Consider the following 72,089-nt stretch of genomic DNA (forward strand, 5'->3'; position numbering starts at 1 on the left):
GAGGAGGTGACGTCACAATGGTGCCGAAACCACAGTTCTGTACGATGTCACGATGTCGATGGATTCTTGACCACCCATGTCGACGATCGGCTCCATGATGATGTCTGCTTCAGAGTCGATGCGGCACAGCAGCAGGCGTCGGGCCGGCGTTGCAAGTCGGAGCAGCGCTCACAGCTATGGCAGGCTTATGATGTCGTTCGCTGGCGTCGATGTGGCGCGCAGCGCCTGGCGGGTCGGGTCTACGTTGCAAGTAGGAGCAGCGCTCACGGCTTAAATGCAGATGACAGCATCGCTCGCCGCGTCGGTGTTGTGGAATTCCTTCTGTAGCAGCTACAACAGCAATTTCTAGACGCAGGTAAACAGAAGGGGTACAATTTGGTATCCCTGAGACTTCGGTCAGGAGGCAAGCTCAACTCAAGCCCTTGGAGTAATATTCTACAAGATGATTAAAGTCCTTTAGAAGTTCCTTCTCCTCACCTTGGCACTGAAGACATCACTGTAGGCCAACCCAGCAACACAGTACACTGAAAGGGGGGAAGAACAACTCCTACAGCTTCCTTGGTTCTTATCCTTGGCAGAGGTCTGTCTTGTTGTTCCAGAAGTGATCTAAAATCTTGGGGTCTGGGCCTCAAAATGTATACTAGCAACTCGTTTGTCCTCTGAAGGCAGAGGGTCCTGTGCCCAGCCCAAACCAGTTCTGTGCAGTCCTGGAGCACTTTGTTCACAAGACTCCTTTCCTTTGACAGTGTGGGCCAGGGACATCAGACGCATCAGGGGAGGTGGAGCCAGTATTGTGGAAGACAGGCACATCCCTATTCAGGTCCCAGGTTCAACTCCTTCCACCCATCTACATGCAGATAGTTCTATTCAGCCCATTGCTGACTCACCCGGTCATCTGGAATCCCCCAGCCCCTGTCACTCAAACTCCAGACAAGGAATACACAACCTAGCAGAGGCAGACTTGGATAGTTAGGCAAGAAAATACCTATTTTCTAAAAGTGGTATTTTAAAACACTGAATGTTAAAACAAACTTCACGAAAAGATGTGTTTTATAATTCTGAGTTCAGGCATACTAAACTCAAATTTCTACCTAGTTCCCTGAGTCAGTTTGGCCTATAAGATGTTATAATCAATCTGCCCATTCTGCCTTATGGGGAACAGGGAGCCTTGCAATAGTGAAAAACGAAAGTGGCTGTAATTCACTATTGGGACATACCACACATATCAGGGCATGTCCCACCTTATACATACAATGCACCCTGCCCTTGGGCCTACCTTAAGGGTGTCTGATAAGAAGAAAATGGAATGTTTAGGGACTGGCAAGTGGGTGCACTTATCCAGTCGACATGACAGTACTTGACTGCACACAGGCTCTGCAATTGCAGGCCTGAGACACATTTTACGCACTGCTTCTGTCGATGGCACAAACAGTACTGCAATCCCACCAGCAGCATTTGATTTACAAGCCCTGGGCACACATGGTGCACTGTACTAGGGTCTGACAAGTAAATCAAATAATCCAATCATGGAGTCTCTAATCAATACATCAATTTAACATAGGGAGCACTTGCACTGTAACACTGAATAGCAGAGGCACAATGCCCAAAGCATCAAAGCAGCAAAACAGATAAAAAAACAGAGGAGGCAATCAGTGAAAAATGGAAGGGAGACTCACGCCAATGATACCAGATCTAACAGGGACTAGATCTAATATCAAGAGCCACCAGGTTGTCACTCAGTTCTGCCTCGTTGAAAGTGAGCTCCGTCATGTCATATATTGGATTGTTCGAAGAAATCTTTCAGGCATGAATGATGCCATCATGAATAACCGAACGACAACCCCTTACATGCCTAATCTAGAGGGTCAGTTTATTTATTAGTGAGTCCTCTTCTTTGTATCTCACAGTGATGGAATGTTTCCGGACCTTAGCTATTATAATTTTTTATTGGCCAAAGTTACTCTCTTGAGCGGAATTCAAAACATGCATTTGGTTCCACCCCTTGGTGCCATGAGCTATTATTAGTAATATATCTAGTAGTGTCAGGAAGCTGTGTAGGACAATAGCCATAATTGTTAAGGTGTTTCTGCCCAAAATGTTGTTTGGCTCATCTATTAAGTCCAGTAGAACATGCCTGCTAAAGTTATAATTCACAATGATGTACTCCTGAGTTAGCTTAAAAAGGTTTACACGCTGTCTAAACAATCTCTCCTTTCTCCGAAATCTCCTTTGTTGAACTCCAAAAATGTGCAACGTCTTTAGCATGAAACAAGGGCAGCCATTGAGAAAGCATGTACTACATTGTGGGTCTCTATTTGAAGTTTGTTCTGGGTCATCACCTGTTTCCACTACTTGGAGGTACATTTTACATGCAAAAAGGCCTTTCAGAGTTGATTTGGTATTTGCAAATCATTTATACATTGAAATAATGATTCCTTATTTGCAATTCAGAAATAAGGAATTGCACTTTGGGAATTTGACTACGGGAATTTCACTACATTGCGAATGAGCTTCAGTACATATAAAAAGCCCTTCTTACCATTTTGTGAGGCTGGCTAATAAAATGATATGTATGGCCCAACATTCTTTTTGAAGTATTTCTAAAATTGGTAGAGTGGCTTCTTACAAGTCTTTTTTTGGAAGGAACTGTGCCACCTTTCCACTCCATCATTTCTCTTTGCTTCTTGGGATATGATGCTGTCATAGACATTCCACCATGGACTATGATTTCTGGGTTGGCATCTGTGTCCTGAACGGTACAGGCAACTAATGTCTTCAAAATAATCAATTTGTGGAACTTGTATTACGTCATGCTTTTGATAATAGGGGGATTCAATGTGCACGTCATAATTTTAGTGACATCTGTTACGGGGATATTTGGTAAAGCAATTAGTTTCTTAATTTATTTCAAGTGAAAAGTCTAAGGTAGTATTCTGGATGCAGGATGGATTTTTGTAGGTTCCTCCTTACGCTTAAGTTGAAATGATAGTTGCACCCCTGAATTGCAGTGTGTGGTTAGATTTCTAGTATAGTGCAAGTCAATTTATGTTCAAAATCTGTGATATTTTTAGAGTTATAGTTGATATTTTTTGTGTTATACGTGTTAGGATTTCATTGTTAGTTGCACTTTGTTTTTTAAGTAACAATGCATACACTAATGGGATGTTGGTATTTTCGTATTAAATATGTTTTGCATATATATGTGAGAAAATGCCCCTTTATGATTGGTCACCTCAATTTTTTTGTGGATTGTATTGCTAGTTTTTAGACTATGTGTACAGGGACAATGTGCTTAGCTTATGTGCTCTAATACCTATAACATGGAGAAATTAGTTAATCCTTGATTGGCATATTTAACTTTCCTATAAGGCAATAGCATATGGTGTAGAATCTGTACCAGTGGCATGGAAAGTTAAATGTCACTTGTGAACTGCCGCACGTGTTGTGCTAGCCTTTAGTGTGACAACAAAATCATGACTTAAGACTTATCTTTGTAGCCTGACCCCTGCATTTTTAACCCACAGTGCAACCTGTTAAAATACTCATTTTGACAGGTAAAAATGTGCCTTTAAAATATTAATAAGTTATTCCTATGTAGGCCTTGTGGCCCAGATGGTCGAGTGAATGATATTTAAAAAATGTGACATCTAGAAAATTAAATTTAGCATGCCCCTAACATAAGAAAGACTAAAAGCAGGAATAGTGTCCTATGATAAAAATCAGACTACAGATTAAAATACTAATATTGTATCTCTGGATTTTGGCCAGGTAGAAAAATGATGAAATCTCTATTATTGTAAGTTATTAAAAATCCAATATAATGATGAAGATAGACTTTCATTAGATATTAAGGGAAAGTAACTTTTATAAAATTACTTTTTGCCTGTCTGAAGTTCCTGGAGACTACGCCTAACCTGTGCCCAGCCCGGGATGAGGTGTGAAAGACATGTGAAATTCCTGACCTCAATAGGGAGAGATGACCCCTCTGACAACAGCAGAATATGCATGAGGATGTGCCACTTCTAATGATATCCCATTGTCGAATTCTGTATGATACATATGTCTAAACCACATGTAAAGGTTCTGCGCCCTCCAAAGGGAGCAAACAGGATGTCAAGACACCTTGTGCATCCCCTGCCTGGTTGCTGAAGGACCCTGCTTTTATCCTACCAAACTTCTATCTCAGGGCTTGTTGTGGGTACAGTGCCTGAATTAAACTCAATTTTAGTGGTTGATGTAACAAGACACGTAATTTTCCTAGGACACTCCCACAGATACCCCAGACCCCAGAGCCCAAGTTGAGTGTGGCCAAACACTTTCGACATGTTGAAAACTCCTTGGTATATAGCATTTTTTGGCCCAGTTGCAGCACAGCAAACAGGAACTAGTGAAAAAGTGGGTAAGGTTTCCTCAGAAATGTTTACCTCATTGCTTATGGAGGGCCCTGGAATAACTACTACCCACTAGTTGCAGCCAAGCATCAATGTGGCACCCTGAGGCAGCTTCTTCAGAACAGTGCTGGACTTGTAACCAGGGACAAAGGAAAACATTGCACTTGGCATTTGCAACCTGTGCGAAAGATGTGAAGATGTTGAGCCCCACATCCTGTCAGAATCCAGGGACAGAAAGAGCTCTATGGGCCAGATGAGGGTAATTCGTATTTACCGATTCTTAAATACCGAATTTTACCGATTCGGTATTTATGAATCGGTAAATATGAAGGGGTGAGATGTAGGTAATTTTAGAATTTTAAATACCGAATCGGAAACATTCAGTATTTACCGATTCGGTAAATACCGAATCAGTATTCCCTATTGATTCCTATGGGCTGTGAAGCCCATAGGAATCAATGGGAAATACCGAATCGGTATTTACCGAAACGGTAAATATCGAATGTTGCAAGGGTGCAGGGGGTGTCACTTTGACACCCTCTAGCACCCCGAATTCAGGCACGTGGGACATGTGGCACACAGACATGCCCTAACGGCATGTCTGTGTGTCACATGGCATAGGTGTGCATGCACACATGTGCATGCACACCTGGATTCGGTATTTTACCACCCAATTGGATTGGGTGGTAAAATACCGAATCTGTAAGGCCTTTGGGACTCAGAAGAGTCCCACCTACATTTGGATTTACCGAATCGGTAAAATTACCGATTCGGTATTTTACAGAATCGGTAAATTTACCGAATCGGTAACTTTACCGATTCTGCAAAATAAAGGCCCCCTACATACCGAAAACTCATTTACCGGTCGGTAACGGCCGAAATCGGCCGTTACCGGTCGGTAAATGGCCACCTACATCTGGCCCTAGGTATCATAGGGCTGATCTCCTGGATGGCTCCAGAAACAGAAAAAAGCTAAAGAAGGCATTCCTGTGCGGAATCTTAGCTGTCCAGTGGCCCTTGAACCTTGAATGGACTTTGCTGTTGCCATCTGCCTGACACCCTGAAATTCTCTAAGTGCTCACCCTGAGGGCCTTTGAAGTTTACTCCCATGGTTTCTTGTGCACCAAAAGATGTTTGGGAAGTCTTTCCAAACTTTTGCGTCACAATAGGATTTACGGTTTTCCCAGGTGGAGAAGAGTTTTTCCTAAGGAAAATAACAAAGTTCCTTTTCAGATTGGGACTTAGAAATGCTTTTTGAACTTCTCTAATTCGATGCCCTAGCAGACCCACCCTGCTTGGTGTATCTGTCCCATGTTCCTTCACAGATGGCCTTAAATTGAGCCATGGTTCTGGCCTATGGTGACCACTGACTACCATTAGATCTATTTGCACTTCTTATTGCTTTTTCCAATTACATTTAAAAAAATTAATCTCTCCAGTTTCATTCATTTGATTTTTGTTGTTTTGCTCTCAGTTTGCTTTTTACATGTTCTCTCTTATTATAAATTGGAGTGAGGTTTTTGTTTTTTTGTATTTTCAATTTTTAACTGTTTTGGTACTTGTAAGGGCTTTACACATTTTCTTCAATTTAAGCCTGTCTACCCTGTGTCACAGCTACTAAGGGTTGAGTCCAGGTTTGAATTAATGAAACCTTTTACTGGACCAAAGAACGTTTTGACTTTATTACTTATGATGGACACTAATTCACACCAGCTAATGTACCACTTTCTAAAATATATTTGACGAATGGCTGAGGGTACAACTTTAATGTGCCATCCTCCCTTTCTTACAGTGTGTAAATGTTAGTTTATTAATGTTAGTAAATTACATTATAATTTAACAATGTGTCTTTCTTATGTGTGATTCGAAGTGTTCTGTATCTTTTTTAGATGTTACAGGTTTTTCCCTTGATGTTTTATAATTCTTCTTTTTAGGTTTAATATTCCAGGTTTAGCTTGCTTTCTTTTCAGGAACATTACTCCTGTTGGCTCTTGTGAGCTCATACTGACCACTTTCAGGTTCTGTAGAACCTTCCTAATCTTGCTTTCTGGAATCTTACTAGGATGATTGTTGTTAGACATGACCTACTTGGGAACTGGCATCCTTGGTGTGGTTTCCCCTGGCTGTTTTGCCTTCTGACCTCCTGTTTTGCTGACTTCATTTTTGCTGGCTGTAGGACTCTGGGCACTTTACCACTGCTAACCAGTGCTAAAGTATGTGAGCTCTGTACTTTAAAAATTTTCATTTTTGGCTTATACACAACTTGCATATTTAATTTACTTATAGGTCCCTAGTAAAGTGCACCACAGGTGCCCCTGAGCCTGTACATTAAATGTGACATTAGTGGGCATGCAGCATAGAGTATGCGACACACTTAAGTAGCCCTCTAACATGTCTCTGGACCGGCCATTGCAGAGCCTCTGTGTGCAGTTTTTAACTGCCTTGTTGGCCTGGGTGGTTAACCATCTTGCCAGGCCCAAACCTTCCTTTTTAATGTATATGTCACCCCTAAAGTAGGCCCTGGATAGTCCAAGGGCACGGTGCAGTGTATTTAAAATGTATGACATATACTTTTAAGTTTAACATGTCCTGGTAGTGAAAAACTCTCTTGCATAGGTTAACATTGGGATTATCTTATACATTTTAAAATTGTGTTATCCAATTGGGAAGAGATGGCCCCCCCAAAATGTTGTCTCTGGAATCACAATTTAAAATCCAAATTTATGGTGAAGTTAGATTTTAAATTGTAATTGTGAAATGCATCTTTTAGAAAGTTGTCATTTTCTTCCTTTACCCATTTGGTGCTTTCTGTCTGTCTCTGAATACACATATGTGGTGGGTAATAGCTAGGCTTTAGCATTTCCTCCAGACAGCAGCCACACACAAGGGAAGCCTTGGTGTGATTAATGGGACATCCACACACACCCTAGGCAGGGTGGAGGGAGGATCTGACACTCACAACTAAAATTGCTGTGTCCTGTCATTCCACAAAAGACTGCATATCCCCAAGTCCCGAGTCTGGAGCCATGGTAGGAAAGACGGGACTCTGTGCACTTCAAAGGCCTCTCTTTGCAGTCTCCTCCCACTTCAAAGGCAGAATTTAGTATAAGTACTGGAACTCAGACACCACCACTTCAGTGCACTTTTTGTACCCGCGGACATTCTGCCAGGAGGAAGGACTGGTGTGTTGCTGAAAGGACTGCCACTCTGCTGGTCTCCTGTTATGCTGTGCTGATCTGCTGCCTTATACCCTTTTGCCTGGGAGCAAGAAGTACTACAGCTGCTTCTCTCCAACCCAGAACCAGAGTGACTCAAAGGATATTTTTTTTTCAAAATACAGCAAACTAGACCCAAAGGTATCAAGGCACTTTTCATGAGTGGCAGTTGCGTTACAGGTGGACACATTCGTTTTTGTTAGGCACTGGGAGATTATGTGATTTGCCCAGAATCATAGGATGTTCAGCGTCCCTGCCGAGATTCAAACCTGGTTCCCCAGCTGCGAGGTGGACTGGCCTAGCTGTTAGGCCACATCTTCCACCCAGGATTGTCTGCTACTCTCCTGTTGGAGGATTCAGGTGTATCAAATATTTCATTACCACTCATCACCAGCACCAGGGCACTGCCATCTGAGCGTCTTGCCCTGCCAAGTGGTGCCAATCCAGTCCTGGGCCCTTGGAAATGGGTTTTACGTGCTGTAACTGCAAAAACCGGTGCATCTCTGTCTACGCCGACGCATCATTGCTGCTTCCAGGCTTGAAGACATCGCATCACCAGCTGATGACTCGATGACTATGCATCACCTACATCAGAGGGATTCAACGACAACACATCTCTACTTTGCACATTTCGGAACTGACGCATTACCTACATCCTCAGGATCTACGCTGATGCATCATCTCCTTTGTTTCTCACATCTCGTCCTCGACGTCAAATCAAACCCAAACCAAGGTACTGTTTCAGCAGGCCAAGGCTGGTCCCTGTATCAGGCACATGGTCCAATGCCGTTGGCCTTAAAATGTGCATTTGAACCAGTCTAGCGTGACCAGATAGGCCTGGATGGCACTTTATGCTTTAAAGCACTATATTTTGAGATATTCTTTAAAAATTCATAACTCCAGTACTACTTATTGAATTTTTGTCATTTTGGTTTTGTTTTGTTTAGTAGATCAGCTCTATTTCTTCAAACCAGGTGTGGTATATTTTGTGTGGTGTTTACACTGCTTTACTTTTTGAAGTGTTGCACAAATCGTTACACATTGGCTCTTGAGTTAAGCCTGACTGCTCTGTGACAAGCTATAAGAGGGAGATCACAGGTTAATTTAGGGTGAGAATCTAATCCGGACTACTATTGTGGTTCCTGCTTGGATAGGGTGCCTACTTCTGTCAAGCAGTAACTCGACTTTTTATTAATAAACCAAAAAAGATACTCCAACAGACCATCAAGTAGTCAGAGAAAAGAGTACTTAAACTTGAAAAGGGAAGTATCCAGAGTTAGGATAGGTGTCTAACTTCACCAAAAGGTGATGAAGAAAGCAATTCCATTTTGTTTAGTTAGCCTCACAAACACTAGTGGTGTCATGTTTCTTCATTGGGTCACTCCGACGCTTACAAGTCGGGGTGGGTTCAACTACAGTGTTGGGAGCTCTTTGTGATAAGTGAAGACCAGGGGGGATTGTATATAAAAAACCTCAGACAGATCCCCGGTTTCCCTTTATTCTTGGGTCTGTCCGGGTTGTTAAAAATCTTTAAAACGGGTCAATGGGAGTGTTCTGGTCCTATGACCCTAGTGCTAACATTTTTCAGTCAACAGTCGGCCTTAAAGGTCCTTGACTTTCTTCAGGGCAATGGTCACCCACCCTTGGGGGACAGAAGAGGGGAGCCCCTATCCTGTCAGTTTATAATGGGCAGGGTAGCTGCTCCTGTTGTGTGTGTGACAGACAATTAATCTGTCATGTGTGGTTCTCCATCTGTGAAAAAACAAAGACAGACAGCACACAACAATGTATGAGCATATGACTGTACTTTCTTAATGCTGCTTCCCAATTCAGTGCATTGGTTGAGACCGACCACAAAATGCCCGGTGAATGTGCAATTACGTGTATTGAATCTCGTCCACTCAATTTCTAACAAAAATTTTCCCTAGCACTTTCTACAATGTTAGTTTTAGAGGCAACCCTGCCATAGCATGCATTAGAATAACATTTGTTGTATTTCCAGCGTGCTTTTCGACTGGTAGTCCCATCCTTATTATAAATTAATAAATTCTAACTTAATAATAGCTTTTGTTTGCACGATTTGTGTATTACGTACCTCTATTTTATCTTTTTGCTTAAATCTATTTATTAACATTTTTGCAAATTTTTAATAAAACATACAGTCAGAGCAGTGCTCATGCATCAAGTGGAGAAAGTAAGAAATGTGATTGCCAGCAGCACGATGCGCAATGCCCAATAGTAACAGGAAAAGCAGATGTGTATATTATGGTGAGCACATCAAATCATGAGTCAATATCCCTAGACAAGGGCGGAGCAGTGCTGGTGAGTCACACCACCGGGTAGCATGTAAACGATTCAGGTATAGTACAGTTCTAACCCAACCGGGTACATAGGACACAAAAAAATGAGGATAACATAAGTCAAGGAATGTAAAGTGGAGACGCTTGAGACCTGCTGCTGCATCTAGTGTAGCCAGGGGGCCAATGCAGCCACGGTCTATTGACAATGGAACAGATGGGCTAAGTCAGCTTGGGTGTCAGTGCTACTCAACACTCCCCCCAAAAGTGTGTTTGTGACCATTTCTTGGAGCTTGGAAACCATTGTGTCCCACTGAGGCGCTAGGGGGGATTTACAAAAGCCAAGTAGGTCCTCTCTGTGTAGCGTCACACTCTCCGCCTTAGCCCAGTTAAGCAGAGATCGGCGCCAGGCTAGCGGGTCAGTATGTCAATAGGGGATTTCTGTCAGACGAAGCCTTCCTCGGAGTCTGGATGCGATGATAAAATGGCCCACCTCTCGATACCTTCAACTCTGACTGTATTACTTACACAGAGTATTGAAGTGATCAAGCGGAGGGGAAAGAGAGTTAGGAAGGGAACAGCTGGGAAGGAGAACTGCAAAGGAAAAGTTAGCTACAAATAACAAACAATAACGCAATTTGCCTTTTTCGTGATAACGCCACCCAGAATGTGTCTATACATTCTTGCTCAATATTTACCACATTAATGAGGCTTTGTTTCACTTTGAGTGAATAGAATTATACACTTTTCTGAATAATACTGCCCACACTTAACTCTAGTATCAGCAGATTCTTCTTACTAAATGGCTAACGTAGCATTAGACTAAAACTAACCAAGATTTCTATTGTCGAATAACATGCACAAAATCCACTCAGGTTAGCCTCATATAAACATTAGCACTATAAAACATCTGTGAAAACTTAAATAAACACTCTGGTCCACAAGCCAAAATACGCTTTAACAAATACAGCCCTCTCTGGACTGATAGGTGCTCAGGTAAAAAAAAAGTATAAGCTGGTCAGGTCCTACCTGTAGAGTACGACCTACTCTACGCACGAAGCGATGTCTGCGCTGAAAGACTATAACGGAAGCCCAGCGGAATGTCAGCCATCGAAGGAAGAGTCGACCTGGGGAATCTGACTGCTCCAGAATTTGCCTCTGTCTCTGATCGTGCAAAAGACTCCTGCGAACAAGCTGGCACTAGAGGACTCACCACCACTGCTTTCTAAGAGCCCAAAAATCAAGTGAAGGTCAGAGCTCCTGGACTAACCTCCTTCTTCTCCAAGAACACCGAATAGTGAGCACGGGGAACTGGGCGCGGCCAGTGACGTCATCATAGGCACGCCCGTGCCAAATCTCACGCATCTCGCTTGAGATGCTAAATCTCACTCATCTCGCGTGAGATGCCCAATCTCACTCATCCTGAGTGAGAAAAAGTTAGTAAAGAGAACAAACATACTAGGACACATGAACATGCACAAAAAAGGATATGTACATAATGGAGACCACAGATTAAAATTCAACAAGGTGTGGTTTGCCTCTTTAAACATTTACGCCACCACAATCCTCCAGAGGCTACTCTATGGCTTTTACCACATAAGGGTTGATCGCACAGGAACAGGCGTATGTGCCTACAGGATGGGGCGGGCCCTAGACCGCAAGCCACCCTAGTCCTGACAATTTCCATTGTTTAGTGATCAATCGTTACTAGACCCAGGTCTAGAAATCGTATGGCAGCTCTATAGTTTTTGTTTCTGCTAAAGAGGTGCTATACATGGTCTTCTCAATTAGGGGGAATGGCTCGATAGGTGCAAGTTGCTAGGGTCATTGTCACACTGTTCCAGTAGTCAATTAAGACCGGATAACCCCAGAGCATATGGAGAATGTTGGCATCTAACTGTCGGCAGCAGGGACAAGTCGCATCTGTGCGGAGGATGTACCTGTTGATTTGAGCTGGAGTAAGGTATACTTACTTTTATTTTTATGTGGAGTTTACAACTTTTAGTTTATTTTTAATTTCTGTCTAAATATTTTTACGATAAATATTCATTTGTCTGCTTTAGTTGTAATACTTACTTTAAGAATTGTTTTTTTTTGTACTTGAGATTTTTGAATGTCTTTGCTTTTATTTGGGTTTTCTTTTTTGGCTTTTTCTAGTGGACATACCTGTATTTTTGAGGAAAAAATATCTAATTTTTGTGATTTTATATATTTATTTATTTATATATATTTTTAAAGTCATTCTCAGGTGTCATTTGTTTTAAAACTTTATGTGTTGGTTGCTTTAGTGGTCATTTGTAGTAAAGATTTATTTATATGTTGAATTTCACACCAGTAGAGTGATACTGTCCCGTGATAATTACTTTTCAGGATGAAATTTGTAGTGTTTTTCTGTGTCCTTTGTCTTTACATTTAATTTGATAGGCTGTTTGGAGAGTAGTGTGTGTTTTTTAACCTGGTATTGTAATCACTAGTATTCTCTCTATAAATGTACTGTACATTAACGCTATCTATATTTTGTATATGTAGGTATTGTAGTTGTGATTTTATTTATTTTAATAAGTTCTGTTTTCCCAAGTTTGATTATTTTGTTTTGTGGTTTTTGTTACGTTTTATTCGTTTTAATGTAGTGTTAATTCTTTATTTTAGTTTTTGATATTGCTGTATTTTAGATATTTTTTATTTTCAATATGTTTTTATTGTTCAAGTATATAACATCACAGTATTTAAATTGTAAATATTGTTGGTGTCTTTGGTCTTCTGTGTCAAGGTATTAACTTGCACGGAGCTTGTGAAGGGTCTTCAAATAACCTTTCATGTCACCTGCACGGCACTCCTGCAACACAGATAGAGCCATTCTTTAGACAGCTTTCCAATGGCAGCTACGTTCTAATAAGTGACCACAGCTATTATGGCATGGTGCCATGAAAAGCCTATCTCATGAGCGTTAGTTCCATGGTCACTTGCTGTATGCAAGTATTGTATCCAAAAAGCAATCCAGACATGGAGGCGGCAATATGGCCTTATTTGAATATCTCTTCTATTCGAATTGATACTTTAAGCAGAATGAAGTCTAATATTCTACAGACAACTGTGCCTTTGACCTCGTCCAAAGAAACGTATGATCTGCAAGTTGCAAGGACAGCGGCAGAGATACATTCCCTATTATCAACAAATTGCCCCGGCATTTCGTAGAAATGTTAGGTCAAATTTTAAACATGTCTGATACCAGTGGCATCGCACATGTATTTAAGACAATTTTTCCCGGACTGTTAGCACCCTTTGAAACAGTTCTGGGCATTATCCCGAATTTTGTGCATTCCATTTTTGGCGGTCTGCCTCTTCTATTGGGACTCGTAGCAGGAATTTTATTTTTGATTCTTCTGCTCCGATATGGCAAGCCAAGCCACAGACAAGACTCCAGCAATGATGGGAGAAACGATCCTAGCTATACGCTACCGGGACCGCATCACTAAAGTCCTCGGATTTGCCCGGCTAGGAGATCTAAGTACAACTTGGTTTCTTTCATTCAGACCAATCTGGCAGAATTGCATCTTACCTGTGCTTCGATGTCTGCTATGTGGAGAAGAATGTGTGTTGGACATCTGTCTTACACTACCATCAGCAGTACCAATGGATATCGATACTTTGCTAGGTCCTGTAATGACTCATGCATTGTGTTGTCCCCAGCGGCTACCTATTCTGATGACGGCATTCGTTGAGACTTCACCACTACAAGTAGGTGGCGGTGAAGTACGAGAGGAAAGCAGCACCAAATAGGTACAACCTTCTGTGAGCATTGCTGATCCAGACATCGATGATAGCAACCATTCTCACATGTGCACAATTTCAACCTTTTCAAACTTGGTCGAACTTTCACCTGATGTTGTAGACCAGTTTTTTGCAAGTGTGTCTGAAATGATGTTCTCCCCTGATCAACGAGAATAACTTTTAAAACAACGAGCACACAGCGTTCCCTGAACTCTGAATTCGGCCTTCAGTTTTTGATAAACACAGCTACTGAAAACATTTGGAACTATTTTTTTCCCCTGAAAGCGAAATTATTCTTTTTTCACTTCCAAAATATTTACCCTTTTTTTGGCACATGGTAATCTGCTTAAAGTAGAACTATTCTTAGAGAACAGAGCTTCTAATTTAGGAACTCTAGAGACAATATTTTACCTCAGCCTCTAGCACATGTACAGCATTTGTATAAATATGTGATGAAATGGTCTCGACGTTCTTTTGTGTATTCAGAGCCATTTCATGTGTAATTTTCGCAATTCATTCAGCTGATATAAATATGCATTTAACTGAATGATACCACTGCTTGAAAAGCGTACAGTACCAATACTCATTTTCGTGTATTTACCATATACCATTTCAAATGCGAATTATGTATTTTGGGGTGGGTTGGAAAATACACATGCATCGTTATATGTTTAATATTGCTTAGTTTTAGTAATGATGGACATTCATTCATGGAGTGTGTGTTGTGTTTCTATCTAGGACCCTAATTCGATATTCACGATTTATGCCCTTATGTGGTTATAATAAATAATATCCTTATAAAGGCATAAGAATCATATCCATATTTAGTCATAGCCATTGCAGTCCAAATTAGGCAAGGCTACATCCTAGACTCCTAGAAAGTACAATGCGTTCTTTAAACAAACCAAACCTCCAGAAACATGGGAATTCCGCATGCCTTTGTTTTGATTTGTCCTAGAACTCCTGCGAGCACTGAAAGAACGGCCAGTTCTTAGTGACATCTTTTATTGACGTCTTGTGTCCAACCTTACGTCAAACCCGGCACCTTTCAGGTATAAATATACCAACGTTGCCTTAAGCAAACACACGGTGGTTTGGAGCAGAGCGGCTATCTACTTGCCCAAGAGCCCAGCTGATGCGAGAGCCCACGGAAGCCGCCCCTCCCTTTTGACGCACTGAGAGAGATGCTGTCTTTTCTCCTGCCGAGAAAATCCAGCTCCGGTGTTTCCAGATACCCTTGCGGGTTGCTGGAATATCGAGTCCTAAAAGAGAGATACAAGACCTCCTACATTCTATTACCCAGGAACGGAGCTGACTAAACCCTTGAGAGAATTCTTGATTCAGATTCCTTGGCAGAAACCAACTTAACTTAAAACTGCTACTTACTTACTCCTTCCCACGTATTAGGCTTAGGTCAGGTACGCCGGGGTAGGCAGAGATTAGAAGCACCAGTTGAGTACGTTAGTTAATGGTTTTATGTAAGTATATATTTTATCCATTTTAAAGTATCATATGGCTAAGAAACCATATCAATGCTTTTACAGTATTATTTCATAATACTCCTTTTACTGTACGCACTTTACTTTATGATAAGTATTGCAATTGTGGAAAATCATTTCTCTTGCATTAGAAAGAAGACTGCTCAATAAATAACACCTTTTATTGAAAACGCCCGTCTCTCTATTTCTCTGCACTCTGGTGAAACTAAGTATGCACGATTGATCGAGTGAAATAACCCTCTAATGTTTTCACACGACTCTAGAGATACACTCTTTATTCTGAGGGAGCAAAGTTGTCATGTTTATGCGGTTGTCAGAAGCTAATCCCTTCTTGTCTAAATCAGGAGAGTTAACTCTTTCCTGAACATTCGAGAAAGTTTCTAGTGACCTCTGAGCTAGCTGGCAAACTAATTAAGTCTAATATAGTCAGTAGAGACCTAGTCGACCTCAGTCCTACGTCTACACTGCTGTTTATATTATTCCAATGCGCAGAGCCTATTGGGAATATAGGAACTACACTACAAGTTGATCCACAGGCACCGGAATTGGTCCCTGGCCCTGGCTGTCCTAGCTGTGGGAAAACCCCATCACTTTGCCCATGTCATAGTCATCATGATAGTACTGCCGTCCTTGGGGGTTGTCAAAATAGTTCCCACTCTGTTGAGTATACAATGTAATCTTGTATATGCTTCAATCCAGAACAGTCACAATACATAAAGAAAACAAGAAATGGTCTACGTTATCTAATCAAAATTGGACACCACCATTAAATCATTCCAAAAATGGATGTAATTTTATTTTATCACATATTGAAGTAAATTAAATCATACGGTACAATGTATTTCACATTTGGATATTTTTGAAAGACAGGTGCACACAGGGTGGAGTGATGAATGCATGGGGGGATTTGGTAAAGTGATGTGAAAAGGGACGGTAGTGCGCATATATACATCAGCAATCAATAATAACAACCAATCCAGCCAGATGCCTGGCATATACATAAAAGACAAATCATAACACAATTGAGTAGATGCTGATATACACTCTCTGTCATCTATGTTTGATAATAAAACAAAACACTGTTGACATTTCGACTCCTATATAGAACAGCAAACATTGTGCCTTGCGGGTGGGGTCTTCCTCAGGATCGAGATGAGGGAAGGTAGTGGGCCCCGGTAGAAACTGCGAGAAAATTTCAGGATGAGGATTTGAAAGCTGGGCCTTGTAGGCTCTCAGAATTTTCGCAGATTGTTGTGGTTAGTGATATGCAGGCCAAGGCTGATCAGTAACCTATGGCTGACGGCTGCTGGGAGAACAGGTGAATCAGCGAACACCAAAGGTGCTCTCATACGTCATTGCTTTGCTTCTTTCTGCCATGCTCTTAAAGAATCAAACATCGTCTTCCTGCTCTTTTTGGCACACATTTTGTCCTGCAAGAAATTAAATTTTTGTTAATCAAATGTGCCAGTAAGCGGCCACTGGAAGTCAGCATTGTCCTCTGTATATTTATTTCACAACGTGCTAAACATAATAGGGCCAATCCCATGCTTGACTTATACATCAAAATTTGGGGTACCCTCCGGAGGCGCAAGCAGGCCCTCTTCTAGCTGAGCCTCAGTAGAACAACACAAACATCCAAAACACCCCAGTTTACTTAGACAAGGCATCTTCTTATAAGACACATACGCTGTCCCCAATGGGCAAATATAACACCAACCAGCAAAAGGGTTCGAGAACCAAACCAGAACAGCCCGGGGACCGCACCCTGCAGTCCGGAGACTACACGAAGTTTAAGAACACAGGCTTCAGACCCAGACATTTTAAAAAATAATTCGAATTTCCAGTTCGGCTGGCAGATTGTTTGCAAACACTCCGTGTCTTTTAAGGGTCCGCAAACCCACCAAGTTCAAACCAAGACAGTTTGAAGACCATACAAAGACACAGTCCATGGGCTTGTGCCGTTCTAGCAAGGCAGTGCGAAAACTGCACCAAGTCAGTCCAAATACTGTACCAGGACCCAGCCCGTAGGCTTGTGCCATTCAAGAATGGCGCAATTTTTCCAAGAATCAAATCGATCACCTGGTGCACTCAGGTTAAGCAAAGTTATTCTCCACTACCGACTCTTCAGACCAAACGGTCAAATCTAAGGTTTCACCTTCTCAGGACCCCAGCCGGCAACCACTGGACAAGGAGTCACCCGATCAGAAGGGCGGGGCAGCCAAGAGGACCGGGCTCTAATTGTGTGGGGAACCCCGATCCGCCCAACCGACCAGAGGCATCCCTGACTCAATTACGGGTGAGTCGTATCACCTTGCGGGGTCCCTGTTTGGGTGCCAACAGAAGGAAGTGTCCCTTAGGGGCCACCCGGGTTACTGAGAACCACATGCTATGCCTTCCCAAGTAACAAAGTGTCGGTCAGACAATCGAGAATAAAAACAAGCATTTATTAGCCATACTCTGCAGAGGAGTCCAATCTGACCTGTGCCCTAAGATGTCTGCTGAGGGACTGGCCCCCCAACAGCCTACAATGCAAAACCATTCCTCCAACAGCCCCCAACCATACCCACATTGGAAAATTACCAGCTTAGGGCGAACATTAACAAAGGGGGCACAGAAGGATGGGATGTCACCTGCAAGATGATACACACACTCGCAGTTTCAATGTTGCTGTGCTGGGTCTCAGCATCTCCTAATGTGGGAGCAGAACTACACACATGGATAGGTATGGATAGGTATTGCAGAGGCAGAATGGCCTGTTCATCAGTAAGTCAGAAAGCAACCTTGAACGAAAGAGAAAATAACAACTAAAATCAGCTGAGGCAAGCAAATTGAATAACAGGGCCTAGTTCAGACACAGCCGAATGGGGTTTGCAAAATACAAAATGGAGTGACACTCGCTAACTGGAACTCATGCATTACAAGGATAACTCAGTGGGTTGCATAAGGTGAATACAAAGGAGATCTAATTTAGCCGCATACAACTAACCTACAATGGCACGAAACAAGTATATCATGAGAATGGTGTTTTTCAAACCTAACAGAATTGCATCGCGTAGTAAGTAGTATTACTGTACAAGAACTTTCTGTACCACAGCATGAAGTTTGTGATTCATGCCTGTAGTTAAAAGTCTGATGAAATATTTCCTGTTGGAAAATCGAGTCACATTCCTTCTCACTTGGGGAATCTGGATGCAGAAAACCCTGACGGGGAGTAATCAGGTGATGTGAAATAAATGCATGAAATCACGGACTAATTTATTTCTGCTCTCTGTAGAAAATATGACAGGGGCTGAGAAAATGGTGGGAAAATGTGGATTATTTTCTACAAAATTGAAGAGGTTGACGTATAAGAAGGGGAGCTTTAGGGAGTGTCAGGCTACAACACCCACCCACAAAAGAGTAAATCCATTGCTATTCACAAATTACACTTCTAAATTAACTACAGCCTTGCAAACTTGTATTTAAAAAAAAAGTAATTAAAATTATTTTAGCACATAACTTTTAAGAAAATGTAATACATGTGAATTAAAAATAAATGTTAGTTTTTTAAAAACTATTCTTAAGAAATTACATTTATAAATAAAAAAATATATTTAAATTGTTAATTATTTAATACATATTTAATTTAATTTGTGAATGTGCTGTATCATTTTGTAATATTTTTGTGTTAATAATAAATAATTTCAGTTATTTCACTTTCACTTTTCTATATTAAATATTTGTAATTCTTTTCTAAAGAATACCAAACTTAAATATTTTCTCCATACTTTCAGTAGTTTGAAGTTTGAAGTTTGAAGGTTATTTATTATGCGTGATTAATTAAAACAGTTGCATTAAAAAAAAAAAATTCTTATGTTAAAATTATTATATAATAAATGGTTTTACATCGTATTAAAATAACACAAAATATTAAAAACATTCTGTACATTAGCCTTGCTCATTACTAATAATATTTTGATAATTGCTATTCTTGTTACGTTCCAGTCGGGAAATCACCACCACAGCGGCAAAGAGCTACACATACATTTGTAAAGTTAACAGACAAAACTTCCTTTACACTTGTAAATTCAGTTTTAGATGCCCTCTCTCTGAACAGAGGGGGTTAAGATATGTAAGTCTACAGTTAGCTGTACATCCCCACTCAGATATTGTGAATAACACAAAAAGTGAAGATTTACATCCAGGTGCAGGTATAGAATTAGACATGAGTACATTTACAAATATAAATGTACCTTTGTGAATAGGCCTCCAAATGTTATGACATGCTCAATAAAGTCTAGGTACTTTGTCAAGGCTGAAAAGCAATGTTTAAATTAAAGATACTTAAAAAGCAAAGTTTCGTATTTAAATACATTATAGAAAAAAAGTATGTTCTGGGTTTTTAGCCATAAACATAATTATACCACCAGCCCATCAAAGCGTAGTACGGAGAGTAAAAAGCAACACATTTAGTGATTGTGTAAACAAAGATTTTTTGTAACATAGCTTCATCTGACTCTGCCATGGAAAACCCTTGACCTGTGGCGTGGCTGCCACTTGGCCTTCATATCACAGTGATGGTCACCACTATCCTATCTAAGGTGGGGAGACCATCACTAGATTTCAGTGCCTGGGTGCACCATGCAAGGCATAGCAATCCCCAGAATCAATCAGCAGCCAGACCCATACAGAGAAAACTCCCTGTAACTCAGGGTCTTTCGCTGTGTTTTCAAAAAACAAACTTTTACAGTGGGAGTTAGCTTTCAAAAACAAAAAGAAATGATGAGCACGGCAGGATAACATTTTACCCTTTCCATTTTCTCTCAACCTACAGTGGAGGCCAGACTTCCAACTTCAATAAACCCTTTAGTCTACAGGATAAATATTTCTATGACAACTTTGGAATTTCTAAGCATGTTTCTGCTGGGTTTCGTATAACTCTGGTCTATCCAAGAAGCATCTGCCAAATAGCAGTGGCAGACAGCACAGTACGGGGTGGAGAGGTATAAAAAAGAATCACTTAGCTGATCGCTGCATCTCGCCACTTTTTCTCCCCTGTCGTGTCTCTCCGCTCATCTTCAAGGAAGCACCTCTGCACCCATTAGCCAATCACACCTCTGCAATGCAGCCTTGTGAGTGGTAAGCACCCAGGCTCCCCTGAGGCAATCACAATGCTACAATGCAATGTTGTGAATGTTCTGAGCGCTGTGGTTTGGTGCTCAGACAGGCAATGGGAGCCTTGGCATGTTATTCACCCAGGCTGTAAGGCACCCTGGGTGGGGAACTTGCAAAGTGTGCATGACATTTTGCACATCAAGCAAAGGCATTGTGCACACTTTAGGTGGCAGCAACCATTCCTCCTCCATGCCGTCAGATGAGTAAAGCTCTGCCAGGCCCTAACCTGACGATACTAAAAATAAAATTATAATAACTTCACTTATTATCATTTTTCTTTTACACTGCTCTTGAGCAGTGGGGCAACGTTCATCTACCTTAGCGGAGGACCCTCCACTACAAAATAGTGGTTATTGTACTAGGAGTCCCTTATCCTGTGTTCACACACCTTATGTGCTAGATTCTGTGATTTTGCAACCAGTCCAGGCCAAGATATTGCTCTGTTTTTTTTGTCATATACTTTAGGATGCAAACAAGAATTGGGACAGTGGCTAATTTTTTGGGGTGACAATCAACATGTCTTAACCATATAGATTAAGCAGCACAATCTGGACAACAACCAACTTGGAATTAACTTTGATGATTCTAATGCTTTTGCTGAGCACCAATTGCCCTTAATTTTCATTGAAAGCTACTAACATTGTGGATTCCTGAGGTGTTGGACCTGGGGTCACCAGTCCACATAGGGTAGCCTGGCACAAAGCAGGAACGGCTAATCTCCAAAGGCAATTGTGTTGTGCTTACATTACTCACTCACAGTAACCCAGCGTAGCACCATCAAAAATTACTGACACTACACCAGTTTAGAAAAATACAAGCTGTTTTATAAAGTTCTCTTGGTTTCTTAGCAGTGTTTAGATTACATTCATAAATTAGCTCTGCTTCAGATTATCAGTACATTCACAATTACACTTGGCATCAAGGACACATTCCTTCCTCCAGTGGAAATGGGCTCAGTAGTAATTCTTGGTCCTATATGTATGCATTGAATAACTCACAGATTTAGTTGAAGCAAATTACAATTGGACAACTTCTCTACAGTACCTCACAACTGTACCTCTTTCTCCGAGAAGTTCAACGTTATTACAGGCAGTAAGTTACAGTATTCCAATAATTCCTCACATTTGCCCGCCAATACCTGGGTTCACAGCAGGCATCTAAAGAAAGTTAGACAAGATATTTCGTCAGTTCCTCCCACCATTAGGATTGTTCTGGATTCACAGGGGCTATCAGAATGTCCCCGTGAACTCTTAGGCTCCAAATAACTTTTCAAACCACAAAGGCAATTCCCTTTAATCAATGCCTTTCTAACCTCGGATCCACCCTGCTACCTCAGCCCTCATTAGCGATAATTACAGCCTCCTTCCAGCTTCTCTTTTCCACACGCGACCATAAATAACAAGGCAGGAATTCACAACAATGAGTCTTGTATTGAGGTAGTAGGGCTCGTTGCGTAGGTTACAGGTGTAGAGTGTTCCCAACCGGCATGTCACTGTACAGGCTCGGTTTATTGTCAAAGTTCCATGTCATTACGGGCAGGTCGGGTAATTCCACTTCTACCCTCCGTGCGAGGCCCCCTCAGCCCCTGGGGCACAACACTTAACTCCAGGCCTTACCGGGTGTTTGACAGATTGTCCCAGACCCCACACTCCTTCACGCGACCTGAGCGGGTCGCGCCACAGCTAAGCCGTGATGATTCCTGCCCCAGCGCTTCAGCCACACTACAGCTGACTGGGCCGAGACTTTCCCTCATCTTCCGCAGCTCTCTCAGCTCCGTCGTCAGTGAGGGCGGGCACTAGGCGGAACATCCTCTTCCAATCTCCGCCCTCTCAGTCCTCCGCGACTCTGCCTCTCAACCCTCTGCTCTGCCGATGGAAAACCGGGCCCTCCCCACACAATCTCCTCAATGGGGGCCCGTGACCGGACGGTGACACTCCAGCAATATGGGTCTCCGATAGCAGCCGCGACCAGGTAGGATTCTTCTTGCGACCTCGGGACCACAGGGATCACGTGGGGCAGCAGTGGTAATGCTACTAACGTTCTTCCCCACACTCCCGACAGGACAGTACAGATGAGGCCACAAGGAAAAGGGGGGCAACTAATCAGTCTCTTTCTCGGTCAGTGGCTCTTCCTAGGCTATTTCCTCAATTATTCACGGACAGTTCAGGGTCATCCTGCTCCGGGGCACTAACGGGTCCTGAAGGTTACTGCAGATGACCAGATTGGTGACAGGCTCAGTCACTAGGTAGGGGGCTACGTCAGCCAAGTGGAAAAGCCGGCCCGTGGGACGATCTAACCCTATGCTCAGTGCGCTGTCCTCCCCACTCTACCGCTTCACTCCTCACCAGGTTCTACTCAAGCTCTCTGGTCACTCCTAAAATGGCCGCCCTGGTTCTGACCCTTATATAGACTGGCCCTGGCTACTGGAACCAGCTGGAAGGTTCTAGAACCTTCCCATTGAAGTCCTATGGCTCAACCTCTGAGGTAATCAGTTGTGGCAGTTACCAGCCACCATTTTGTGTGACTAAATTTTCACCATTATAAGGGAACACCTAGGCCTCAAAAAGTTATAGGGACAAGGTAGCACCTAACCCCTAGGACAACACCAAAAATTTCCAGTGAACATAAAAATGAAAAGTACTAGGAGGCAAAAAGGGACAAAATAAATAAATAATAGGAGGGACCACCCAAAGGGCTGACAGGTCTAACACGCGTCCCCCCAGCTGAAAGTGGGGAGAGCTACCCAACCCCTTGGAAGTTCTCATCACTAAGGCGGAAATACCTTGAGAGACCGTCTGCATTGGCGTGGTCCACTCCAGGCCGATGTTCCGCCCGGAAGTCCATTCCCTGTAGGGAGATGGACCATCTCAACAGCTTGGGATTTTCTCCCCTTATTTGCATCAGCCAACGAAGGGGTCGATGGTCAGTCTGAACCAGGAAGTGCGAGCCAAACAGGTATGGCCGCAACTTCTTCAGAGCCCATACCACTGCAAAGGCCTCCCGCTCAATTGCACTCCACCTCTGTTCTCGGGGAAGCAGTCTCCTGGACAGGAAGACAACAGGTTGATCCAGACCCTCTTCATTGAGTTGCGATAACACTGCCCCAATGACATGTTCTGATGCTTCTGTTTGGACAATGAATTCCTTAGAAAAATCCGGAGCTCTCAGGTCTGGAGCCGCACACATTGCTTGTTTTAAGGTGTCAAAGGCTTGCTGACAAGCCTCTGTCCAGACTACCCATCGGGGTTGCCTTTTGGATGTGAGTTCAGTTAGGGGTGCCACAATTGCGCCATACCCCTTCACAAAGCGACGGTAGTAACCGGTGAGGCCCAGGAAAGCTCGGACTTCAGTTTGAGTCTTGGGGGGCTCCCAGGCCATGATAGCCTCAATCTTTGCCTGGAGGGGTGCACCGTTCCCCTGCCCACCAAGTGGCCTAGGTACACCACCGACCCCTGCCCGATCTGACATTTACTGGCCTTGATTGTCAAGCCAGCCTGTTTCAGGGCCTGGAGAACAGCTTGTAGATTACACAAATGGTCCTCCCAGCTGCTGCTGAAGACAGCAATGTCATCCAGATAAGCAGCGGAGAAGGCCTCCATCCCGGAGAGGACCTCGTTCACCAGCCGCTAAAAGGTGGCAGGAGCGTTCTTGAGCCCAAAGGGCATTACACAGAACTGGTAGTGGCCCTCAGGCGTGGAGAAGGCTGACCTTTCCTTGGCTCCATCTGTAAGGGAGATCTGCCAGTACCCTGAAGTGAGCAGCTCCCAGCCGGTCAATGAGTTCATCCGCCCTAGGGATCGGATGGGCATCAGTTTGGGTCACTGAATTCAGTCCCCGGTAATCCACACAGAACCTTAGCTCTGGAGTGGTGCCCGGTGGGGCAGCTTTTGGTACCAGAACCACCGGACTGGACCAGGGGCTACTTGAAGGTTCAATTACTCCTAGCTCCAGCATCTTAGTGACTTCACTGTGGATGCTGGCCTTCACCTTGTCTGACAGCCGGTAGATCTTAGACTTCACAGGTGGGCTGTCTCCTGTGTCCACATCATGGGTACACAGGTGGGTCCTTCCCGGGACAAGGGAGAACAGCGAGGAATATTGCTCCAGGACCTTGCAGCAGTCCCTCCGCTGTTCAGGAGTCAGGGATGGTGAGAGGATCACTCCCTCCACCGACCCATCCTTTTCCTGAAATGAAAAAAGATCAGGGAGAGGCTCGCTTTCCTCTCCCTCTGCTCCATCATTCACCATCATCAAGATGACCTCGGGCCTCTCATGGTGGGGTTTGAGGCGATTGGCATGGAGCACTCGATGGGGCTGCCGGGGGGTCTTAAGATCCACTAGATAAGTGGCCTTACCCTTTTTCTCGATCACCTCAAAGGGGCCTGTCCAGCATTCCTGGAGGGTACTCAGCTCTCCAGGTTCCATCACCCACAATCTCTGGACAGGCTCCAACTCCACAGGGTGAGCATTGTGGTCATACCACTCCTTCATCACTGCTTGGCTGGCTTCCAAGTTGTCAGAAGCTTGCTTCCACAACTTAGCCATTTGGCTCCGGAAGGCCAGCATATAGCTCACCACATCCTGGGGAAGCTTCCTGGGAGTCTTTTCCCATCCGTCTTTCACCAGGCTGAGAGGTCCACGCACAGGGTGCCCATACAGAAGTTCGAAGGGGCTGAAGCCCACTCCCTTCTGTGGCACTTCCCTGTAGGAAAACAATAGACAGGGTAGGAGAACATCCCATTTCCTCCGCAGGCTCTCAGGCAGACTGCTGATCATGCCTTTCAAGGTTTTGTTGAACCTTTCCACTAGACCATTGGTCTGTGGGTGGTAAGGAGTGGTGAACCGGTAGGTAACCCCACACTCCTTCCACATAGCCCGCATGTAAGCTGACATGAAGTTGGCCCCCCTGTCGGACACATCTTCCTTGGGGAAACCCACTCGGGTAAAGATCCCCATCAGGGCCCTAGCCACTGCAGGTGCAGTAATGGTCCTCAGAGGAATTGCCTCTGGGTACCGTGTGGCGTGATCCACCAGAACCAGGATAAACCTGTGACCAGTTGTAGTTGGTGGATCCAATGGCCCGACATTGTCGATGCCCACCCTTTCAAAGGGGGGGCTAACGACAGGAAGTAGTTCCAGGGGAGCTTTCAGCTTCACCCCTGTTTTCCCACTGGCTTGGCAAGACACACATGTCCGGCAGTAAGTGTCGGACGCCACCTTCATCTAAGGCCAATAAAAGTGGGGGACAAGCCGGGCAAAAGTCTTGTCCTGACCCAAGTGTCCTGCCAAGGGTATCTCATGAGCCAGTTCTAAAAGAAAGGCTCGGTAACATTGAGGGACAACCAAGGCCCGTGACGAACCAAGCACTGGTGCCTTGGGTTCACTGTAGAGGAGTCCATCCTCCCAGTAAATGTGGTAGTTCCCAGTAACGTTACCTGCTTACTGGGCTTCGGCCTGTCGCCTCAGTCCCTCAAGGGTAGGGCACTCCTTCTGGCCCTTACAAAACTCCTCCCTGGTAGGCCCTCCTTCCACATGCCACTCGGCAGGGATAGGTAGGTTACCCAGGGAGACAACATCCCCCTCCACGGACTCCAGGTCCACCACCACAGGTGGCCTATCCGTCTCACGGGGCGAGGAGGCCGAGGCAGGCTTCTCCTGTCCCCGGACCTTTCCCTTCCTGGCAGCTGGCTGTGCCTTTGTTCCAGGCTCCAGCACTGGCGAACTCCCCCTCCGGGTAGTCGCGGACCTTGTGCTAGCACAGGCCCAGTCAGGTGTACCCAGCATCTCAGAATGAGTCCGGTATTCCACCTCCTTCCAAGCATTGTGCTCTATATCATTCCCCAACAGACAATCAACTGGCACGGCAGGGCTTACGGCAACTCAAAGTAGACCTGCGACCCCTTCCCACTCAAATGGAACCTCGGCCACCGGGTAGTGACCCATTCTGCCGTCAGCCATCGCGGAGGGGTGGAGTACATGTGGAATCACCTGCTCTGGAGACACCAGATGACTTCTTACCATAGTCATACTGGCTCCTGTGTCTCTCAGAGATTCCCCTCTTTGGCCATTGATGGTGACCCAATGCCCATACTTGGTAGTATTTGAGGGCACCTGGATCTTAGGAACCATCTCCCGATCTCCCAGGGACACTAAGGTGACTCCCGCCCCTCCCCCCCCTTTTCTAAGGGCAACTCCTCCCCGAGCACTACACTAGCTACTCCCGGGGCTTTTTCTCCAGTGGGAGGGGGTGGTCTCTTTGGGCACTTGACATTACCTTTATAGTGCCCAACCCCACCACACTCATAGCAGCGGACAACCCTTGGCTGCTGACTATGGTCAGGATGAGGGTTTCTTGGCGGGTTAGCCTTGTGAATGAAGCCTGTTCCCTTTCCCTGGAAACTATTTTGGGGGCCTCTTGAGAACTCCCTCTTTTTATCTCCCCCCTCTTTCTTCTGGGGAGCGCCCTGTCCGGTCCTTTGGGAATCCCCTCCAGTCCCCTTTGAGGACACCCGGGTACTAGCCCAGATGTCCGCCTCCTCAGCAAGCTTCCGGGGGCTGGTCATTTTGCTGTCCACCAGGTGTTGTCACAGCTCTGGGCAACATTTCTCGAGTAGGTGCTCCTTGAGGATAAGATCATACAACCCCTCGTAGTCCCCCACCTCGCTGCCTTGCACCCAACCCTCTAGGGCCTTCCTTGCATAGTCTAGGAAATGCACCCAATTCTGTGTGGCCAGTTTGTGACTGCTCCTAAACTTCTGACGGTACTTTTCGGGAGTCAGCCCAAACTTTTTTATCAGCGCCACTTTCATGGTGGGGTAGTGGGTCTGCTCCACCTGCTCTAGGGCCAAAAGTGTATCCCTTTCTGTAGGATGCATGTATTTGTACAAGCCACCCCCCAGTGTTTTTCCAATATCCCATGGGCTCTTAAGGAGACCTCATAGGCAGCAAACCATTTCGCAATGTCATCCCCTGCGCTGTAGCTGGCGACTACGTCCTCTGCCAAATAGGGTCTGGGATCCCTGGTTGTGTCTTTGGATTCACTGCCACCAACAGGAGTATTGAGAGTCCCTATTTGCAGTGTCTTGAGGTCTAACTCTCTGAGACTCAATTCGTGAGCCAGCCTCTTTTTCTCCCTCTCCTTCTCCAATCTCGCTAACTCCCACTTTAACTGCCTTTCTTCTCTCTGGTCTGTTAGTTCAGCTTCAGTTAAGCTCCTCACAGAGACACTGCTGCCCTCCCTTGACAGTGTTCTGGGACCTGTCAGTAGGTTCTCCCCCCCAGGTTGGTACAATACATCTACCTCGATTGCAGTGTCCTGGTCTCTCTCTCCCTCTTCCTTCTCCCCTTCTGGATGAGCCTCCACCCATGCCCTCAGGCTAGTTTGAAGTTCACTCTTTTTCGCACCTCGCTTGAAAAATACCCCCTTTCTCTGACAAAATTCTCTGAGATGTGCCGCAGTATAGGTCTCCAACTCTTCCAAATCAAATTCCATTTTGCCAACAGGGTATCAAACAGCCACTTGGAAGATTTCAAGGAAGGGTATCACGCGAGGGCTTCCCCCACCCACCACCAGGAAAGCATTTGGAAAAGCAAAACTGTAATTAGGGAGTCCGCTAGGAGAAAACTCCAGGTGTAGGCCTTTGGTACACACAGTGGATGCAAGCACAAGCTCTAATCCCACCACTGATCACCAATTGCGTTGGACCTGGGGTCACCAGTCCACATAGGGTAGCCTGGCACAAAGCAGGAACGGCTAATCTCCAAAGGCAATTGTGTTGTGCTTACATTACTCACTCACAGTATCCCAGCGTAGCACCATCAAAAATAACTGACACTACACCAGTTTAGAAAAATACGAGCTGTTTTATAAAGTTCTCTTGGTTTCTTAGTAGTGTTTAGATTACATTCATAAGTTAGCTCTGCTTCAGATTATCAGTACATTCACAATTACACTTGGCATCAAGGATACATTCCTTCCTCCAGTGGAAATGGGCTCAGTAGTAATTCTTGGTCCTATATGTATGCATTGAATAACTCACATATTTAGTTGAAGCAAATTACAATTGGACAACTTCTCTACAGTACCTCACAACTGTACCTCTTTCTCTGAGAAGTTGGACGTTATTACAGGCAGTAAGTTACAGTATTCCAATAATTCCTCACATTTGCCCGCCAATACCTGGGTTCACAGCAGGCATCTAAAGAAAGTTAGACAAGATATTTCGTCAGTTCCTCCCACCATTAGGATTGTTCTGGATTCACAGGGGCTATCAGAATGTCCCCGTGAACTCTGAGGCTCCAAATAACTTTTCAAACCACAAAGGCAATTCCCTTAAAATCAATGCCTTTCTAACCTCGGACCCACCCTGCTACCTCAGCCCTCATTAGCGATAATTACAGCCTCCTTCCGGCTTCTCTTTCCAACACTTGACCATAAATAACAAGGCAGGAATTCACAACAATGAGTCTTGTGTTGAGGTAGTAGGGCTCGTTGCGTAGGTTACAGGTGTAGAGTGTTCCCAACCGGCGTCTCACTGTACAGGCTCGGTTTATTGTCAAAGTTCCATGTCATTACGGGCAGGTTGGGTAATTCCACTTCTCCCCTCCCGCCACAATTCTTATGATACGTGCGAGGCCTCCTCAGCCCCTGGGGCTTCACACTTAACTCCAGGCCTTACCGGGTGTTTGGCAGATTGTCCCAGACCACACACTCCTTCACGCGACCTGAGCGAGTCGCGCCGCAGCTAAGCCGTGATGATTCCGGCCCCAGCACGTCAGCCACACTACAGCTGACTGGACCGAGACTTCACCGCATCTTCCGCAGCTCTCTCAGCTCCGTCGTCAGCGAGGGCCAGCACTAGGCGGAACAGCCTCTTCCGATCTCCGCCCTCTCAGTCCTCCGTGACTCCGCCTCTCAACCCTCTGCTATGCCGATGGAAAACCGGGCCCTCCCCACACAATCTCCTCAATGGGGGCCCGTGACCGGACGGTGACACTCCAGCGATATGGGTCTCCGATAGCAGCCGCGACCAGGTAGGATTCTCTTTGCGACCTCGGGACCACAGGGATCACGTGGGGCAGCAGCGGTAATGCTACTAACGTTCTTCCCCACACTCCCGACAGGACAGTACAGATGAGGCCACAAGGAAAAGGGGGGCACTAATCAGGCTATTTCTTGGTCAGTGGCTCTTCCTAGGCTATTTACTCAATTATTCACGGACAGTTCAGGGTCGTCCTGCTCCGGGGCACTAACAAGTCCTGAAGGTTACTGCAGATGACCAGATTGGTGACAGGCTCAGTCACTAGGTAGGGGGCTACGTCTGCCAAGTGGAATAGCCGGCCCGTGGGACGATCCAACCCTATGCTCAGTGCGCTGTCCTCCCCACTCTACCGCTTCACTCCTCACCGGGTTCTACTCAAGCTCTCTGGTACTCCTAAAATCGCCGCCCTGGTTCTGACCCTTATATAGACTGGCCCTGGCTACTGGAACCAGCTGGAAGGTTCTAGAACCTTCCCATTGAAGTCCTATGGCTCAACCTCTGAGGTAATCAGTTGTGGCAGTTACAAGCCACCATTTTGTGTGACTAAATTTTCACCATTATAAGGGAACACCTAGGCCTCAAAAAGTTATAGGGACAAGGTAGCACCTAACCCCTAGGACTACCCCAAAAATTTCCAGTGAACATAAAAATGAAAAGTACTAGGAGGCAAAAAGGGACAAAATAAATAAATAATAGGAGGGACCACCCAAAGGGCTGACAGGTCTAACATGAGGTGACGGGGAAGAAGACAGATAGAAGGATACATAGTATTGGCCTATACAGCGATATGAGCTAGAAACCAATGATACGATAGATTCCCCCCAAATATATATAACTTGCATAATCGGACCTGAGGGGAAAGTCTCTATAAGATATAGAAATTCATGTTCTATCAGGTGCTGGCCGGTGAACCTTCCAGGATTGAAGTGTGTCTAACACAAATCTGCTATATAGTAATTCCCTGCAAAATCTCTAAACTGTCCAGTGTGTGGCCCGGAAGTTAAAATGAATCATACTTAATAAGAGACGCCTCATGAATTACTAAGTATAGAAACTGGTGTGTCTCCATTGCTCACTGGGCTTCATTAGTATTTCTCTTGCTGTAAATATAAGGTGGACATGTTTAATATACCCACTTCTGGCTCTGACTCATCAAACCTCTCTGGAAGGTGCCGGTGATGTACCACCTCACATCTAGTTGTAAGGCTTCTCCAACCCTTACTTGGGTTGTACAGAAGAATATTTATACATTTATGGATAAATAACTAAATGAGTCTAAAATCTTAAAACAAATGGCATAGGTTTTCTGCTTTATATAGTTTGTACATGGACAGTATTAATTTCTGCAGTTAGCCTTTGAATACATTTCAGTGGAGGTTAGCATGTTTAGCTACCCTCACTGTCTAGCAGAAGGGCTGAAACACTTACCTGGACTCCCAAGACAGACCCACTTATTGCCTATATGTAACAATGTATCTTGCCACAAGTAAATTTTTAACCTATCTAAGTGTAAGTTTGAAGGCAAGATTAAACATTGTCAATGTATCTTGTACAGCACACCTTTAATGCTATCCTCACAATTGCTCTTGGGGGAACCACAAAGAAATTATCTCAAAGGAAGAATGGAGCAATTGTTCAACTAAGTGTGGTGTCTTCCACATTAGTAAATAACACTTGTACACAATGTTGGGGTCTGATGTCACACTTAGACCCTACAAACCAGCGTGCTTAAAGGAGATAGTTATGTGGTTGACTTTTTTTCCCTCCGCCAGTTGTGCACTCACCAGCAGTAGCAAAAGCTGTATGATCCTTGTAAAGCAACTCAGTCAATTAAGAATGTCCTGCCCATTCACTTTGACTGGGTAAATGATCGGTCGCTACAAGATGTTTGCAAATTTTATTCTCTTGAATATTATAATTTGCGAAATAATAGCTAAGAGTACATACCTTAGCATTCACTGGATTGCAGAGCAGTTTATATGTATTACTTCAGTGTGTGACAGTATAGTTGAACAAATCCATTTTTGCAACAAATTTAGGGTGCAATTTTGAATAGTTGTAAACTTAATGTGGTATAGTGAGGGAGTGTCACAATGTCATTCCATCAGTGTGCCTGAAAAAACTGCAATTTCTTCAAGTGAGGAATTATGAACTTCACATACAAGCTGCTGGTGGGAAACAGTGGGGAACAACGCGGCAGAGCCACGAGTGTTCTAACTTCGCAAGTGCTACCACGTTTGCCTTAACCATGCATATGCCTTAATCAGGCGTATGCTTGGTTAAGGCAGTGCGGGTCTAGTTGCTGGCTGGCTGGCTGGTTTTGGAAGGGGTTAGTCTGTATGGTTTTGGGGGGGTTGCGGTACGTTTCAGGGCTGGGGGGTCGGGGTAGTTTTCAGGGCTTAAGGTAGGGCACTGTATTTTTAGGGCTCAGGGGGTTCTGGGTTGTTTTTAAGTCTTAGTGGGGGGCAGGGTAGTTTTTAGGCCTGGGGAAGAGGGTTGATTTTCAGGAGGGAGGGGGTAGTTTTATGAGTCAGGGCAGGGGCAGGGGTTGGGGGGTTAAGACTTGCCTGTCAAGTCTTAACCACGGATATCTCTTTACCATACATGCCTTAACAATACATAATTTCTTGCAAAGGCATATTCATGGTTAAGACTTGCATTGTTGAGACGGCGTGGAACCAGCATCCATCCCAATGGCATGCCTGGTTCCTTCGTACTACCGCTATTGGTGGACAAACATTTATACTCATCCCAATTAACAAAATTGCCTTTAGATTTAAACATTTCCATGGATGCCACTCCACTCCTGTAGTGATTTTTCTAAAGCTGTAGCTGACAAGGTTTCCAAAACGTTGATTTTACTTTGATGGAGCTCGGGGTGGGTATGGTTGGAGAAATCAAAAATCCTTGAGCTGATTCAAGCACTTGAAGTGGAAGGAGGTGTATCTTTCGCAAAAATGAAACAGTTAGATCATAGGCCTTCAATATGTCAATGCTCAACACCAATGCCACCATTACCCTATATAACAGTGGGACCATTCTAATCCAAGCTTCTAATGCCAGTCTAATTAAGATAGCTAATATCTTCCCATTACTCAAAAAAGCGGTTTTGACAAAACCCAATGACACCTACTCCCACACCTCAAGCACTCAGGTCATCACAAGTCCTCTCCCCACCTCTCTGGGGAGGCCTTCACTCTACCGAAATCTCTCTTTTCCTTTAGACGAGCACAGAGCTGCACTGTCATCTGTTGATGTGCCCGAACCCTCTAGACTCCCGACTAAGATGGTGAGAGACATCTCAGGTTCACTCAGCGCACAGCCTGCTAGTCTGATTCTATCCGTCCTTCACTTAGAGGGATCCCTGTGTGACCTACCATCATTTCTTTCATCAGTTGATCCCTCTTCCTCCCTCACCCCTCTGCCCATGCCTCACACTACGCTGGTGAATGTTCAATTGCCCCCCAAGGACCATATTCGGTCAAACCAACTATTTCCTGCCTTGACTGTACCTGACCCTCAGGTCAATAACCATATCACCCTCGCATATGATCCAACTTTGATAACCAAAGGTCATGCAACTCCGTTAGTCCCTAATGATCAACTCCCTCCACAGGAATCACTCCTCTTCATTGTGGACTCCACGGGCATCCACTGAGGCCCCCTTTCTCCGCTCGCTTTCCCAACTCACCCTTTACCCCTTTCAGACTTGGTTGCGCACCTGGATGACATATCTCTCCAGCTGCACCTTCCCACCACTGAACTTCATGACATGAAAGCCCTCTCAAACAAGCTTTTCCGTGTGATCCTCTCCTTCATCACCTCTGCGAATGAACTTAGAACCTCCCTTAGTGTTAGTGAACGCACAGGCCAGATTCTAGCCCCCTCCAGCTCACAAACCATTTCCTTAGCTAACGCGCGCTCCTGGCCCAGATTTGAGACCTATCTGGTGTCCAATGATCTCATTGACCTTCTCCACTCTTACTCTACAAGGTCCAACATGATCCCGCCAAGAGAAATCCAAACCATCCAATCTAAACTGTGCAGTGAACTTCCGCTCAATCTTAGAGGCATCAATAAAGACAACCTCACTATAGTGAATGTCATACAGACCCCTTCCCCTACAAATCCGTCATGACTTAAATGTCTACTACTCAATTGCAGGTCAGCCAGTAAACACACCTCCAACATCTTCGACCTCATCCTACACAATGATTTTGACATTATCATTCTCATTGAAACTTGGCTAAAACCCACCTCCACTGCTATCCTAGACCTCCTAGTACCGCATACTCAAGACAAAATTAGGCTAGAGAGAACTCAGAATTTGGGGGTGGCCTAGCCTGTATTCATAGGAACACACTCTTGAGTCCTCACTTGGAGTCATATTCCCCCTACTCCGGTGAATACCTTTGTCTAAACATCTCAAATAACAACCTGCCGGTTTGCAAACTTCACACTTTTTATCACCCCCCTGGAGACAATCTTCCCTTCATTGAGCAACCAATGGAAGGCATCACTGGCAATGTTGATGATTCAGCAGTGTGCCAAAACTTCCTTGGTGATTTCAACCTTCACTGGTCTAACCACGGGGTAACCTGCCTCAAAGTATAAGGATCAAGATCTGATCCAGGACTGTGATCAACCAACGCATAATAAAAGGGAAATTCTAGACCTCATTATCTCGAAGGGGCAGACAATCACATTGGATACCATTACCCCTTATGATTGGTCCGACCACCACTGCATCTTCTTTTATATTAACAGGGTGGTGATGTTGAAGAAGGCTCAGCCAACAAAATCAAAAATCTTAGATCAATAAATTCAATCGAGCTAGCAGCCCACTGTAAATCTGCTCTCTACTCCCAAGCTGACCTGGTTGAGGTTCAGTTACTCACTGACGCCTACAACTTGACCATCTCCAATATCAAGGATGACATTGCACTGCTCCAACAAAGAAATGCCTCAACAAAAATATCCAAAACATGGTACAACGGCAATTTAAATACTGAACACCGTAACCTTAGGGCAGCCAAAAGTTTGGAGATCCAAACCCTCCCTGAAATAATTAATAGAGATGTTAGGAGCTTATACAACAAACAAATCAAGGGCACTTAGGCAGACTACTTCAGACACCAACTTGATCTAGCTGCAAACCACCACAAGAAACTTTTCAAATTGGTCAAACAGCAATCAGTGGTAGGTCCAAGCCACTCTGACACCAGAGGCAGTCCACCCTCTTGCGATGAACTTGCTTCTTTCTTTACTGAGAAATTAAGACCTCATCATCATTGAACACGCTTCTAAGAAGGCTCTACTGCGCTCCTCCTCTGGACCTCTTTGATAAGAGCAAACCTATCAGCCTGAACACTAAGAACAACGTGTCATGGGGTTCCTTGACCCTATTCAGTGAAAAAGACATTGACAAGATTCTTCAGAACATCAACCCATCTAACCACTTCAGACACCCGTTGCCCCGGCCATCTTCAAAGAAATCAAGAAGGTACTCATCCCCACCTGGACAAGGATTGTAAATGCTTCTATATCACAAGGCACAATCCCAGACTGCCTAAAAGCAGCTCAGGCGTAAAAAATGCTTGACCAAAATTATTCCTGCTTTCTAATACTCCTTGACCTTTCCTCCGCATTCAACACAGCGAATCATGATGATGGAGCAAGGTTTCACATATACAGAAACTTGCTTGGACTCAGCCCTCTCGAAATAACCTATACCATATTAACCAACATTTTCATCCAATATTATTTGCATTACACAATATATTTAGAGAGCTGGGGAAGCCTGCATATGTGCTTTTACTAACATTAACCCGAGTGTCTTAAAATGGCCACCAAAAAATGTGGGAACCGTACTACGCATGCATCCGCCACATCTATGTGGTGTGACGTATTTCAGCTTTGGAGGGAATTTCTCGCTTCCGCGCACTAGTGCAAGAAATGGCCGCTTTAAATCTCACATGCTAACGCTTATGCTGCTGCTTGTACTAAGCTTGTTCGTTCTGCTTAACTATTAATGCAAAAGTTAAAATAAAGTAATGGGGTTAGAGTAGAGATAAGTGGTATACAGTGCGTTCATTTATTTTTGTATTCTAAAATATTTCTCTTTGACTTTGCTGTTAGCACGTACTTGGGCCAGAATACTGACAAATTCTCCATCTTGGACAAAGCTGTGCGTGCGCACTCTAGCTCCGAAGTTGCTGAAGCATTGGCATTGAACCCCAGCCAAGAATCAACTTACCCACGATGTCTATGAGAAAATGCCCTTCTGACCTCAGGAGGAACTGAAGCTATAAAAAGTATCAATTTGTTGAACATTATTGCTGGGTGGAATAAAAGTGCATGGGAAAATAAATTATGGGCGGTAATCGGAATCAACTGAAGCCAATATTGAAATTACCTCATCTTAGTATGGTTTGATGACCTCTCCTCATCTTTCTGGCCAATCACTGAAGGGGAATACATAGATTTGCAATATTATGGGGTGGTACATTGCCCTCGAATGGTATAACTAAGGTAGGTTTAGATAGAGAAATTGTCCGACCTGTCCGAATAGCTGACCTGTCACTGGCCCAACGACTGCTATAGGAGATCAAGAGCAGAGGTGCTGGCAGGGCAGTCTGTCAGAAGAATCGAGGTGTGGGGAAATTATCGATTACCCAGTCGGGGTACTAACTGACTTTCCAGAAAGAGAGGGGTGTGATGCTGGCGATGCACTTAGAGGAGGTCACCTGCCTGATCTGCACATGTCTTGTCCCGTGGGCACCTGATTAGTCGGGAGCCTGGTCCATATTTGCCCCAGCCCCTGGGCAGGATTGGTCATTGCACCATTCTAGGTAAATATAATCCATGTGGTATCTCCTTGTGCTATTTCCCTTTCTCACCTTTCCCAGGTACCGATGTTTAAAGGTGTTGCTGTGATTTCTTACAAACTTTATGTCCTACTGGTTAAATTCTTGCTTGTAAAATGTATGGTCACGGTATTGTGGCCTTTTTCCTTTTGACTCAGAAAATCTTTCATAGATAAAACTTTTAAAATTCTCTCTGCGTCTGTGGTTATTACAAAAAAGTAAATGCGTTTAAGCATTGCCTGTTTATTCTAAACTCCTTTTTCGATCCCTAGGACTTATAGCAAAGGTTACAAGGATTGATAAGTCATGGTTTACAGGTATAAGTCCTAAAAGAACCTCTAGACACTGATAGGGTGATTAAGTTATTAAATCGCGACTGCTAATTCAAAGTGTGAGTGTTATATGGGCCCAGGTGAGAATGGTAAAACTGAACTAGTTGTCCCTCCTATCCATTCTGAAGAACAGGATGGGTTTCTCGGGTTGGGTGTTCCAATGGTTCTTGTCCTTCGTCCAACACAGATTACAGAGTCAAGGCAAACCACTCCCTCTCCCAGCCCCCTCCAGTACTGATGGGTGTCCCCCAAGGGTACGCCCTATCTCCTATCCTCTTCACCCTTTTCCTGGAACCACTAGCTAACTCATCAAATTCCACAAATATTCTCTTCCATATGTATGCGGAGGACACACAACTTTATATCAAAATCTCATCCCCGGATAACATCATCTCGCTCAACACTACCCTAATGCCTCCTCAAAATTGATTAACTGAGAACCATCTCCTACTCAACATCCAAAACTGAATTCCTTCTCATCTCTCCTCCGAATCACAGCCCCAAGCTAGACCTTTGGTTGACTCATCTCACTGCTTTCATCTGCACCCCTCTTATCATAGACTCAGACAAATCTCTTGGTATCACACTGGACAAGCACCTGAATATGAAAAACCATATCAGCAATGTGTGTACTAGAGCCAATCACATGATGAGGACACTCAAACCATTCCATAAAAGGATTTCAAGCAGGCGGTTCAAGCACTGGTCTTGCCGAGGCTAGACTACGGCAGTGCTACGCTTTGTGGTCTTCCCAAATACACCCTGGCTCCACTAAGGGCATCACTGAATGCTGTGGCCAGACTGGTCACGGGTACCAAACGCAATGAGCACATATCCCCAGTCCTATCATCTCTCAAATGGTTGCCTTACGAAGCTCGAATTCAGGTAAAGATTGCCTTTCTGGTGCATAAAGCCCTGCATCTCAAAACTCCCAGGTACCTAGCGTAAAAGTTTGAATTATTCTGTGGTGGTAGAGCCTCAAGAAGTGCAGACACTTTCCTCCTGAAACCACTCATCCTTAGCAAAAAGACAACTTGTCACGAGCTTTCTCCGGAGCTGCCCCAAAGATATGGAACTCTCTTTCACCGGAGGTGCGCAGAATCTCTTCAACAACTGCTTTCAAATTGGAAGACAAAAGATTCCTAATAAACAAATTCTTAACTTAATGGGTGTAGGCTTCTTTTGCTCAAATTCATTGATCCTACAACCATTGCGCCATCATTTGTTGCTGCTCTCCTTATTGCATTGTGTGCCCCCCATCCTAGTCCACTATATTCCCATTTATTGTATTACTCTTCTTGATTTGATTGTTTGGGGATTATGTGATTATTCCTGTTGTGTATTCGTACTTGATGTTGATATTGGATTCATGTCCTTCCGTCCATTCTTTTGCAAAGTGCTCTGATATCCTTCGGGATCATGTTCACGCTAAAGAAAACCTTATGAATAAGTACATGTCTCAGGTGTCTTGGGCGGTATTACTTTACTGATATTTGTATAAAGTTTATTTCACATACTGTTTAAATAAATGCTTTTGATGGTGATCCTAGAGAAATTGACATCCATCAACCAAGCACATTCCTTCAAGCTGTTGACCTTACTTCCAAGTCCTTGTGTGCTGATTCACCATCGCCATTGTTCTTTCTCAGTCATGATTTGGTATTCCCGCTCAGGGTTATTTTGAAGCATTTTCTCTGCAGGCAGATGAGGCCCAAAAGCAAATAATCTCTTCTTTAGTAGGATGCAGTTTGCGAGTTCATGCGGACCAGCAGCAAACCCCTTCAGGTGGTAGGTCGCTCCCCCACCACACAGCTCCGCCTGTGTGTCCTGACGCTGCCGCTGCTGTAGAAGTTGAGGCCCTCCTCCACCTGCAGGCTACCACCTGCGCCTCATCACTGGTGGCCAGCAGTAGGCCTTAAGTTTGTATCTCTGTTGCTGTCCTTCTTCCATGCAATGCCTGCATTCTTATCTGTGCCTGTTTTTGCTTGCCTTCTGTTCCCCCTTGTTGCCCCTGATTGTGCCCATTTTTCCTTCTGTTTCCCCCTCGCTGCCATTGATTTGTGCCCGTTTTTGCTTGCCTTCTGTTCCCCTCGTTGCCCCTCCATTCTGTGCCCTCTTACCTTCTGTTCCCCTTTGCTGCCCCTGATTTGTGCCCATTTTCCTTCTGTTTCCCCCTCGCTGCCCCCTGATTGTGCCCTGTCGCCTTTAGGTGCCCTCGCCAGTCCCGTTTCCGCCACTGCATCACCTGCGGCCCACCCCCTCACTGCACATTGGCTGTCTCTGCCTCCCACCTCCCGCCTCCCGCCTCCCGCCTTTCGCCTCCCGCCTCCCAGCTGCTCCTCCCTCCCACATCCCCATATATGGCGGCCACGCGCCTAAGGCAAGCCTGTCTGCGCCCATCCGCACCTGGACCGCACCCAGCGCCAGAACCCCTGGTCCCCGCAGCCACCACGACGACCACCACCGCTACGATGCCAGCACACTCCACACTTTCAAACCCGGACGGACCCACACTGCTTCAAGGCCTCCCCAAAATGCACACACGGTCCCTTCACCTGCCGGAACTGCAGCTACACTAGCCTCAGAGCCACCGCACCACCCGCCAAGAAAGACCTCTACCACCTCCGATGCATCCCACTGAACAACCGCTCTGCACGCAAACACACCGTTGAGCTCTGGGACCTGCTCAACACATCATCCCCGGACGTCGCCTTCCTAACTGAGACCTGGGTGATCCACTCCTCCGCTCCCGACACCGCCATAGCCATCCCAGACGGCTACAAGATCACCCGCAAAGACCGCACCAACGGAGTCGGAGGAGGAATCTCCATCGTCCACAAGAACAGCATCAGGGTCTCGGCCAGCAGCGACGACACTCTCAGCACCGCCGAACAGATGCATTTCCAGATCCACACAGACCTCAACTCCACCCTCAGAGGCACCCTCATCTACAGAGCCCACGGACCCCGATCCCAGTTCAACGACTCCATCGCCGACTTCATCAGCACGCACGCCTTGACCTCCACCGACTACATCCTCCTCAGGGACCTGAACTTTCACCTGGAGAACAATAACGACAGCAATTCGACAACCCTGATCGATAACCTGCCAACCTCAGACTGATGCAACTCGTCACAAGGCCTACCCACTCTGCTGGCCACACGCTTGACCCTGTCTTCTCTGCAAGCCCCCACGTCACCTTCAGCCACACCACCAACCTCCTCTGGACTGACCACCGCTGCATCCACTTCTCCTTCCAGAAACCCACCACACACAACTGCACCTAACAGATCCCACACAGCTGCTGGAGAAAAATCACTGAATACCAACTACATGCAAACCTCGCTCTCAGCCCACCCTCTAAACCCTCCAACATCGACGACGCTGCCCACAGCCTCAGACGCTGGATCAATGACTGCACCAACACCCTTGCCCCGCTGAAGACACCTCCCACACAGAGACACCAGCAGGAGGGCCAGCTGGTTCACCCCAGAGATCCAAGCGAGCCTGCCGGAAACTTGAGAAGAAATGGCACAGCGAACAAACTTCGGACAGCCACGCAGCCCATAAGGACGCCACCCGCAACCACCATCACCTCATCAGGACTGCCAACAGGACCGCCTTCAAAAACCACCTCGACAACAACGCACAATAGCAAGGAGCTCTTCAATATCGTGAAGGGAATCTCCAACCCCAGCTCCAACACCAACGACATCCCGCCATTGCAAGCCCTGTGCGACTCCCATGCCACCTTCTTCCACTGCAAGGTAGCAGACATCCACGACAGCTTCAACACCCAGACAGCCCCAACAGACTTCAACACACCAGACTCTCCGCACACCATCGACCATGACCCCCTGTTACCCTGGACCAGCGGGAGCATCAATAACACCATGAAAACCATGAGCACAATCCACTCCGGCTCCCCGTCAGACCCATTCCCGCACCACATCTTCAACAAAGCCGCCAGCTCCATCGCACCCCACCTGTGCAACGTCATTAATCTCTCCCTCGAGACCGTGACCTTCCCAGAGAGCTGGAAACATGCCGAGATCAACGCCCTACTCAAAAAAAACGAAGGCAGACCCTAGAGACCTCAAGAACTTCTGGCCCATCTCACTGCTCCCGTTTCCGGCCCAAGTTCATCAAGAAGATTGTCAACAGACAGCTAACCCGATACCTCAAAGAAAACAGAATCCTGGACCCTCCCAGTCAGAGTTCTGCAGCAACCACAGCACCGAGACCGCCCTTATCGCTGCCACCGACGACATCAGGACACTGCTGGACAACGGTGAGACCGCAGGCTGCCTTCGACACCGTCTGCTACCGCAATCTACATGCACGCCTCCACGCTACAGGTATCCAAGACAAAGCCCTGGAATGGACTACCTCCTTTCTTTCCGGCAGAACCCAGAGCATCCGTCTCCCCATTCCGCTCCAAAACCTCCGAGATCAGCTGCGGCTTACCCCAGGGTTCCTCTCTCAGCCCGACACTGTTCAACATTTACATGGCCCCGCTCGCACACGTTGCCCGACAGCAAGACCGCAACATAACCTCCTACACCAATGACACCCAACTAATCCTCTCCCTCACCAAGGACCCCATCACCGCCAAAGCCAACCTCCACGAAGAAATGAAGGCCGTGGCCAACTGAACTGAACACAGACAAAATGGACGTCCTCATCCTCGTCTCCAACCCTTCAGCCTGGGACGACTGCTGGTGGCCGACAGCACTGGAGGCACCCTGGACACCCACCCACCACGCACACAACCTGGGAATCATCCTCGACTCAACGCTCTCCATGACCAAGCAAGCCAACGCCGTCTCCTCCGCCTACTTCAACACCCTCTGCATGCTCCGCAAGGCCTATAGGTGGATCCCGACAGACACAAGAAGAACAGTCACCTAGGCCCTCGTCAGCAGCAGACTCGACTACGGAAACACCCTCAACCCAGGAGCCCTGACCAAGCTCATCAAACGGCCACATCACCCCCCACCTGAGAAACCTGCACTAGATGCCCGTCAACAAGAGGATATCCTTCAAGCTCCTCATCCATGCACACAAGGCACTCCACAAGACCGGCCCAGCCTACCTCAACAAATGACTTTCCTTCTATATCCCCAACTGCCAGCTCCGCTCTGCTGACCTCGCTCTAGCCACCGTCCCGCGCATCCAAAGAACAACCACCGGTGGGGGGGTCCTTCTCCCACCTCGCCGCAAAGACCCGGAATACCCTCACACTGAGCCTGCAACAGACCCAAGACCTGTTGACCTTCAGGAGGCGACTCAAGACCTGGCTGTTCGATCAGTAGTGACCTCCCCAGCACTTTGAGACCCTCACGGGTATTTAGTGTGCTCTACAAATGTTTTTGATTTGATTTGATGTGAGGTGGTGGATTTGGGGATTCTCAAAACCTTTATGCTTTTGAAAATACAAAAAACAACACCCAATCCGCCGAGAGTCAGTGTTTCTTTCCAGGTGACTTGAGAACAAAAATACATGCTAATTGGCTAAAAGGAAGCCTGACTGAATACTCTGGATGTATTTATTCTATAGGAAAAGATCCAGACAAGGTCAATTTATCACTACTCCCACCGATGCGTTTTGTCCTGCTGGAAAGGGTACTCTGCAAACATTGTCTTATTAAACTACTTTCAGATCAAGGGTTTCAAAGGAAATTATGAATACCTATGAATATTTTACGGATCACTGACATAATATCGACGACACAAATATCGAGATACACAAATATCGAGTCAAAAATATCGATTGACAAAATATCGACTCCCTATCTTCAAACAGGTAAGTACCAAAATATCGACTCCAAAATATCGACTTACAAAAATATAGACTGTCAAAATATCGATTTTTTAAAATGTCTTAAAAGTAAGTTAAAACTAATATAGTAATAAATATATTTAATATAAACTTAGAAATAATTATTAAAAAAATATAATTTTAATAAATAATTTATATAATTAAAAAAATTATATCACCAAAAATTACACACACACACACATATATATATATATATATTCACAGAAAAAACCATAGGTTATAGACCATATATAGTTAGGAATTAGCATTTACAAAACCTTGAAAATTCACTGAAAAAACCATAGGTTATAGACCATTTATAGTTAGGAAATAGCATTTAGAAAACCTTATTTTACTCACACAAAACCATTGAAATTCCATATATAGTTAGTTGCACTAACTATATATCGCGCACCTGCAATCCACTGCTGATGATGTCACATATTACATCATTCATGACATGGTCAGTGACATCACTGATGACATCACTGATGACATCTCAAATGACATCACTGATGACATCACTGATGACATCTCATTTGACATTACTGATCACATCACTGATGACATCATTCATGTGATGATACAATGAACCTCTTCAGACTCTAATATAACCTTAGATACACTCAGTGTAAACAGACACTCACAGACTGTCACTCATCCATGGAGTTACTCACACACCTAGTCAGTCTTGCAAAGAATCAATCACACCTCGATTTCCTCAACTATATAGTTATACACACCTTACTTATTGGAACATATAATAACACATATTTACTCTGTTATACAATCCCTGATACAAGTTCACAATAATCCATACAGCCACTCACACATTCACTGGCTCTTATGCACAGTTATTTATATATGTCAACTATCACATGTACTGTGTTTTACATATGTACTTACTTTGACATGTAGCACTGAGATATCCATTCACTCACCAATACACTCATGCACACAGTCAACCGCCCATACAGATGTTTCCACATGCACTTTTGAACCCATACATCTAGTGAATCAACTGCTCACACATCTATGCACAGAGTCATACACCTCCCAGACACCCACACACACACTCAGTCTCCCATACAAATACTTGGGCAACTAATCAATAACCCATATAGTTAGTCATATAGCTAATGATCAACACATGCATCAGATTACAAAACAACAGACACAATGATGCACAATTTAAAACAGTTTAGTCACTAACCCATGCACTCAGTGAGACACATTTAATCACTCACTTATACAGTCAGTCATGCACCTACTAAATCCTTCATCCAGACACTTATACATCCACTCATTCTTCAATATGTAAGACATATTTTAACTTTACAGAAACATAGTCACTGGATGTTGTCATCAGTGATGTCATCAGTGATGTCATTTGAGATGTCATCAGTGATGTCATCAGTGATGTCACTGACCATGTCATGAATGATGTAATATGTGACATCATCAGCAGTGGATTGCAGGTGCGCGATATATAGTTAGTGCAACTAACTATATATGGAATTTCAATGGTTTTGTGTGAGTAAAATAAGGTTTTCTAAATGCTATTTCCTAACTATATATGGTCTATAACCTATGGTTTTTTCAGTGAATTTTCAAGGTTTTGTAAATGCTAATTCCTAACTATATATGGTCTATAACCTATGGTTTTTTCTTTGAATTTCATTGGTTTTTTAACAGCTAATATCTGTAGCTGTAAAATGTATTCTTCTTTAAATCCAAAAATATATTTTATATGTTTATGAATAATTTTTTTTTAAAATATTTTTTTTTCTTCGTTCCCGCTTCGCGAATCGGGAAGCTTCCCGTTAGCTGACCTTGATGCCGCGAAATAGACCGCGAGCCGGTAAACGTTTCTTTACCGCAAGTGCCGCGTTAGAAAACAACATCGTGACGCCTCCCGTCCGCATGACGTTCCACGTTGTCGCTTGATACGTCATATGACGTGCTACGTTAGCGAACTGGTACGCGAAGCGAGTGCCAAAGCGCAGGTTTCTGGAAGCAAACAGGGAGGCCCTGCAAAGCGCTTAACGTAAACACAGCAAGTCATGTGACTTGGTAATAACACTTTTCATTGGTTCATTTCACTTTTGGTTTCCTAATGATGTAAGACTAGGTCATATAATCTAAAATGAACACTTTTGATTGGTTGAGAACTCTTGTTTTTCCCAAATGATGAAAATCCCTCCTTCTTTCCTCACTCTGACTTTCATCATTGTGAGAGAAAGACCCTTTGTGATCACTGAGCAATGGCTTCTTTAGTAGCTTCAGCTGGTGCTTCCCCACCACCTCCACCACATCCAAGGAAGAGTGGACCACCTGCTCAAGTTGTAATTCAACAAGAAGAAGAAGAAGAGGAACAGGAGGACGAGCACGAAGAGAGGCAGTTTTTGCCTGAGCAGCCCAAGACGTCTCACCGGAAAGAAAACTTCATTTGGCAATTTTTTAAAATTCCCAAAGGTCAGAAAAAAGTAAATGCAAGATACGTAACTTGCCTTATATGTCAAGATAGACTGTCCAGAGGGACCGACAAAAAATACAGTTTCGGAAACTACACAATGCATCGCCATATGACTAGGTGGCATCCTAACAACTACAGTGCTGCACAGTTTCGGAACGACCTAGATAATCTCCCTATTATGGCCAGAAGATCTGTTGTACCGGAAGTAACGGGACCAGAGGGCAGGGAGATGGTGCCAAATATACAAATGAGATTTGGTGAAGTAAAACACACCTGCGTATTTTGCGATGGATTCATTTCCTACGGAGAAAGAAGCATCACTCTGATCAACAGAGCTATTGACTATCATATGCAAGTTTGTCCGAAACGCCCAAAATAATAAATACTTCTTTTTTTTGTTTTGTTGCTCCTGTTGAGCCCTTTACAATGAATCGTTTTCATTGCCCCCTCCAAGAAAAACCCAAAAAAATATAAAACTGTTCCGAAAAATTCAAAAACAGTAAAAAAATGTTCAGAAAAATAAAAAAAAAAGTTCTTTTCAGAACTACCTCCCCGTTATTAAAAAATTGGTACAATATTTGGAACTGTGCCAACCTCTATTTCTCTTAGTTCGCTTCCTAGTTCGCTCGCTGGTACGCGAACTGGAAGCGAACCAAAAACAGTAAGTATAAGGGAAGGAAACACACACTTATGTTAAAAGAAAGACAGCTATAGGGGAGTAAACTAGAGATACTATTACCCATAATCCACTACTGATGATGTCACATATTACATCATTCATGACATGCTCAGTGACATCATCAGCAGAGGATTGCGGGTTTTTTGGCAACATGCCTTATCCACGGTTTAATAACGCTGCCTTTTGCTTTATATAAGTTTTCAAATTGTATGAAATATATACCAATAGGTCTTTATGAACCTTTAGGTAGTGCTTTTGTTCATGAGGTCTGGTCGCTTCCATACACATACAGATGTTTCAAAGATGATCAAGAAGTTTATCTGAATGGAGAGGAATGCACTGAGACGCCAGATCATTCACTAATGTGTAGGCACATACAGTTACACGATTCATGCAACAAACACCAACCAAATATGGCTTGCGTGTTGCAAGGCACGCCAGTTCCTGCTATCATCCCCACGTTCAAGTTGTTGGAAAATGGTAGTTATTTGATGCTCAATAATGAAGATTGTTCTGAGTTAATTAAAAGTATTCCTTTTATCGTAACAGTAAGTGAACGGGTTATTTGCTGCAGAAATGTTCTATTTCCTCCCACACATGAACATAGGGAGTTTTCAATCTGGCCACAAATACCAACCTTGGGACACGTTTCAACGGCATGACAAGAATAAGAGCTCTTTTGTCTCAGAGAGAGGTGGCCTTGAGTTCGGCCCGTGAAACCTTCGTACTTCACATAGCGAACACCCGTACACAGGTTTGCCTTTCAATTTCAGCAACATGTTTCCGACTATCTTTAACGCATCCTCCACAAAATCCCTGGCACACTTTTTTAAAGTTGTTACCAGTGGTCTTGTGACTTCATTTGAGAAAATCTTTGGAGTCATCCCTGCTCCCTTTCATTCCATTTTCTCCACTCTGGTTCGTGGATTGCATTTTTACTTGCATTACCAGCGGACGCTCTTGTGCTTTTTTACATTTTTAAATATGGATGTCCCTCCTATGCAACCTCCGACCCTGCAGCTGCTGACACTGTTCCGCAATCGCATGCTAGAATATTATGGCACAATGCCGTTGGCGATATTAAGCACGGCATATGGATTATCTTTTCGGTTCTCCTACTTCACCTGTGTCCAGCCTGTATTTCACTGCCTGACCTGTGATTTCGATTGGGCCATTGATTTGTGTCTCTGCGGACCGGTTTCTCCTGACGTCGACTTTAATCAGCTGATGACTCCTATCATTACTCACGAGTTGATTTGTCCTGGCGAAAGGATTATGGCTGTGGCATTGATGCATGGACTACTTGGTCCCTGGAATTTACTGGCGGCAGCACAGTCTTTCTTGGAACACAGCTTTCTTGAAAACCCACCGAGCTGTCCTCTGATGGTGATAGAGGATCCGGTGCTGGGAGAGCACGTATGTTCTTTTCCGCTTTTAAATTGGATGGCTGAACTGTTTTCGGATGAAGACGGTGACTTCCTATTGGAGGCTGTTGCAGCTTATTTTGCATACACAGTTATGTCATAGACCTTTTTCATGTTTGATATGCTGAGTACTAGCATTTCATTGACAATTCATTGACTTATTTGTCAAGTTTTTATTATTTACCTTGCCTATTGGCTTAAGACTCGATAAAGTACTTGGCTGTTTTATTTTTCTTTAGCATTGAATTTTCCTAGTTTTTAATGCTTTACCTTGCGGACCGTCCACATATAAACTTGCAATCTGCTCTCATGAGATGGCACTTCTATTATCTTATTCAGTTCGTTTCCGGATCATGAGGAGGTGTCATCTAGGTCCTGGATATCTTTACACCGTGTTAAGTTAGCATGGGCTCATTACCGGTTTAAACGCCATTTTTCCTTTTTTGCAACTTCTGCACACGACACTTAGTTGTTGCTTTAGCTTTCCACCTAGTAGTTCATCGTGGTTTACATGAGAATAATATGTTATTGGTCTACTATCTGCTTTACTTGTTAAACTATATCTGTACAGCGAGTGCTAAAGTTTCAAGAACAACACGATACAGAATTGTTATGAGGTCTGATCTCCACGACTTCATACTCATAACATAAGTGCAACTTCTGCCAATTCTGGGCATGAGGCGGGTTTTATATTGCTTTGCCGAACACACATACACAACAGTTGATGCGGTTCACATGAAGAGAGAGCTGGTGTATGCTGATGTGATTCCTTCAAATCTAAGACACTAAAGTATGGACACGCCCTAAACCAACACAAAGAGACCTTCTTAGCAAATAATATAATATGTGTATTAGGGAGGGTGAGATATAAGCAGCCGCGGGCCGTGGAGGGAGTTACGATGGGGCAGGGAGGCGGGGAGGGGGAGAAGCAGGGTGGAGCCCTCTCTACCTTGCCCCTCCCCCTCCCCGCCTCCCTGCCCCACCGTAACTCCCTCCACGGCCCGCGGCTGCTTATAAGTGTTGCTAACTCTTATTCATTTACAGCATGTTAACATACTGTCACCATTCGCTTTTTATGTACTAGTAACTATGCTGGTAATTTTGCTACTGATAATATGTGTACTTGTATTCTCCACCCTGCTTCTCCCCCTCCCCGCCTCCCTGCCTCACCGTAACTCCCTCCACGGCCCGCGGCTGCTTATAAGTGTTGCTAACTCTTATTCATTTACAGCATGTTAACATACTATCACCATTCACTTTTTATGTACTAGTAACTATGCTGGTAATTTTACTACTGATAATATGTGTACTTTTATTATCTAAGGTACTACGCCTGAGAAGACGGCATTAGTAAATAAACATTTCAAATACACATGTGTTCTTCTTAACTCCATGTTCTGGTTTCTAAGAAATATATAACGACCGACTGTTCATGAGTTCCACGTATCCTGAGGTACTATAAGTTCATATTCTGGATTGTCTAAACATTGAGAGTTTGTTATATCCAATGTGACACTGTACCTAGCTTGCTAAATAGTTTTTGATTACTAACGTGAGTTTTGGGACACCCTAATTCGCCGAGGTTCCAATCCTCTGTCCACAGTTCTGTGTGAGAACAGAAACCCTGCGACAGGGGCACCCCCGACCCTTGCTGGAGCTTCATCACACTTGCGATACAACTCCAGCAATGCGCCACCTTTACGGCACAGATACATCACGCATCTGTGCTGTTTTTGCCCCATGATGCGCCGCATTGTAAATGCAGCACACCATAGGTGACGGAACAGCGGCACAGAATGACTAACACATCCCTGGTGATGCGCCAGTCATCATAAATCTATCCCTATGCTTCTTATCTTGTTAGAGATGAACCGCCATATGTATCATCAAAGTTATTTGCATTTCCTAAATAGCGAACTTTAAGGAATAAATAGCGATTCTTTACCATTCCTAGTTTGCGATGAGCTATTTGCTAATTAGCCGAATGTAGCCCAATGAAGCCCAATGTAGCCCAATGTAGCCCAAAGATGGCCGCCAGACACACAAAAAAACAAATGTAGCCCAAATATCAGCCAGATGTAGCCCAACTATAGCCCAGTGACAGAATGACCAATCAGCTTCGCAAACCTCCGTTACGCGAAGCGGAGCGCTGTTACAGATATATATCTTTTTTTGAACGTTAATTTCTCAAAATCCACTGGAGCACATATATTGAGACCTAGCAAAGGCACATCGGGCTACCAGTCCCTAATATTTTGCCAAGTTTCGTGCAAATCCATTCAGCCGTTCAATTATTATTTTTATTTTATTTTTTTGCCCCGCGGGGCCCTTTTAAAACCTCCACATCAAACCTAGGGGGTCAGCGAGGATCTACTATGCCCCCTTATAGTTATTTCCCCCTTTGTTTTGACCTCCTCTTGTCTCTCGATCCTACCGAGAGACAAGATGGCGGCCGCTACGGACTGTTTGGAATGTTGACAGACGCCGGAGAACCAATCAGCTTCGCTTCACAAAGCTCCGTTGCGCGAAAAGTCCGCGAACCAGAGCGCTAACCGGTCCGCTGTTACAGATATATATCTTTTTTTAAACGTTAATTTCTCAAAATCCACTGGAGCACATATATTGAGACCTACAAAAGGCACATCGGGCTACCAGTCCCTACAATTTTGCCAAGTTTCGTGCAAATCCATTCAGCCGTTCGGGCTAAAAGTGAGGCCAACCGCCCTATGGAAAACTCAATGTTAAAAACACGTTTTGGGACCCCCCTTTTTTCTCGGCCCCCACTGGACGAACCCCCCCCAAATTTTCAAGGGCTGCTCAGAAACAAAATGTGCCATTTTCCTGAAAATTTCAGCCAATTCCGTCCACAAACGCCAAAGTTATTAGACATAGAATTTTCAAAAAACCCATAGAGAAAAAATCCTAACTATATATACCTACTGGCGACCGCCAGTAGGTAATATATATATATATATATATATATATATATTTAAACATATTATTAAATAAACATATATAACATTTTAGAAAATGTTTAAAATTTATTGTTACAACTATAGTGAGTTCAACATTAGCAAAAGTGTTGGATAGCGTAGAGGTAAAATTTACTACTCCCACTCCAGTGGGTGCAACAGTAGGGAAAGCGCTGGATAGCGTAGAGGTTAAAATTACTATTCCCACTCCAGGGATGTATGACGTTACAACGCATACTTTTACAACGCCTACCATTACAACAAAACTTTTACAACGCAAAAACTTTTACAACGCATACATTTACAACGCAAGATTTTACAACGCATATACCTTTACAAAGCATACCATTACAACATAAGTATTGGTAAGTATATAATAATTTTTTGAATATGAATTAATAAAAAATATTATAATATAATTTAATATAATTTAATTTTATTAAATAAATGTAATTTAAATGTAATTTTACTTTATTTTTACAAAGTACCCCTGTACCCCAAAAACCCAAAACTGACCCTGAACCCTAAAAATACCCCTTTACCCATAAACTGAAAACTGACCCTGAACCCTAAAAATACCCCTTTACCCGAAAACTGAAAACTGACCCTGAACCCTAAAAATACCCCTTTACCCAAAAACTGAAAACTGACCCTGAACCCTAAAAATACCCCTTTACCTACAAACTGAAAACTGACCCTGAACCCTAAAAATACCCCTTTACCCCAAAAACTGAAAACTGACCCTGAACCCTAAAAATACCCCTTTACCCAAAAACTGAAAACTGACCCTGAACCCTAAAAATACCCCTTTACCTACAAACTGAAAACTGACCCTGAACCCTAAAAATACCCCTTTACCCCAAAAACTGAAAACTGACCCTGAACCCTAAAAATACCCCTTTACCCAAAAACTGAAAACTGACCCTGAACCCTAAAAATACCCCTTTACCTAAAAACTGAAAACTGACCCTGAACCCTAAAAATACCCCTTTACCCAAAAACTGAAAACTGACCCTGAACCCTAAAAATACCCCTTTACCTACAAACTGAAAACTGACCCTGAACCCTAAAAATACCCCTTTACCCCAAAAACTGAAAACTGACCCTGAACCCTAAAAATACCCCTTTACCCAAAAACTGAAAACTGACCCTGAACCCTAAAAATACCCCTTTACCCAAAAACTGAAAACTGACCCTGAACCCTAAAATTAAAATATTTATCAATTAATCAATTATAATTAATGACCAATTATATTTTAATTAATTACCAATTAATAATTAATTAACAATTAATTTTTAAAAAATATCAATAAATAAATTAACATATTTAATTAATTATAATTAAATTACTTCCCACCCTATTCCCCTATAAACCCACAACCCGCTACAGAAAATAAATTACTAAAATTAAAATATTTATCAATTAATCAATTATAATTAATTACCAATTATATTTTAATTAATTACCAATTAATAATTAATTAACAATTAATTCTAAATTATTATCAATAAATAAATTAACATATTTAATTAATTATAATTAAATTACTTCCCACCCTATTCCCCTATAAACCCACAACCCGCTACAGAAAATAAATTACTAAAATTAAAATATTTATCAATTAATCAATTATAATTAATTACCAATTATATTTTAATTAATTACCAATTAATAATTAATTAACAATTAATTCTAAATATATATCAATAAATAAATTAACATATTTAATTAATTAGAATTAAATTACTTCCCACCCTATTCCCCTATAAACCCACAACCCGCTACAGAAAATAAATTACTAACATTAAAATATTTATCAATTAATCAATTAAAATTAATTACCAATTATATTTTAATTAATTACCAATTAATAATTAATTAACAATTAATTCTAAATATATATCAATAAATAAATTAACATATTTAATTAATTAGAATTAAATTACTTCCCACCCTATTCCCCTATAAACCCACAACCCGCTACAGACTTATATTACACAAAAAATAAAAATTATTATTAACTTACCTTAAATTCGATATTTTTGTTGTCTATATTATGTCTAGTCGATATTATGTCCATTCTATATTTTTGATTCGATATTATGTCCATTCTATTCGATATTAATTTTCTCTAGTCGATATTTTTGTTGTCTATATTATGTCTAGTCGATATTATGTCCATTCTATATTTTTTACTCGATATTCTGTCCAGTCGAAATAATTGACTCGATATTATGACTGTACACCTATTTTACTGTTTAGGTGGATGTATAATTTATTGCCATTCAATTCAGTTTGCCATTGTAATTAGCATGTAATTATCTATGTGTTTATATACTTGCAGCCCCCAGATGCAAACAAATGGCAGAATCAGTTCTATGGGAAGAAATGTAAATTTGCCCCCACACCCCTTTAAATGCAGTTCCATGACTTGTTGGGCTGCTAGTTCACATGCAGCTTCTAATGTTTCCTGTTTGCACTTTTACTATTATTTTATTAATTATCTTCTCTTGTATGTGCCAATGTTAATTTCCTGTGATGTACCCAAGGTGTACAGTCATAATATCGAGTCAATTATTTCGACTGGACAGAATATCGAGTAAAAAATATAGAATGGACATAATATCGACTAGACATAATATAGACAACAAAAATATCGACTAGAGAAAATTAATATCGAATAGAATGGACATAATATCGAATCAAAAATATAGAATGGACATAATATCGACTAGACATAATATAGACAACAAAAATATCGAATTTAAGGTAAGTTAATAATAATTTTTATTTTTTGTGTAATATAAGTCTGTAGCGGGTTGTGGGTTTATAGGGGAATAGGGTGGGAAGTAATTTAATTCTAATTAATTAAATATGTTAATTTATTTATTGATATATATTTAGAATTAATTGTTAATTAATTATTAATTGGTAATTAATTAAAATATAATTGGTAATTAATTATAATTGATTAATTGATAAATATTTTAATTTTAGTAATTTATTTTCTGTAGCGGGTTGTGGGTTTATAGGGGAATAGGGTGGGAAGTAATTTAATTCTAATTAATTAAATATGTTAATTTATTTATTGATATATATTTAGAATTAATTGTTAATTAATTATTAATTGGTAATTAATTAAAATATAATTGGTAATTAATTATAATTGATTAATTGATAAATATTTTAATTTTAGTAATTTATTTTCTGTAGCGGGTTGTGGGTTTATAGGGGAATAGGGTGGGAAGTAATTTAATTATAATTAATTAAATATGTTAATTTATTTATTGATAATAATTTAGAATTAATTGTTAATTAATTATTAATTGGTAATTAATTAAATTATAATTGGTAATTAATTATAATTGATTAATTGATAAATATTTTAATTTTAGTAATTTATTTTCTGTAGCGGGTTGTGGGTTTATAGGGGAATAGGGTGGGAAGTAATTTAATTATAATTAATTAAATATGTTAATTTATTTATTGATATTTTTTAAAAATTAATTGTTAATTAATTATTAATTGGTAATTAATTAAAATATAATTGGTAATTAATTATAATTGATTAATTGATAAATATTTTAATTTTAGGGTTCAGGGTCAGTTTTCAGTTTTTGGGTAAAGGGGTATTTTTAGGGTTCAGGGTCAGTTTTCAGTTTTTGGGTAAAGGGGTATTTTTAGGGTTCAGGGTCAGTTTTCAGTTTTTGGGGTAAAGGGGTATTTTTAGGGTTCAGGGTCAGTTTTCAGTTTGTAGGTAAAGGGGTATTTTTAGGGTTCAGGGTCAGTTTTCAGTTTTTGGGTAAAGGGGTATTTTTAGGGTTCAGGGTCAGTTTTCAGTTTTTAGGTAAAGGGGTATTTTTAGGGTTCAGGGTCAGTTTTCAGTTTTTGGGTAAAGGGGTATTTTTAGGGTTCAGGGTCAGTTTTCAGTTTTTGGGGTAAAGGGGTATTTTTAGGGTTCAGGGTCAGTTTTCAGTTTGTAGGTAAAGGGGTATTTTTAGGGTTCAGGGTCAGTTTTCAGTTTTTGGATAAAGGGGTATTTTTAGGGTTCAGGGTCAGTTTTCAGTTTTTGGGGTAAAGGGGTCATTTTTAGGGTTCAGGGTCAGTTTTCAGTTTGTAGGTAAAGGGGTATTTTTAGGGTTCAGGGTCAGTTTTCAGTTTTTGGGTAAAGGGGTATTTTTAGGGTTCAGGGTCAGTTTTCAGTTTTCGGGTAAAGGGGTATTTTTAGGGTTCAGGGTCAGTTTTCAGTTTATGGGTAAAGGGGTATTTTTAGGGTTCAGGGTCAGTTTTGGGTTTTTGGGGTACAGGGGTACTTTGTAAAAATAAAGTAAAATTACATTTAAATTACATTTATTTAATAAAATTAAATTATATTAAATTATATTATAATATTTTTTATTAATTCATATTCAAAAAATTATTATATACTTACCAATACTTATGTTGTAATGGTATGCGTTGTAAAGGTATATGCGTTGTAAAATCTTGCGTTGTAAATGTATGCGTTGTAAAAGTTTTTGCGTTGTAAAAGTTTTGTTGTAATGGTAGGCGTTGTAAAAGTATGCGTTGTAACGTCATACATCCCTGGAGTGGGAATAGTAATTTTAACCTCTACGCTATCCAGCGCTTTCCCTACTGTTGCACCCACTGGAGTGGGAGTAGTAAATTTTACCTCTACGCTATCCAACACTTTTGCTAATGTTGAACTCACTATAGTTGTAACAATAAATTTTAAACATTTTCTAAAATGTTATATATGTTTATTTAATAATATGTTTAAATATATATATATATATATATATATATATATATATATATATATATATATATATATATGTGTGTGTGTGTGTAATTTTTGGTGATATAATTTTTTTAATTATATAAATTATTTATTAAAATTATATTTTTTTAATAATTATTTCTACGTTTATATTAAATATATTTATTACTATATTAGTTTTAACTTACTTTTAAGACATTTTAAAAAATCGATATTTTGACAGTCTATATTTTTGTAAGTCGATATTTTGGAGTCGATATTTTGGTACTTACCTGTTTGAAGATAGGGAGTCGATATTTTGTCAATCGATATTTTTGACTCGATATTTGTGTATCTCGATATTTGTGTCGTCGATATTATGTCAGTGATCCGTACCCAATCCTTACTGCAAGTGTGGTTTGCACTGCGATAAAGATTTAGAGGTTACTTAGCTTAGTGCATGGAGAGGTGTTAAACTATAGTCTTATAAGACCGGCCATTAAAGTCCTGCTCCGGTGTTAATGGCCCAAGCCAAAGGTTTGGGCCTTTAACAAGGGAACGGGACTTTAATGTCGGTATAGTCCTGCTGCAGAGGGCTATAAGGCTATTAGAACATTCCGCCACTAGATAGATGAATGTTCTAACAAATAAAACAAAGGCCTTAGTGAACCCGAGGGGATTTTAATCCCCTTGGGTCTGTGAGGCCTTTGTTCCCAACAACAGCTGTGAACAACAACATTGGAATGCTGGAGCTCGGGCTTCTACCAGCCATTAGGAGCCAGAGCACTCCATTGTTTTAAATGGAGCTCCCAACGTTCCAATGTTCTAATAGGTTGTCAGAGATCACCACCTTTGTCTTCCTGATAGAAGACCAACATGGAGGCAATCATTTTGTGCTTTCCAGATCTGGCAAAGGCCATTTAGCCAAAACTGAAATTAAGCTAGCCATCATGTATGGTGGACATGTGGCAAAGAAGTGGATTTATTTCTACAAAAAGACAATGCTTATGACATGCCGAGCATTTCCGCGTAACTTGTGGAGATCATTCCTTTTGTTTCCTGTCTGGACCAGCTACCCTTTCGTTGGTGGTGAGGCAGAGCTTCTGATGTAAACTGGGCCCAAGGTGGATGGACATCCACTGGCTGAGCTAGCTGAGGCTCTGTCAACAGCAGTCTTTAATAAAGCTTTACAGCCTGCCTCAGCAGGCAAAAAAGACCAATAAAGGCCTGCTCCAGTGTTAAAGGCCTGAGCAGAAGGCAGGGCCTTTAACAAGTGAGCGGGCCTTTATTAGCCAGTTTAGACCAGCAGTGGGCTTTAGACTATTAAAACATTCCGCCACTAGAGGGCAGAATGTTCTAACAAACAAAGGCCTCAGTGAGCCCAAGGGCATTTACATCGCCTCGGGATCCATTAGGCCTTTGCACACAGCAACACCTGTGAACAACAAACATTGGAATGTTGGAGCTCCGGGTGTCTACCAGCCATTAGAAGCCCAGAGCACTCTATTGTCTTCAATGGAGCTCCTAACATTCGAGTGTTCTAATTTGCTCAATAATGCGTTTTGCTCAGAAGCCTGAAACTCGTACCAGTGATATTAGTGCGCTAAATACCAAGCATGTGTCTTCCTGATTCCACCTCATGCCTTTTTCATCTACCACCAGATCCTACCTGTCCCTTTATCTCACTCTTGGAGTTCCTGCTTTCTACCATTGTGATGGTTTTCCCTCCTGCTGCAGCCTTCTTTGTACCCCCCTTGTGTGTTTTGCATCTTTTGTTCTAGATCAAAGTCTGAAGAGGAAAAATAAATGCTGGGTCACAAAAACGAGTGCCACTGAGTCCCACCTGCAACCACCAGCTCAAATTAAGCCATGGTTGAAAGAAACCTGGTGTTTCCCCTACATGTTAATACTGTGGTTGAATCATGAGTTTGATGGATTGGATATCTACAGTCAGACTCAAAATGACCCCTTAGTCTATTGAACAAGGGCAAGTGAAGACTAAGGCATTGTTAGATGCTTTAGACTTTAGTGCAAGGGCAACAAAAAGGTATACAAAAAGTAATAAGAGATTTTCAGATTCACAAAAGAAAGATTAGATCCTAACACACACAATATCTTTTATTTTTTAGGTCCTCATTCAAACGCTTCTCGAGGGGAGAGCAAAGTGGCTCTGCTGTTTCGAAGCGAGCGGGTGCTGACTTTATGATATTGCTGAAGAGGTAGCGTCTATCGAGTCCTATGGTTGACTCAGTACAACAGTGCAGTAATCATTGGACTGTTGAGTCTCTTTTACGCCATATCTCAAATGCATGCCATTTTCTCACACCAATGCCCTTGTCACATGCCATATCAGACTTACTTATGCGGCTGGCTTCATTGACCCAATCCCGACTCAGGGTTGGCTCAGATGGAGACCCACTTCTTACATATTTCTCTTCTCGCTATTAATATCAACATAAAAAGAAGGCCCTTTTGCCATGTATTCCACTTATACGTTGCTGAGTCTATTCCAAATAAGATTAGGGAATGTCTCACCTTAACTTCTGTGCCCCAAATTTCTCCCAGTGCACCTCTTGACCTCATTCCAGTAAAGGGCTAATTCCTGGCACCCCACAAACATGTGTTTGTCATCCACTCCCAAGGTTTTGCATCTCTTACACCTCGAAGGACCTTTTATGATCCTGGCCATCCTCAGGGGGCTCCAATAGGCTCTGTGAAAGTATGAAGTGGTTTTGTTTTAAAAACCCCACTTTCACTGTTTTGTAGTGAAGGTTAAAAGCTTGACACAGGAGCTCCAGCAAGCCCTTCATCCAAATCTCTTTTAGTTCTGTTTTTGTCTTGTCCTCAGCAGTAACCATATCCCAATAGGCAGTCAGTCAAAACCTCTTTATTCGGATACGATCGTAACCATAAAAGCACAATATATAAAACATTACAGTAATTACAAATATGAAATACGATATACATATATCCTAAATAGACAAGGAATAAAAAGTATTTAAAAGATAAAATACTAATATATGTATATCAAAAAGTGGCTAGTGCATGGGCAGTCGACAAACAATGAATACAATTAATAAAATAGAGCAGTTGACAAATTTCAGGGGGGTCAGGGAACCAGCATTGACCTACGGGCCCTTATAGCCCTTGGTAGAAAAGTGCCTGTGCGAAAAATCAAATCAGCATTGTCTAGGTCTAGCATGTGACAATATGCTTGCTCCAGACTAATTGGTCTTCGCTTGCTGAAGTATGGGTAAAGCAGCTGTTTAGAGCATATACGGTAATATTTACAAAGAAATATAAAGTGCAAGATGGTTTGCTCACTCCGATCGTCACACGGGCACAGAATTTGATTTCCAGTTTTATTGAAGCCTAAAGGGAAACAGAGTGCAAATCGAATTCTACCTGCCCTGAATCGCAACAGGACACTCCTTTCCCTGCGACTCATTGGGAGGGTCAGATACAGGTGAAGCGGAAGCCTATACTGTTCTATGTCCAAACAGTTGGACACCATGGTTTTCCTGGACTCCACCACTAACCGCTCGTTGTTATAAAGTTGATAAAGAGCGTCCCGAATTTCCTTTTTTGGGACTGATACGACCAGAGTGGGATCCAGGAAAAGACTTTCTCTATTTATGCTACGCAAACTGGAAGTGACACCGCTTAGCCATGGAATTTCGAGGCCTTTATCGCACTGGAGACAATCCCTTATAATCTGTTGTGTCAGTAGTGCTGCCTTGTTCTTCCACACTGAGACCCACATAAGTGCCGGGCGTGCTCGAATTAAGTCAATTATAAAATCAATGTTAAGCTCCTTGTGACATATATATTGGGGAGTAGAGATGAGGTGCACAGCAATTTCCTGCAAAACCTGTTCTCTTCTAGCTGGATTGCTGAACAATTAACAATTCCCTAAATCGCTGCGCCGTATGTTGCCAATGGGGCACATTGTAATTTATATATTTTCTGGATTGCTGCGAGGGCACCCGTGGTCTTAGGGCGGGGTAAACTTAAAATAGAGTTGGAGGCCTTTGAGAACTTGCTCCTGGCGTGAGCGATCTGCTCACTCCAGGAGCCGTTCGCAGCAAAGGCCAACCCTAGATAAACAAAATATTTTACAGAGGTCAGTTTTTGACTGTCTATTGTTAGTGATCCCATGTCGCACTTCCCAGGCCCACTGCTCATAAGAAAAGATGTCTTAAAATTTACCCGGAGGTCTAATTCCTTCATGTAATGAATTAAACTTTGGACAAGAAGACGCAGGGAATTAGGGGCACGACCTATCAGAACCACATTATCTGCATAGAGAAGTACCGTGATAGGCTCTTCTCCAACATATGGGACGTCCTTCGTAGCCATTTTCAGGGAGGAATTGAGCCCGTTTATATATATGTTAAAAAGCAGGGGTGCCAACACGCACCCTTGTCTGACACCCCTGCCAATATTAATGGTCCCTGAAACCTCACCACCCTTCCCTACCCTTACTTGGGCTTGAAGATCACGGTGTAGGTAGGCTAGGAAGTTTACCAATGCTGCATCCAACCCACCAGCCATAAGGATAGCCCACTGCTTCCACCTATTATCTAGGTCAAAAGCTGTGGACACATCCATAAAAGCCATATAGATGGGGGTCCTCCTAGCAATGCTGTATTTTCCTAGAAGTAAATTTAAATTGAGACATTGTTTGACTGTTCCTACCTTACCCCTAAACCCCAGCTGCTATGGGTCCAGAATAGCATTTGCCTCTGTCCATTCCAGGATTTTATTATATAGGACTCTCCCTAAAATTTTAAGGGTATTATCTATGAGAGAGATCGGCCTGTAATTACATGGAAGCGATCTATCTCCCTTCTTAAAAATCGGCACTATAATGCTTCTTGCCCAGGTCACAGGTATAGTGGTCTGGGTTAGATTGTTAAAAACGTTCAGGAGTAAGGGGGCCCAAAATACCGGGTTCCACTTAATCAAATCAATTGGGAGCTCATCCGGGCCCGGGGCCTTATTGCCTAAGCTCTGATTAATAGCTTCCGTTACTTCAGAGATACTTATATCTATGGGGACTGGACTGCCAGGTTTGAAAATTTCATCATGTGGGGGCGGAGTGGTATAAATACCTGAGAAGTGTTCCACCCATGCCTCACTGGCTATGTTGCAGCCGATGGGCGATGCTGATTGACCAGTAGATCGGACGTCATGGACCGCTGCCCAGAAGTTACTGCCCTCATTCAGGGTAGCGGCCTCAATTAATTTGTCCCATTTATCTATCAGAAGCTCCTTCTTCCTATCATTAGTTACCTTCTTGTAGATTTTCCAGTTTAACCTCTGACGGGCACCTTGGAATAGCTGTAAGGGCACTGCGCAGCTTCCTGTTAGCTAAAGAGCACTCCTTATTGAACCATCTAGGGTTAATTGCCATTTCTACAGAGGGTTTGGAAAGAGAGGTCTTGATCGTCTGACAGATCTTCCCAAAATCCCCGACTATCTGCCCTGGTGAATGGTCGAGTGAGGGGCAAGACTCTAACAATGGCAAGTTATTCCTTACTAGGTTACTAAAGATTTTACAATTGTCGACCCCCCTCCAACATAGTCTTATATTGTCCGATGTCACTGTTAGATTTGTGGCCCCAGAATCAGTCTGGAAGGTTGGCCTTTGGGTGGTGTGTATCACTATTGTAATTGGGTTGTGATCACTAAAATCGGATGGTACCACCTCGGCGGCTGCCAGTTGATATTCTATTAATGGGCATACAAAAATAAAATCTATGGTGGAGCTACAGCCCCTTCCCCTATAGGTCGGACAATTGTTCTTAGTTGACCCCCTTCCCAGATCCATAACATTAGACAAATTGTGTGATGCTATGAATCTGGATAATTATTTACCTCTACATAATGATCGGCTGTATAGGCTAACTCAGTTTCAGAGTCTATTTCCGAAAGTTTGGCATTAAAATCTCCGCCCAGTATAAGGCCCAGTGAATCCCCATTAATAGAATGGTTATCCAGTTCCGATATAAAATCAAAGAGCTTTATGAAGCTCTTATTTGGGACTGACTGAAAATCTTTGTTATAAAAGTTAATCAGATGGAATTGAATCCCTCTTTTGTACAAAACTGCTTGGTAGTCTAGACTGTCTGATGGGATTACCTTAATTCTGCCACCAGCGGCCACATTAATTCCCAGGAAGAGACCTCCAGAGGGTCTCCCCATCCTATGGACTTGGGATGGTACGCTGAAACAATGAAAGCCCTCGATAAATAGTTCTTCTGTGGCCCACGTTTCTTGAAACATTAAAATGTCGTAGGACCTAATCATATTTACCCAATCTATATTATCAAGCTTTGAGCGTAGACATGCCACGTTCCAGCTCAAGACGCTCAGGCTAATATCTTTGTCACTTATTAGTGGGTATGACCTTTTTTCTTTATAATTAGCTCCAGGTGGGTTATTTATGGGTGGCCTGACATTTTCACCTGCGTTGGGGACCATATCTAGTAGTCAATCTTGTGATTCCAGAGAGGAAAGAGCATGGTAACCGTTAGAAAGGGGCATGGCTGTTTCGATATCCCAATAGCATATGTATACTTCTTTTTTAATCTCTTTGTTCTCCCCGAACAAGGCTTCACATCCCATTTTCTCCTCTGAGAAATACCCTGTGCTGACCACCATGAGCACAGCTGGAAAAACCTAAACGTTGCTAGCTCCCCACCTGTTTATGCTGAGAGGTCGGGCCAAAATATCAGAGTTTCATCATCTCTAAGGTCCCCTCCAGTTTTTAAAATCTGCTTTTATGGAAGGGGCGACTCAAACCACCTTTCAACTATTCTGGGGGTCCCTGTTGAATCCCATATTAGGGCCAAGTCTGAGTATTATAGTAGCCCCATCACCTTCTTAGCCGAGATCCATACTTTGCGCGTTGAATGGAGGACCTTCAGTTGGACTCACTTGAGAAAAATGTTGGGACGCTGAGTTTTAATAAAAATGTCTCTCCTTCTAGGTCCGTAATAATAGCAGTGTATAACAACCCCCATCGGGTAGCATCAGAAGAGTTTGCCAGGGGCAAAAACGTTTGAGTTGGAAAGCATAGCAATATTTCTGAAAGTTCGGCAAGGGCAGCCCCCGCCCCCCTCATTTAAATTGTTTCCCCTGCTTTTTCATGCAACAATGGTGCCCTGAGGTGCCCAAATAAAGCTAGACATTTTAGCATGTAGCCTTCCAATCTGCTTGGTTGGGGTCATCTCTGGAATGGTATTAAACAAAAATGTCACTTTCATCAGTACCATCATCTTAATGATGTTTACCTTTCCATAGAGACCCAATGGCAAGCATCCCCACCTTCTCAATAGACCACCTATTTCCTTACAGGCTTCAGATAGATTTTTACCAGGCAGCTCTTCTAAGCTATGTGTGATTTGGACACCTAGGTATTGGATCTGATCTTTCAGAATAAAACTAGTGCTCGCATTGGCCAAGCCATTACTTCTGTGTTATCCATATTTATTATATAGCCAGTAACCTCCCCAAAACTTGCTGCATGTTTTTAATATTTAGGAATTGAATGCTCTGGGTTGGTCATGTATAAAGTTTAAGTCATCTGCACACAGACCAACCTTGATGTTAAAACCTTGATGTTTAAAAGGAAGCATAGATTTGTCCCGTCTGATTGTCTGTGCCAGGGTCTCTATATACAGATCAAAAAGAAGTGATGAAAGAGGCCACCCTTGCCTGGTACCCTGTAAAAGTGGCAAAGGTGAGGTAAGCGCCCCATTTACCAAGATCCTAGCTATGGAAGACCTATATAGCGTTTGTGTAGCCTTCACTAAATTAGAGGGTACCCCAAATGTATCTAGGGACCCAGTGATAGGCCCCGTTGACTTGGGACCATATGTAGGTAATATCGGCCACATGCATCAAGTGATTTAGGAATCGCAAACGGTGCGAATCGCAAAATTCGGCCGTTTGCGATTCCTAAATCACTATTTGGGATGCATTAACAAAAACTACAAGAAATCGCTATTTTTTGCGATTTCTAAAAATGCGATTGCATTTAAGGAATCGCAATTTGCGATTCCTTAAATGCAATGCATGACACTTTAAAAAATTGCGAATTCGCAATTAGAAGGAAAAAATTACCATGAGGTTGGACCTCATGGTAATTTGCGAAAAATTCGAAAAATGCAATTTATTGCATTTTTCAAACTGTCATGTTGTGAACACAAATGCCCTTAGGGCATGTGTGTGCACAACATATGTGCATAGATTGATTTCAGGGGTGCAACAGGGTGTCCTTTGGACACCCCTGCACCCTTGAAATCGCAATCTCAATTTGCGATTAGCTAATTGCGAATCGTAAATTGAGATTGTCTTCCCATTCATTCCAATGGGCACATAGGAATCAATAAGAAGGGATTCCTTAATTTTGATTCGCAAATTGTGAATCGCAATTAAGGAAAATTAAGAAATCGCAAATAAAATTGCGATTTCTTAATGCATACCAATTTGCGATTTCTTAATTGCGATTCCTTAATTTTAGCAATTAAGAAATCGCAAATGGGCACTTTGATGCATGTACCTGTATGTGTTTTGCGATTCTCAAATTGCGATTTTTAGGGAATCGTAATTAGAGAATCGCAAAATGCAATGTAGGTAGGATTAGCAAAATATTTTGCGAATCCTACCTATTCCTTATTTGCGAATCGCAAATTGAGGTTCGCAAATAAGGAATACTTTCCCATTCATTCCTATAGGCTAGAAGGCCCCCAGGAATGAATGGGAAGACATTCTCAATTTGTGATTCTCAATTAGAGAATCGCAAATTGAGAATGCAATGTCAAGGTTGCAAGGGTGTCAATAAGACACCCTTTTGCACCCCTGAAATAAACATGTGTGCACCTGTGGCACATATACATGAGCTAAGGGCATGTATGTGCTCCACATGGCACTTTGAAAAATGCAAAAAAGTGAATTTTTCAAAGAAATCGCAAATTACCACCAACCTGAAAATGGTGGTAATTTGCGATTCCTTAAGCAAAAATCGCACAACTTGGGTGCATCCTACATTGCATTTAAGAAATCGCAATTTGGGATTCCTTAAATGCATTTGCAAAATAAGGAATCACAAATTTTGCGATTCCTTATTTTGCGTATGGGTTTTTGTGTGCTATATAGCACACTGCCCAGATTGCGAACGCAAATGCTGAAATTTAGCGAATTTCTGCATTTGCGATCGCAATTAGGCTACCTACATATGGCCCTTGGTCAAAAGCTTTCTCCGCGTTTACTGTAACTATCGTCAGAGGTGAATTGAAGGTTTCAGCTATATTTCAGACTCAAAATGACCCTCTTAGTCTATTAGACAGGAGCAAATGAGGACTGAAGCATTGTTTGATACTTTAGACTTCAGTGCAAGGGCAACAATAAGGTATACAAAAAGTAAAAATGGAATTTTCGGATTCACAAAAGAAAGGTTGAATACACAATAACCGTAACATGTTGTGTTTTGGGACAAACAGACCAAAATCCGACTCCATTCTCATGAATTCTTAGGAAGGGAAGGCCACATTTTGTCTTTGAAGCAAGTATATTTATAGAACGTCCTAAGAAATGCGGAGTTTTCTAATTGCTGTTCTGTTAATCTACCCTTACGCTGGCACAACAGTGATTCATTTTCCCTTTTTTACTCACTATGACTCTATACGTGGTACATTTCACTCGTGCACCATTCAGTATTCATATGAACATGAAACGAATAATTTTTTTTTTCAGCAAGATGACTAGGTAACGCTTGCTGCTGGCATATGCTATGATCTGCAAATTACAAGTTAAAATTCTTGTACAGCTAACTCAGCGTTTTATCCACCAAAGTGAGTAAATTGGGCGTGATCGTAAAACGTATCTATTGCGATTCGGAATAACTACTGACCACTGACAGTGGCAGTGTCGGTCGACCCCGCTTGCTCTTTGATGCCAGGTACACACTGCATACTTGCTAACCTTGATGCCCGGCTGGTTATGTGACTGTGAATAGCAACTGATAGTTTTTAAAACTGATTTTAGAAAAATTGAAAATCGCCTTTAATAATATTTTAGATGTATTATAATTGATTGCAAATTGTAATACACCTTTCTTGTGCTGCACGCTCACCTACGGCGCTGCTAAGGGCTTCAGGACCCTCAAGAACTCAGTGCTCTGTGGTACAGCCTGCCCGCCCCGGTCCGACTCGGTATCCAATACCGTTGAGCGGAGGGCGGGACAGGTACGAGCCTGAGAGACTCACTTCCTGCTGTACAGTCGAGCGGTTAGCGCTCTAGCATTTCTGCAAGAGGGGCTATTAAGGCGGGGAGGAGGCGAGGCATTTTGCGGTAAGACTGACAGTGGCAGTGTCGGTCGACCCCGCTTGCTCTTTGATGCCAGGTACACACTGCATACTTGCTAACCTTGATGCCCGGCTGGTTATGTGACTGTGAATAGCAACTGATAGTTTTTAAAACTGATTTTAGAAAAATTGAAAATCGCCTTTAATAATATTTTAAATGTATTATAATTGATTGCAAATTGTAATACACCTTTCTTGTGCTGCACGCTCACCTACGGCGCTGCTAAGGGCTTCAGGACCCTCAAGAACTCAGTGCTCTGTGGTACAGCCTGCCCGCCCCGGTCCGACTCGGTATCCAATACCGTTGAGCGGAGGGCGGGACAGGTACGAGCCTGAGAGACTCACTTCCTGCTGTACAGTCGAGCGGTTAGCGCTCTAGCATTTCTGCAAGAGGGGCTATTTAGCCACTCGTCGGAACTAGCGCGCAGCGGTTGCGCACAGGGGGCGCCTCATACATGCCGAAGACCAGCCAAAGACCTGCCCATCTGCGCCCGTCCGCGACAGGCCGTGGCGTAGGGGCTAGGGCCCTTGGGGTATGGACGCAGCTATTGTAGGTTCTCATTTTATTTCGTACTCTGCTAGGTCTCTGCGCCAGTTTCAACCCACGCGCACTTGTGCTACACGACTATCCAGCAAGCCACTTGAGGGTTGCTTTTCTTGTCGACAATGTCGTTATCAATCAATGGTGCCAATTGACAGCTCTCACGTCTATGCTCCCATATCCACTTCCCCCACGGAACTTAAGTGTTTTCTCCTTAATGTACGGTCCCTTCCAAAACACCAACTTCAGATCTGGGATCTGATTTTTTCTAAGCAACCTGATATATGTTTCTTCACTGAAACGTGGATGAAACCCCATACTACCACTGCCATAACATTAGGGGTTCCAGTGGGTTATAAAATCATACACGTGGATAGGCCCATTAAGACTGGAGGAGGATTAGCTATCATTCTTAAAGACACCTTTAAGATAGCAATGATAGAACAGAGCTTTTCCCCTCTATTGGAAATCATGATATTTAAAATTAACTTGACAAGTAATGTCTCATCGAAGGGCGCACTAGCATACCGCCCACCAGGACAGAATCCAGATTTTGCTCTGTCTCTTCTGGAATTACTGGCCCCCCATGTTAGAGCTAAGGAGGACTTTCTTCTCCTTGGAGATTTTAATATACATATGGACAATCCTGAAGATCATGAATCCATACAGTTAACAGCAGATCTGTCCAATTTGGGATTAGAGATAAAAAACAATGGGCCAACTCATACAGCTGGTCATACTCTTGATTCTATTTTTTCCAACTGTACTAACATAAGGTGCCTCCCTGCTGTAGAAATCCATTGGACCGATCACTTTTTGATTGAGTTCTATCTGGCAAGACCCATCAAACAACAAGCTAGAACACCACCTCCTCCTATTTTCCGTCGCCAATGGCATAAAATATCAGTTGAGAATCTGCGTGAACACTGGCAACAACCCCAATTCACTGAAGGAGACTCAGCTGAAGAGGCACTGGAAAAGTATAATAAATCTCTTAAGTCAGCTATTGATTCTCTAGCCCCGTTAAAACTGCATAAACAGTACCCTCCGACCAAACAAGAAAAGTGGTATACCCTTGACCTCAGGAAGGAAAAACAGAAATGTAGGAGGCTAGAAAAAGCATGGAGGAAATCAAAAAATGAGCAAGAAAGGAAAATGTTTTTAGAAACTCAGGCAAAGTATTATAAAAATATAAAGCTTGCAAGGAAAAAAAATCTATCACTACAACTAGAAGAGGCGGGTAACTGTCCGAGGGAATTATTTAAAATCTTGCTAAGTTTTGTAAAACCATCAGCCAGTGAGAGCCCTGATGATGCCTCACAGACATTGTGTGATGAGATCTCCATGTTCTTTGAGGACAAAATAAATCTGATTTATAATAAAATCTTGGCTTCACAAAGCACAGTAACAGGGCCCACCCCTCCATGTGCACCTCCTGCACTGACCAAAAACACCTTTCTTACTATTCCACCAGTTAGTGAGTTAGATCTCCCTCTCCTCGTTAACCATATGAAAACTGGCTCCCCGAGTGATCACCTTCCTGCCAAAATGGTGGCCCCTTTAATCTCCATCTTGGGGCCCTCCATCCAGTCAGTTATGAACATCTCACTGACGAAAGGACAAGTCCCGAGAGAATGGAAGATAGCGGTGGTAAACCCTATCAGGAAGAAGGCGGCTTCCCCTTGGACAGACTTGTCCAATCTTCGGCCCATCTCCCTCCTACCCTACATCGGTAAGATGACGGAGAAGCACGTAAACACCCACCTATCGAATCATCTTGAAGCAGCAGAAGGCCTGGACCCTTCTCAATCTGGGTTCAGACCAAACCACAGCACCGAATCAGCCCTACTTGAAGTGACCAATAACATCAGGTTGACACTGGATAGTGGGGGGTCTATGATTCTGGTGCTGTTTGATTTGTCTGCTGCTTTCGATACGGTGTCCCATGAAGTGCTTCTCGGTAGTCTGAGGGGTGTAGGGTTGGGAGGGACGGCCCTGTCTTGGGTAGAAAGCTTCCTCTCCTGCCGCTCCCAAGAAGTCAGGTTGGGCTCCCACAAATCCATCTCTAGGGAGCTCACCAGGGGTGTGCCACAGGGCTCATGTCTTAGCCCCACATTATTCAATGTGTATGTGGCCCCCCTGGCCGACTTAGTGAGGCCATATGGGTTTACCCCGATATCCTACGCTGATGACACCCAGCTGTTGTTCCCCTTTAAAACTTTCTCACCTGCCCTGCAAAAATCTTTTGCAGAAGGCATGAGGGCTGTGTCATGTTGGATGGCTGAGAACTGCCTGCAATGCAATGTGGGCAAAACGGAGGTTCTATTGTTTGGGGAGGCAGCAACACTATGGTCCGGGGAGTGGTGGCCCACAGAATTAGGACCAGTTCCGGTTCCAAAACAGACTGTCAAAAACTTGGGGGTGTTATTTGATCAAGCCTTGACTTTTAAACATCATGTCACCCAAGTTGCGGGCACCTGTTTTGGAGCCATCGGACTTTTGAAAAGGGTGTTTCCCTATATACCTGATGGTCACAGGAAAACCTTAGTCCAGGCACTAGTGATCAGTAGATTGGACTACTGTAATGGCCTTCTTTTGTCAACTAATGAAGGCCAATTAAACAAACTACAAGTAGTCCAAAACATGGCGGCGAGGTTAGTTCTCAATGTTCCATCTAGAACTCCCTCCCGCCCTCTACTAGCTAAACTTCACTGGTTGCCAGTGCGGCAACGCACGAAGTTTAAAATTCTGTGCACCATTCATAGGTGTCTGATAGGAAAGGGCCCTAAATATTTGACTAAAGCTTTTTTACCCTATGTGCCAGGCCGATCACTTCGATCGAGTAATCTGCATTTATTACAGGTTCCTAAAATAAAAAAATCTCGCCAGGGAAGCAGGGCTTTGGCACACACAGGACCCGTCCTTCGGAACTCCCTTCCCCTTCAACTTAAACTCACCACCAATCATTTATCCTTTCGCAAAACCCTTAAAACTCACCTCTTTTCCACCATTTAATCAGCCTATGGTTTACTATTTCTGTTTATGACCAGGCCGGAGCTCAAATATTCCTGTCTATTTCAAGCGCAGAGATATCCCTTCGGGGATCTAATCAGGCGCTATACAAGCACATAAATAAATAAATAAACTATAATATGCCTGAAAGCACGATATTAAAAGATATTTTAATATATCAACTTTTCTCTCCAAAAGATCATAATCCGATGAACTCCAACAGTCAGAACACAAGGGCATTGTTTCTCCTAAGAGAGTCTGTATGGCCTTGTGTGCATCCTTCTAACAGAGTTAGTCACAGATGGTGTTGTGGAAGCACAGTTCCAGATTTATCTGTCCCAAGAGATATTCCTACAGGCAGCCCATGGGATCTTCGTTCCATGAAATTCTAGTCACAGGAAAATTAAGTGGACTGGCAGATTGATGCAGTTTATTTTTGATGGCTGAAGGCAGCAGGGTGCCTTTCGAGAGTCTTCCAAATAAGTCTCTGTGGTAATCGAAAAGAAAACTGACACAGCAGACCAGGGCAAGTGAAGCCCTTTCTGAGTCTCCATGGACTTCGTTGCCTATGCACTGACCTGGGAGTGAAAGTGTAATGGGAGGTTGCATGCAAGATGCTCACAGCTTGATGTAAGTGTATGATGCTGAAAGGAATTGGAAAACAACCTGTGTGTTTGTGTGCGGATTCATGTATCAATGTGGTGAATGAACAGAGGTAGTGAGTACAGCAGATTCTATCTTAAAACAAACATTACATTATGAAAAGTGAATATTTTATGCACATTACATTGATTTGCTTGTTCATTGATTTAATCATAGCCTCAGAAAAATAGGCAGCATGTCATTAGCAGTTATCCTGTCTTTCTACAAGATTCTAGATAGTGGTGTGGACCAACAGTCATTGGCGCACATTTATGAGCCATTGCTTCACTTTTGCACCACTGGTGTGTCACTTTTTGTGACGCACCAGCAGTGTAAAAAATGCACCATGTTGCGCCATATTTACAAAGTGACGCATATTGGTAGATGCGTCACTTTGTAAATCCCTGCGCTACATTATACCTGGGCCAGGTATAATGTATGCAGGGGGGTGTCCCCACGCAAGAAAGGGTCATGGAAGTGACGCAGTAAAATCTACCAGATTTCACTGCGCCACTTATAGGACTCAAATGCGTCAAAATCTTACGCCTGTGAGGCAGCCCTGCCACAGACTGACCCAAGCCCTTTCACATGGGGCTTGCCCCATCTGAAAGGACACATTGCTGGAGTTGCGTCACTTTTGTGACACACTCCAGCAATGCGTGACTTTTTTGCCTACAGATACGTCAGAACTACTGACGTATCTGTAACTCCTTGCGACATGATGCGTCATACAGTAAATATGATGCATCAATCATGTCGCAAGGAGGGCGCACTGAGAAGGGACGCATCGCTGCTTTCACGCAGCGATGCGTCACTTCTCATAAATGAGGCCCATTTATTTTAGCAGTCGAAGGTTTCCTCCATTTAAATACAACAATGCACAGATTCACCTAACCCTGCTGCCAAAAGTCAGAAGTTTAGTCCCCATTTCGAATAGATGTATATTGGTTCAGTATTAACAAACATGAACTCGCATTGAAACTGTCATTTTTAGCCCGCACTTTCTTTTACTGTAAAACCTCATTACAACGCTTAAAATAGCAGAAATACAATAGGAGACACCATATAAAACCAAGTAATACGAAAGTTATCTACAAAGAAAAAAAATATTATTATTAATTGGTCGGTGCTAATTTGATTTTGAACTATCTAGAGGAAAACTTTTCAGTGAACACTGCATTATGTTTCAAGGGGGACCCTGTAATATTCTTGAAAATCTACAACTGCTTTAGATATAGTATTCCTACTTTCTCGGAGTTTACATGTGCAGATTTTCCACTAGGTGGAACGTTTACACGAGTAAATTGTGTGGTAAGGGGCATTTGTGTTTTTACATTGTATTTTTTTCCTCGTACCAGTGAATTTATTTTTGCTTCAGGATTAAATAACATTAGCACCCTACCATGTATTATAGGGTATCTTCATTCCGGTAAGGTAGCCACGCCTATGTTTTACACAAGCAACTGTATCGTGTGATTTTCCATAGTGGGTAACTGCTGCGAAATGTCTATATATACCTATAAAGGTACGGGTGGGCGGTAAGGGGAGTTTACATTGCCACACCCGATTATTCCACCCCTGCAGCCCACTAAACTACACCAATCTAAAACTCCCTGTCATAGTTTTATTTTCTCCACTGTTAACATAAGAGAATATTTAAATGGACTTTCCTTTTGTAATTACTTTAACAATTCTCTTTTAGAGTCTCAGTACCCAAGCATATCACAGTCATTCATTTATTCATGCTTTTATTTTCGACTATTTATCATTTGTCTTTACATTGGATCAACATAACATTAAGCACAGACACTTCTAAATGTGAATCAGTTACATGCTCCAACTCCCAAAAAGATTTTTCATTCTATGTCCCATTACATTTACTATGACATTCTTTGACACCTTTCCTTCATTTTTAGATGACTCCTATGGGGATGGAGCATTTCTAAATTTCTGCAGTTTTCCAATCTGATGGTTGCTGATTGTGGGTGTTCCTTTGGCATGGATACTTTTCTTATTTGCACCTTTCTGCTTGCTGTAGCTCTGTTATGACTGAGACTCTGAACAGAACTGAGATGTAATGGCTGTCCTCTTTTTGAAAAATTGTGGTTGAACTCTGCAACAAAATATAACCAGTTTATTTTTGTGTAACTCCTGCAGGTGTATTTGGTTGGCTAGTGCTACAAATTGGGTTGTAGGATTTCTGGGGTATGAGCCATAGTCAAGCAAAAACCACAATCCTAGTCAGGGTAAGGGGCAGGCAAACCCTAAATTAACCTGTATTCACCCTCCGGAAGCTTGGCACAGAGCTTTAAGGCTTAACCTTAGAGGCAATGTGAAAAGTATTTCTGCAACACTTGAGACACTAAAACTGTGAAAACACCACACAAACAGAATCTGCACCAGGTTAGAAAAGTAGCACTTATTTTAATGAATAGAACCAGACCAAAATAATAAAAATCCAATAACTAGAACTTGAGATACGAATTTTTAAAGAATGAACTGTAGAATCGTGGCTAGAAACAATAAGCACTTACTTGGGATATCTGGTGGCGCCAGACCGGGACAAAGTCAAATGTTCAGCCTGACCGTGATGAAGTGCGGGCTGTATACAGGGTTCCTGTGAGGCCAGCTGAACAAAAGTATCTTGATCCTGGCTGCATCAACCAACATTGAAGATATGGGTCACAGCCGAAGCGATGCGTCGGTGTCGATCCACGCAGTGATGGCGAAGTGCCGGTCATGATCCGCACAGCAACAATGATGGGTTGGCTCCGTTGAGCAGTCGAAGGAGATGCTGTGACCTTGCGCAGTGGTGGTTTCAAA

This window comes from Lissotriton helveticus, chromosome 5_1 (assembly GCF_964261635.1).
Source record: "Lissotriton helveticus chromosome 5_1, aLisHel1.1, whole genome shotgun sequence".
Taxonomy (NCBI): domain Eukaryota; kingdom Metazoa; phylum Chordata; class Amphibia; order Caudata; family Salamandridae; genus Lissotriton; species Lissotriton helveticus.